The 69596-nt window shown below is 47.8% G+C and overlaps 5 protein-coding genes and 1 pseudogene across 19 annotated transcripts in view; 3 read left to right on the top strand and 3 right to left on the bottom strand.

The window, feature by feature from the left end:
• LOC120682239 (ABC transporter I family member 1-like) overlaps positions 1-2865 on the top strand; it is a 9133-nt gene extending 6268 nt beyond the window's left edge. For 8 of the 12 annotated variants that reach the window (XR_005678321.1, XR_005678315.1, XR_005678319.1 and 5 more), the window contains 2 exons: positions 1608-1719; positions 2094-2865. The gene's annotated coding sequence lies outside the window, so the exon portion shown is untranslated. The remainder of the gene's footprint in view (positions 1-1607; positions 1720-2093) is intronic. The other 4 variants (XR_005678324.1, XR_005678326.1, XR_005678320.1 and 1 more) reach the window with 1 other exon arrangement.
• A 33802-nt stretch (positions 2866-36667) lies between these two features.
• Positions 36668-42679, top strand: LOC120683364 (homeobox-leucine zipper protein ROC2-like). Its single transcript, XM_039965439.1, has 11 exons — positions 36668-37244; positions 38256-38506; positions 38988-39105; positions 39595-40248; positions 40323-40424; positions 40519-40719; positions 40867-41041; positions 41127-41398; positions 41501-41596; positions 41699-42113; positions 42217-42679. The coding sequence occupies exons 1-10, from the start codon at positions 37152-37154 to the stop codon at positions 42071-42073; spliced, it is 2337 nt and encodes a 778-aa protein (XP_039821373.1). The 5' UTR covers positions 36668-37151; the 3' UTR covers positions 42074-42113; positions 42217-42679.
• Positions 42680-42850: 171 nt separating this feature from the next.
• LOC120683365 (AP-5 complex subunit zeta-1) lies at positions 42851-47846 on the bottom strand. Of its 3 annotated transcripts, XM_039965441.1 has the most exons (16): positions 47645-47846; positions 47390-47536; positions 46989-47080; positions 46795-46891; positions 46579-46622; positions 46376-46464; positions 45803-45894; positions 45572-45718; positions 45326-45473; positions 45151-45227; positions 44554-44625; positions 44326-44373; positions 44078-44205; positions 43836-43995; positions 43525-43726; positions 42851-43249 (listed from the first exon to the last, which is right to left on the bottom strand). In XM_039965441.1, the coding sequence occupies exons 1-16, from the start codon at positions 47768-47770 to the stop codon at positions 43200-43202; spliced, it is 1719 nt and encodes a 572-aa protein (XP_039821375.1). In that variant the 5' UTR covers positions 47771-47846; the 3' UTR covers positions 42851-43199. The 3 variants fall into 3 exon arrangements, 2 of the variants coding, with proteins under 2 accessions (XP_039821375.1, XP_039821376.1); XM_039965442.1 differs by lacking the exon at positions 44554-44625 and having other exon boundaries at positions 47645-47830; XR_005678782.1 differs by lacking the exons at positions 42851-43249; positions 43525-43726 and having other exon boundaries at positions 43848-43995; positions 44078-44219; positions 47645-47770.
• A 526-nt stretch (positions 47847-48372) lies between these two features.
• LOC120681340 lies at positions 48373-54232 on the bottom strand. The gene is made up of 10 exons (XM_039962840.1): positions 53940-54232; positions 53481-53608; positions 52433-53145; positions 52171-52290; positions 51414-51474; positions 51114-51241; positions 50241-50359; positions 49232-49320; positions 48888-49164; positions 48373-48773 (listed from the first exon to the last, which is right to left on the bottom strand). Exons 1-3 carry the CDS (start codon positions 54230-54232, stop codon positions 52595-52597), a joined length of 972 nt encoding a protein of 323 aa, XP_039818774.1. The 3' UTR covers positions 48373-48773; positions 48888-49164; positions 49232-49320; positions 50241-50359; positions 51114-51241; positions 51414-51474; positions 52171-52290; positions 52433-52594.
• A 7723-nt stretch (positions 54233-61955) lies between these two features.
• LOC120683932 lies at positions 61956-65742 on the bottom strand (annotated as a pseudogene).
• Positions 65743-65816: 74 nt separating this feature from the next.
• On the top strand, positions 65817-68401 carry LOC120683933 (chloroplastic lipocalin). Of its 2 annotated transcripts, none has more exons than XM_039966024.1 (5): positions 65817-66093; positions 66449-66590; positions 66901-67149; positions 67391-67681; positions 67977-68401. In XM_039966024.1, exons 1-5 carry the CDS (start codon positions 66029-66031, stop codon positions 68253-68255), a joined length of 1026 nt encoding a protein of 341 aa, XP_039821958.1. In that variant the 5' UTR covers positions 65817-66028; the 3' UTR covers positions 68256-68401. The 2 variants fall into 2 exon arrangements, with proteins under 2 accessions (XP_039821958.1, XP_039821959.1); XM_039966025.1 differs by having other exon boundaries at positions 65868-66093; positions 66452-66590; positions 67977-68340.
• Positions 68402-69596: the final 1195 nt, after the last annotated feature.

Genomic DNA, 69596 nt, shown 5'->3' with positions numbered 1-69596 from the left:
GTCCCTGAGGAGGGGAAGCTCCGAGCCAACAGCCGAGGGCTCGGGCCCCCCATAGGGGTCCGGGACCTCCCCGCGTCCGTCCGGACCTCCCACGCGCGTAGAACCAACATACCGCCGAGGTGGGGTCCGGAGGCGCCACGTGTCCCGCAGGCGCGGGCGCGAGTCTTCCGCTGGAAGACTCGCCCACCCACCGCATTCAATGCGGGCGGTTGAGGCGTGCTCTGCCGCCGCGGCACTCGGTGCAGCTTTTGTCAGGCCTCACTGTAGACCGCAATATTACCGAGGTACACAGTACAGCCGCATGCGCCGCATCCGCGCAGAGCCCGTCTGCCGCATTAAATGGATACGACGGCACGGTACCTTTTCATCATACCGCCTACGCCGCAAGCTACATGACCCGTTTAGCTATGCTGCAGGTAACGCCGTAAGCTACACCCTAGCACCGTTTCGACAAGATAGGGCATGGATATGCTGGACGGAGGATTCCCACGGGCAGAGTAAGGAAATCCAGGATTGAGATCTCCTTCGCCTGCAATGCCATAATGACTGAATTGTATGTTATTTTATACTACATCGTTGGGCCCACCTATCGGGGACCCAACGGCCATGTACACGCCTCACTTGAGATATAAAAGGGAGGCGCTCGCGGCTCACTACAGACTCTCTGAAGACAGAGCTCTAGACACGCCAAGACTCTCACAACACAAGTTCGGTTTTCACTCCGAACAACTCTGTTCTCAACCTCTTGAGAACACAAGCAATACAACACACAGTGGACGTATGGTATTACGCTCCGGCGGCCCGAACCACTCTAAACCTGCTGTGTTCATCGTGTTCTTGCACCGAGATTGGGCTAATACTAGCTAATCCCCGAGTACTCACCCTCTGGGTTTAGGCGGGTGCATTACGCCACCCGGCTGTGGGTTTGCACACCACGACAATCACAATGAAGTTGGTCAAAGGAAGAAACTATGCTAACAAGTGGACTACATATACAAATGGACATTAGGGAATGTATGCATATGTTTCAACTGTTTACTGTTGTAATCAGTAAAAGTTGCATATAAAGGACACATTCCTTTGCTTGTACTAGATTAAAAGTAGGGTGTGGATATAGGTATTGTTATCAGTAAAGATGACAAACACCGTGTTCGGCGGCTAGCTTCCGGGCTGCTCGCGGCTGCTGCTGCCGTTCGGCTTGCTGCTTAGGCTGCTGCTGGCTGCTCGCGGCTGCTGGCTGCTGCTGCAGCCGCCCGGAAGCTAGCCGCCGAACACGGTGAAAGAAAGCATACTTTGTGAGCTACAGGCTACAGTTGTCTCCAAATTACTCTAAAAGTTGACCTTAAGTCATCAACCTAATCAGTTTTGACCCATTCTATTTTCAGCCTTGATGTGCTTCCGGTGGAGCACTTAGTACTCATGCCCATTAATTATCCTTTACTTTCCACAATCAGGTGCTTTGATTATTGTACCTTTTCTGATTTCGTTTGTACAATGGCAATCTGCGAGGCCCTTTTAACCCCCATAAGATGTTACTGTTAAGAGGTCCAATCAATCATTTAACTGACATCAGTAATGGCTTGTATGAGATCTGTTTCTTTTGACAGGACACATGTAAGGATGGATTTGCACGCACGGGGAGCTTCAATCCAAGGGAGACAGTGGAGTGCAATGGCGAGGGAGGCACATGGCCAGCTTCACTGAACGCTCATAGCTATGGTAACTTCATAATGCATTAAACCGAGAACATTCTGCGTTTCTCTCCTCGATGCATTAAAATCCTAATTCCTTGCAAAGAAATCCTAAGGTGCCATCATTAGTCAGATTATTGCCCCGTCCGGCCTTCTGCCAAACTTTCCTTGATTGACATGGACTCTGCATATTTGACCATGATCACAAAACCTTCTTATCTGGCGGCACTGTTGTATGATTGTTGGATCTGAGACCTGATTACCATAATACCATGTACACTAAGCATCAACCCGGCTTAGTTGGGGAGCTAGCGGTTGACTCTCATAAATGACAGGCGACTGCAATGACCAACACTCATTCGTCTTCATGTTCTCCTTTTCTTTTCTTTGTTTTTTATGCAGAGAGAAGGAAGAAACCCCTAAACAAGGACTCTCCAATTCGATGCGTGCAGCTGGACCGGACCCTACATTGTAAATGTGCGCCTGCCCCATTGTTCAGATCAGATGGTCAGGGCGTGGTATGGGTCCATGCACACATGCATGCCCGAAGATTGATGCCATGTCGACGGCGACCAGTGAGCCCCCATTGCAAGCGAGGCAGCCAGGCAGCAGCGTCCTTGAATTGAGATGGATCAGAGAAGCCGATGTGAGCGGCAGCCAGGCGGCCGGTCTTGCGAGCCGAGCACGTTCAGGTGGGCTGAGGTTCTAGACGGCGGTGTCCGTGTGGCCGAGGAAACTGGATTTGCGAACAGATTTGGAGTCTGAAAGGCGTCATTGGGGGTCCAGAACTTCAGATCGGTTGGAACGAAGAAGGCAGCTTTCTGATTCTGCAGACGGTGTGTGCCTTCTTGGCAAGGGGTGTTTGTTGCGGTCATGGCGTGCCTGCCTGACCGAGTCTGCCTTGGCGTGCTCCATGGGCCATGGGGAAGAAAGACTTCGTGGCAATATGAGGTAGCCGCCGCCGCCGCCGTCATCGTTGTACTACGAGAAAATTGAACTGTAGGAGTAGTACACACCACCGGCGATGGTGCAAACTTCGAGGTGGAGTCTCGCATGTTTCCGAGAAGGAAGGTATTGGTACGGAACAAGAACAATAAACTCAAAGGCTGTGTTTACTTTCACGAAAAGTTCCCAAAATTTTTCACTCACGCAAATCACATCGAATCTTACGATACATGTATGGAATATTAAATGTAGTTAAAAATATAACTAATTGTACAATTTGGTTGTAAATGACGAGACGAATTTTTTGAGACTAATTACTCATGTTTGGACAATAGTTGTCAAATAAAACCGAAACGTGCTACAACAACTTTTTCGCGAACTAAACACACCCAAAAGTGTTCATCAATTGAGTAATGCCATTCTTTCGTTCATTTATGAGGCTGATGACTAGGAGCAGTCCAGTATGCTAGGTTTTTTTAACCTTTTTTTAATAATATTTTAAGTTTAATCCGTATTGGCTTTTATTTGCAGGCAGTAGCCTGTTTGATCACGCCACTTGTCCTGGCGCGACAGATAGCCTATGTCGCGCTAGTGCATGTGGTGCGACAGGGTGGTCACGCTGGCGGCTTGAGCCAGCGCTGCGCCAGGTCGGCGATGACGTGGCCCTCGCTGTCGCGCCGTATGCAATGGCGCGACAAGGCCAATGTCCTGGGCCCGCGGCAGCCCCTTCTCCCCCACCCACCCTCCCTTTCTTTCCCTCCTCCTCCCCGAGCAGAGCTGCAGCCAGGGCGTCGCCGCCAGCCGCCACCCCCCAGATCCCCCCAAAATCCGGATTTTTGGTGGGGAAAAAGTGGAGGGAATCGTTCCCTACCCTTCCCCGAAGGTATTTCCCCTAATTGTAGTGGCGCGACAGGCCTTCTGTCGCGCCAACCACTCGCAAAAACAGACCACTCTGGGCAAGCGGAGACGTTGGCGCGATAAGACGACTGTCGCGCCAAATGTAGTGGCGCGACAGGGCTTCTGTCGCGCCGGCCACTCGCGAAAACAACCCATTCTGGGCAAGCGGAGACGTTGGCGTGACAGAGCGCTTTTGTCGCGCCATCAGAGTTGGCGCTACAGGACGACTTAGTCGCGCCAATTTTGGTGGCGCGACAGGCTTGGGAATAACACTCGGCTTTTTCCGTCGGTGGCAGGCTTTGTCGCGCCAGTTGCGTTGGTGCGACAGTGCGGTTTTGTCGCGCCAGTTGCGTTGGCGCGACAGTAATCAGCCCTGGTTTGTCAGTGTTTGAGCTAAGAAACCTCGCTGTGACCGCCTGCTGCGACTGCCTGCTGCGACTGCCTGAAGGCACCAAGTGCTGGCTGCTGGTTCATAGGTTTCATACATTGCATCGAACACATAAATAGTGAATACAAATATAGTGCATCAAACACAAGGTTCATAGGTTTCATAGTGCGACAGTCTTACATATAGTGCATCAAACACAGAAATAGTGCCAGGTCTACAACATTCATAGGTCTCATAGTGCAAGATAAACACGAATACAGAGAGTGCATGACACAGAAATCATACACGCACACAATTGGGAGCTCGCTGCTTCATCTACGGTGGCGTTGCTGTTAGGTAGGGCTGAAAGGGTCACGTTGGCGCCGTAGCCTTCCCGGTGCTGTAGGGAGCACGTTCCCGCTACCGACGTCGGTGTGGTCACGAGCACGCCTTCGCCGGCGCCGCGGAGGGGAAGCAATTCCCGAGTCTCGAGGAGCGTCTCGAGGTCCCTGCATTGCAAAGGTACAGTATTCAAAGCATATAGAAGACCAATGTTCGGTACAAGTTATATGATTTGAATTACGCATGCTTACCTGGCTCGATTCGCCCTAAGTCTGCGTAGCTGGGGGAGCACCAAACATCTGCGACATCCTAAGAACCTCAAAGTTTGGGTCCTCATCTTCTGAGTCGCCTTGCCGGTCGGACTGTTCACTGCCTTCGGATGACTGGATACCTTTGCCCCTTGACAAGGCACGTGAACCAGTCCTGGAAGTTGACCTTTAATGGCTTCTCGAACTGGAATGCCCAGGAGTTGTAGCGGTTGCGGCACCGTAGTGAATCGGTGTCCGTGTACTGGAAGTGCGGCCACGTGCACTTGAAGTTCCCGCACCAGGGGCCTGTGGACCAAACGCCTTGTCTGGCCGAGCCATGCAATTGAGCCTCGCGGCCATCCGCCTGTAGCTCCGACGGACTCTCTGTATGAAAGAGCAATATGTGAGTCATTACCCGTTGAACTATATTTCAGAGAACCGGTTACATTCGGATTAAAGAAAAGATGGTAACCTCGACAAATGCCCTAAAGTGCCCCCGCCAATGTCTCCTTCGTTTGCATGAGCCATTGCCACGCAAGCCTCGTTTGTGAGGCGTCCGAGTTGTTGTGCCTGTTTGGATTCAGTTAGTCCAAAAATAATTGAAAATGTGCAAACGTAAGGAAAGGTCAATCAAAGAGCGTGATGTACCATGTAGTTCTGCAAAGGGTCCCGTTCGGGCTGAACTCCTTCACGAGTGATCTGATCGTACTCATCGATGATGTCATCATCATCGTCGGTGTCCGCGTGGTCTTCTATAGGTTCAGTGGATTGTGGTGGCTTGACAGAAACTCTAGCCATTGAGTGAAGCCACCGAAGGTACTGTGGCAGAACCACCTGAATTATCCCGGCTCAAGTGCGCTGGTCATCACCATAAAGGCAACACTGACACAAACGCACTTCAAACGGAACAATTCTTGGTCTGTCGGGTAACGTCCTGATACAACCACCTGTTCTCGGATCGAACAAGCATACCCCGCACGAAGGCGAGTCCAGAGATATTACAACCACATATTTTACAACACAAGCACAATAATTATTATAAACCAGTTCAAAGTATTATTACAGAACCAAACTTAGTAAAACAGTTATACAAGCCATAACTTTAAGTTCAGAGTTTGAAAAGCAGCGGAAAGAGAACACGACGGCTACAACACGTCGCAAAAGTATACCAAGCTAGCCCAAGCAAGGTATCACTCGTCAGGGTCATTGCCGGCCGAAGACGGATCCCACTCTACGGACCAGCCAGGAGGCAAAGAGCAGGGCCAAGACAGACTAGCGATCTGGTCCTCAAAACTCATACCTGAAAAAGGTTTCAACAGCAAGGCTGAGTATTCTAATACTCAGCAAGACTTAACCGTCAACGGGTATACATAGCCCACCTAACTAGACTATGCAGGGTTCTGTGAGGCTCTGGTTTTCCTTTTGCTGAAAAGCAATAAAGAGTAGGTCCTTACTTTCAAATTTTAGCTTCCAAGATTCTAGTTGATTAACCATTCTATGTAAGCAACTACCATTCAACCATGGTGGAACTTTAAGCAAACATCAAGATTGATCATAATAATGTTGCTCTTATTACTCTGTGTGGCAAAGAGATCAAGCAGTCCCAAACCGTGAGAAGTGGACGATTCGAATCGAATTTGTTAACCTGGCCAGGCAGACCTAACACACACGTTTGGAACACCATCGGGTCGTTCCCAAACAATTGTTTACCTTTCATTCCGACCTGTGGATAGTGCCACTCTCCCCGACTACAGGGCACCAACCTCGTCCCTGTAGCCGCGGTGTTGCGCAACATAAACATAAATAAAAACCTATCTCTAAGAGAGAGTGGAAGGTATATCCACTCACCGGTCTGATCGGCTACTAGGCTTACCGCGTACCATATTTACGGCATGTGGCTAGTACGTTCAAAAACTTAACCAACACTACCACACACCGCGACCTTAGCAAGTTTGAAACGAATATGGCACCATTTATGCCATTTCGAGTGATTTTGGTGATCGAATGACAACACAACACTTGGACTAATATGATTGTTAAGATGACCATTCTCAGGCTTTTAGGTTCAAGTGATGACAAAGAGAAAGAGAAGATAGTCGTAGCAAGGCCCAAAGGGCTGCCCCTACGGGATCAGGAGCACCCTGAAAGCTCTTCGGATCAGGAGCACCGGAAGAACCGATGCCTAAGCATCGGTGCATCCGACGCTTGTCGGAAGAACCGACGCTATGATGTTTGGTGCAGGAGGGAATCGAAGCCAAGTCAGCCTATAGTCACCGGTTGAACCGACGGTCCAAGAAAGGGCATCGGTGCATTGGGCGTACTGTGTACCAGAGACGATGTCAAGTGCCCAGGAGAAGTTTTCTTCAGCACCGGTTCAACCGACGGTGCATCGGAGTATTGCATCGGTGCATTGACGTCAGCAGAAGAGAAGAAGGCTGTGAGTGACCGGTTTAACCGACGGGCAAGCATCGGTTCAACCGGTGGTCACTGTGTCAGTAGTCAGAAGTTCAACGGCTACTTCGTGTCTTAGAGTGACCGGATGAACCGACGCTACCCCTGCCAGAGGCATCGGTTCATCCGATGATACGCAGATTTTTTGCTGACCGTTGGAGCAACGGCTACAAGACTTGGTGGCCTATATATACGCCTCACCCCGGCTATTTGAAGATTGCTAGAGTTGCTGAACATCCCACACACACCCAAGAACATCTCCAAGCCATACAAAAACATCAAGATCATATCCTTAGCCCTTAGCACACTTTGAGAGTGTTGTGTAAAGGATTAGCTCTTAGTGAGTGAGATTGTAAGGCTTCGTGCCTTTGTGCTGTGGTTCATTAGCGAACCAAAACAAGAGCGTGATGCGCCGGCACCTTGGAGCGTGAAGCTCGCCGGCAACATCATCGACCCTCCGACTTGGTGTGGAGCGGCGACGACATCTTTGTGCGGGGGACGTGGAGACCCCCCCTCCTTTGTGGAGAAGCTCCTTAGTGGAACCCCGGGGCCAAGGTGACCGTGATTGTGTTCACGGAAGAGACTTGGTGGCCGAGTAGCAATACTCTTAGTGAGTGCTACAACAACATGGATGTAGGTGTGCCTTTGTGGCTAACCGAACCACGGGGTAAACACCCGCGTCAAGAGTTTGCTATCTCCTATCCCGCTCTTTAAGCTTCCGCATTTCATACTAGCAATTTGTGTGCCTTCTTTCATAGAATAGTTTTTTGATAGGAAAGTATATATGTTGCTAAACTCTTTTGGGATAGGGGTTTCATACTAGAACAACCTAGTTGCACATCTAGATAGCATGTTTTAGTTTAAGTTTTGTGCAAACTAGTTGGAGCCATAGGTCTAAGTTTTTATTAGAACCTAATTCACCCCCTCCCCCCTCTTAGGCTAGAGCACCCGATCACTTTCAAAGTTCATCAACACAGACGGGGTCTCACACAAGGTCATCATGTTGAACACGACCCCTTCCATCGTCCTTATATTGATAGCAGAAAGTAAACAAGCAATTCATATAGAGCTCGCGAGTGACAGGCAATCACTCGACTTTTACCGGTCCTATAAGCTTAGCAATTATTCGAACTCAGGTCTAGTGTTCAGTACATAGGTTCCTAGGATCATGCATCTAGGGTTTCAATTCAAATCCTAAGAATTGTAAATGCACAAGTAAGTAATAACGATAAATTGTAATAATTTGACACCTAGTCCGGGGCTTGCTTTCTCGGTAGTCGCTAGCTAGGTTAGCCTTGGGCTCTTCCGGACTTTGGTCCGGGGCTTCAGTCAATATAGCGGCGTTCACCTAGGCTTCGGGATCACCTTCTTCGGGCTCTGGGATCAGCTCGTACGTCCCGTCAGCTAACACCGTAGTATCTATATGTGATGCAAGAACAGTATTATAAACATACACACGATGTGGTGAAGCTGCAGTTAACACTAAGCAAACAAAATTAACACACACATGGGCTGTCATTTATGGAGTAGATACTAACATTTCTAACTACACAAGGCATCATGATCAACATCACAAAAGAATCTCACTACTTCATAAAACAAGTTGTAGTGGTTCCTATAGCATGCAAGTCATGGTTTGCTAATAATTAAACGACTCAGCACACATTATGTAGTAAAATTAGAAAAAAATTACATCAAATAGAACATAAACAGAGTAATCTATCCTGAAAATTTCGTACCAAAACATGTAGCTATTTATTCAGAACAATTCATTTATTCAGACAACACCTAGAAAAAAATTGAATTATACAGGCTAGAACAGAGCAAAATAGAATCTAGAAATTTAACACGAGGTCTACACAGAGTTAAATAAGCTACTGTAAATTTTTAATGATTTATTATGAAAATAATTAATTCTTAGAAAATAATCAAAACTGACAGCAATCTAATAAGATTCATTTTTAGATTCTGTTCTAGTCACTAACTGGTGCTAAATTTTTACAGACAGTAACATATGACTAAAACAAGGCTCTAAAAATTTTATCAGGATTTTATAAGCAAGTAAACTATTTATCAGAATTAAAGTTCACTTAATAAGCATTAAATCATAAATATAGCTACACATGAGAACTGACTACGAAATTTTTATAGTAACCCTGGCATCACATGATTACTCTAACATAAAAAGTTCATAGCATAAAATTGCTTCAAACATCAGTTATGGAAAAGATAAAAACAACTAGCATTTAAGCACTAGTAACACAAATTTATTTTTACAGCAAAAACTCTCAACTAACACCCAATATATTATGATTCTAATGCATAGAGTTACTCTCAAGGATTCCAAAACATCTAGATTTGACTTTTTCTGATTTTTCTACGAATTTCTATGGAATTTCAAAGTTGATAGCCAAAATAACAAAAAGACCCTTGCTGCCACTATTCACATGAGTCACGGGCTATGCAGATAACCCCCTAGGGTTCTTTGAATTCTAACAACTAAGTCCTTGGTCGCAGGGGAGAACAGAGGAAGGATGGCCGGCCTTTACCGGCGGCTAGGCTCGCCGGCGGCGAAGGAGAGGTTGGGGGGGAAACGAAGAAGAGATCGACCCGCACCCTCTGGTGCTCGTGGCGTGACGGGAGATGGTCGGTCCACGGCGGACAGGGTTGCGGCGGCGGAGGGGATCGATGGCGGGGGGTGCTCCGGTGGGATTTGGTCAACGAGAAGTTGCCCGTGAGCTGCGCGAGGTCGAGGTGAAGCTGATGGTAGGGTCAGCGTGGGCGGAGGAGGGCTGCAGTGGCGGGTTCACGGCGGCGTCGAGCTTGCCGGCATTCGGGCGGAGCGGCTGCGTTCTGGGGTGTTGGAGGCAGGGAGCTGGGAAATGAGTGCGAGGATTAGGATGCTGGGGTCCTCTGGATGCTGGGGCGCACGAGAGTTGGTGGCCTGGGGCTCTACAGCGAGCTCGCCACCGCGACGGCGAGGTTGCGGCCGCGGAGCTCGGCCAGGACGGCGTGGCGAGGGGAGGAAGCTCCAGCGCGCGGGGAGGTGGGTCAAGGGGTTCGTGGGGGCGCCACGTGAGGCGGCAGCGAAGCAGGAGGTGGCCGGGACAGGCCCCGAGCGGCGGGCGACGCGGCGCTGACTGCCGGCGGCGTGAAGCAGAGGAGCAGGCAGGACGAAGAAGAAATGTGGACTGCTTTATGAAATCAGAAAATTCTAGGGACCCTACTTCAAAACAACAATAACTTTTAAACTAGGGCTCAAATGAAAAAGTGCCCAACATAAAAGTTGTTCAATTTTTCAAGATCTACAATTTTGATTTTGTGCAAAAATTGATTTGACCAAAGGTTAAAGAGTTATTTTGAAAACATAAGAAGGATTTTGAATTCAAATGACTTTTGTCTTTTCCAAGGTAAATTCACCTTATATCAAGACCTAAAAGTAAAATTTGCTGCCATGTAATGATTACATTGAAATTTTCAAATAAACCCTCTACAAAAGCAATATTTGCTCTCCCTATTCAAATAAACTATAGAAAAGACCTTACATTAAATCATACTTACACATTTGACCTTATAATTCTACAATAAGGTCCTTGATCAAGTAGAATAAGCATATGGTGCATAAAATGAATGCAATTCTATTGTGCAGACACCTAGGGTGTCACAGGTACTCCTTGTAATGGTTGTGCCTATGTGCCGGTCCACTTTCCGGATGCATCCTTTGACTTTATTCCCACTGTGCCAGTGGCTGTGCGTGTTTCACACGCCAATCATTCTCAGTGTACCATTTCTTCCTGTCAATACTGACATAAGAGCGGTCTATTAGTGAAATAATATTAGTAAAGAGAAATGAATTTGAAGGCATAAAATGTACCTATGCAAAGCTTGGGACGTCAAAATTCCCTCCGGAGGAAAGTCTTGCAATCTGTCGAACTGTCTCTTGACACGGTGCGGCAGGTGCATCTCCACTACAAAGAAAAAAAATCAAAGGCACGCATGTCCTCCACAGTTCGGCATCGCGTGTGCAAATGTCACTCAGTTTCAACTCGTCTAGCTCGGCTCTACTGTACGGAGTCCAGAAGATCTACATAACACGGACGCATTAGAAATCATGCAGACAGAAGCATTTATTTACAAAACGGTAGGAAGGTTATAACCTGATTTTGAGTGAGGCAGTCCAGGTCGTCCATGTAACACATGTAGCGGCGTGCAGGATCTCCTCTTATAGCCCCCACGTTCTTCCAACAGTAAGCAACGGTGGGCCTAGAGTCTTCATCATGGTGCGGCCACGACTGCAAAAGAAGGAAAATTATGGTTATCCGAAAATCATTTAATGTTCTGCCAACGAAAAGTGAGATTGCAACACTAATTAATACCTCTAGTTCGCCTCGGTACGGCCGGCCAACTGGAAAGCGCTCCAAAATCCAGATTTGCAGGAGGTATGCACAACCTCCTAGGTTTGAATCATTAGCAACCCACCGACATGCGTCACAAAGCTGCCGGTACATCCAAGCTAAAGTTGCCGACCCCCAGCTGTACTGACCAATGTTCTCTCACTGCTGGCCCAGTATTGGAAGTATCATCCATGAAATCGTGTTTTCGGAGCCATCAGAAAACAGGAAACCTCCAAACAGGTGCCACAACCTTACGCGAGCATACTGCTCTACAACCTCCTGAGGTGCTCCTTGAGGACAATGGTTAAAATTCTGCCTCAACCAAGCCGAGCTAACCCATGACGTCTTCCTGTCCTTGACCCCCTCAGGTGGTTCTGGAGGCCGAATCCCAATCAGTGCTTCTACCATATCTCTCCAGCCATCAGTCTGTATAATGCCGGTCACTGCAATTCCCTCTAAAGGTAGCCCAAGAATCATCGCCACATCTTGCAAAGTGATGCTGACCTCCCCGCAAGGTAAATGAAAAGAATGTGTCTCCAGCCTCCAACGGCACACAAAAGTAGTTAGCAGAGGCACATCCATAGGTGGGAGGCCCGCACACACAACCCGAGCAAGAGGAAGCATCCCGGCCCGGCGAAGGTACGGCACATACCGCTCATCCCACCGAAGGGGGGAGTGGGTACGTGCGCGGAGGGGCGCCAACACCTAGTATGGGAACAAAGGAGTCGTTAGAGGCAGATAAAAAGTTAAATTGAACTATTGGGAAACAGTAATACTAACCTCGCCACGGTCAACTAGGACGTGTGCTCGGTGCTTGGAGTCGTAGAACGTCTCCAGTAGGGGGAACGTGGGGTGCGCCATCCTACAATGATGAATCAAAACTTGATGAGTACAAGCCAAAAAAAGACCAAGACAAACCCAAAATAATAATGATAAGCAAAACACTGTATGTATATATTAAAATTTGTGCTAAGCACAAACTACTGTACATCTCTCCGTGTGATATGCCTAGTCCTCTTTATAACGCTTGTTGTGGCCGTTCTTTTACTTTTTGATTTCTTTTTCTTCTTACATTTGCACTGATAACAAAATCTATGGCACTTAGAGCAACGGTTTTGGATTTTGTCCTCATCAAAGTCACCGGTACCGTAGTCTGCACTAGCCCGACCTTGCGTCTCATCCATGTCACCTTTCAGCCTTTTCTTCCGCCTCCTTCCTTTTTTAGGTTTCAACAGTGACGCATCCGGCACATACTCTACTCTCTTGTACTCCGGCCACTGAGACGGATCGAGGTAAGGCTCAAAACTGGGCTCCCAGATTTTTATTGTGTTGGACCGAGCGTAGTACGGACTCAAATAAGTGGGACTTTTGAAACAAAGACCGCGCGCCCTACATGCCGTTATTAGGTGCGAACATGGAAGGTGTAACAATTATGGAGTCATGCAAGTGCACTCTCCAGATCTGAGGTCCACTTTGTAATGGCGTCCTCTGTGACTCTCACCTCCTATATTTGTACCACCTGCTCCTCTAACACCATAAATCATTCTTTCAGGCCCGTACGCCGCTGCAAGTTGGTTCACCGATCTATTATCGGCATCCCCAAGGTGTTCATGTGCTATTAGTTCCAACTGTTGACCCTTATCCAACAAAGTCCGAGCTTTCCCCCATCTATCGACGAAGTACTCGTTCAACTTTTCGAAAGAGAAGTCTACAATGCCAGCAACAGGTCTTGATCGAATACCTTTGAATATATTGTTCACTGACTCAGCGTTGTTTGTCGTCATGATACCGTACCGCCACCCTCCTTCATCATAAACGAGAGCCCATTTGTCCTTGTCCACCATTTCACCTTTCAACCACTCCTTCGCCCTACCATTCATGTCCTTCTCTAAATCAGCAAGTTTTTTTTTTTCAAAAGCTTTCTCTGTGCGTAATGAACACAACAACTTTAGCTTCCCAATTAGTTCCTTCTTTTTCTGACGCCTCCACATGTTTGCGGCAAAGTGTCGCATGCACCACCTATGCACAAGAGGGGGAAATCCGTCCATGTGCTCTTTAACGCAGTTTAGGAGACCATGGTGCCAGTCAGATATCATACAAACTTGTCTGGAAGGACCCAACACATATCGCCGCACCAGCTTCATAAACCAAGACCAGCTGTCGTTGTTTTCTCCTTCAGTCAAAGCAAATGCTAGAGGGACTAGTTGCCTATCAGGGTCCACAACAACGGCCATCATTAGTGCCCCCTTGTATTTACCCGTCAGGAATGTGGCGTCCATGAGGATCACAGGTCGACAATGCTGGAATGCTTCAGCACATTGGGGAAAACACCAGAACACCCTTTGTAAAACATGCTTGTACACTCCGTTGTGAGGGAGCATCATGTTTCCCATGTACGAGAACCATCTGATGCCTGGATTGAAGAGGGACATGCCCGTCAAGACCCTGGGCACCCTGGCATATGACTCTAACCAATCTCCCCACAATAGAGCTATAGCATGTTGCTTTGCACACCACGCTTTGGAGTACTTCACCCGGTAAGAACTTAAGGCGAAAATAGACTCCATAAGCGAAGGAACTGAGGTGTCACTGTCCTTCCGAACAATACCAAGGATCCGATGAGCGAGGTAGTGTGCCGTGCACTGTGCATGAACTTGCTTCGACTTTGACGATGCACATATGTGAGGCTGTCTTACATTGGTGATCTTCCACTGACCAGTGCCCGTAATAATACGTGCCCAAACACCCCAAAGACATCCCTGTTTGCAGAGCACATCGTAGCGTACCCTCTTGTCCGAATGAACCACATAAAATGGTCGGTGGTGACGCACTGCATAATCAGCCAAGAAAAACTACAACTCTAGAAGGGAATTGAACTTCATGCCCTTGCGAATCTCCGAACTGTCACTATCAATTACACACTCACTTTCAAAAATAGTTGAATCACAAATGGCTCTATCGATCCTGCAAAGATCCTTAGCATTTGAAACCGCAGTGACTTCAACGTGGGCTAACTTCAACATGCGCAACTCCTCGGCGGTATAACTAAATCGTTGATCACCATTATTATCAGCCGTACCCATTGACCCATCCCTAGACTCCTCATCTCCACCTCTTTCCTCATCAATTGTGTTGCCACCATCGCCGGCATAATTTTCCTGCTCTACTTGGGCCTCTACACCATTACCCTCCCATTCTTCTTCCCCGGTGTCTTCATCATCGTTGTTTTCTTCTTCACTACTATCGTATTCACTGTCCTCCGAACCTAAAGAAATATCATCATCATGTGCAGCACCCGTGTCATCCTGTGCCTCGAAGGTATCTGGCCCCAAATGATCGGATGCGACTACCATATCGTAATCCGAAGCCCAAGTGGGATTTGGGACATCTTCTACAAAGGTTGACTTTTGAGTCATATTCTCAATAGGAAATGAAATTTCATCTACTCTCCCAACTGGTTCTTCTAATCTTGTTCTACGGGTTATTTCAACAACCACCTCCAAACAAACTACATTTGCACAAGCTACTATATCCTTATACTTTCTCCAATGCATCTCCGATTCCAATGTCATCAAAACATAATGTGCTCTAGCTTTACCACAATCAAATCTGTCCCTCAGAGATATTTCATCAATTCCACATGAATGTTTTGAAATCACCCGGTCTACTAAATCCTTTAACAATGGAGGACTATCGAGCAATTGGATATCCTCTACCATATTCTCAAGCTCTCCATTTTCCTTAACCATACCACCGTGAAAAACCCGAACTAATTCGTTCATCTACAACAAAACAGAATATCTTTGTACCTTCATCAATTATACCAAGAAAGCAACTACAAAAAACAAATCTTCACGCTGCCTACTATCCATGACTAAAACCCATATTAACATCCCCACTACTCAATCATAGAAATCATATTAATCGATGCATGCACGTACTACCTCACGTCCAAATCGAGAGCAGATTACCATCTACGCATCATCTAAAGCACTAATCATCAAAAAACTATCAACTACAACATTATTTCTCAAATCAAGAACCAAAACCTAATTACCAAGAATCGCTAAGATATACAAATGTGCATGGTTAAAGGAGAGAAAAATGAGAGCAATACTTTTGGAGAAGGGTGGGGAATGTTTCCTCCCGCTCCCCCCCCCCAAACGCCGGATTTGGGGGGATCTGGGGTGGCCGGCCGGCGGCGACGCCCTGGGAGAGCCTCTGGTCGGGTCGAGTGAGGGAAAGAAAGGGAGGATGGGGGAGGAGAGGCCGGCGCGGGCCCAAGACATTGGCCTTGTCGCGTCATCCCGCATGGCGCGACAGGCTTGTAGCGCCAGTGCATGTGACGCGACAGGGAGGGCCACGTCATCGCCGACCCGGCGCAGCGCTGGCACAGGCCGCCAGCGTGGCCACCCTGTCGGGCCACATGCACTGGCGCGACAGTGGCTATCCGTCGCGCCGGGACAAGTGGCGCGACCGAACGGGCTACTTACTGCAAATAAAAACCAATACAGGTTAAACTTAAAATATTATTAAAAAAGGTTAAAAATAAAAAAAATTCTATGCTAGGCCAGTAGGCCTTGTTTGGTTTCATCCCAAAATCCTTAGCGCACGCAAGCCGAGAAAAGAATCTCGTATGCATGGAGTCCATAATGAAGTTTATTTGCAAAAAAATTTCAGGGATGAGTGTAACTTTTCGCGACGAATCTAATAACGATAATTAATTGATGATTGGCTACAGTGATGCTATAGTAACCATCCTCTAATTATATGGTCAAATGCCTCATTAGATTTTTCAGGGTTCCTAGCGCAGGAGTTCTGAAGTTGATTTTGTAAAATAACTTAATTTGGCACCATAATTAACGGTCAAAGTGTTAATTTCTTAGCATGATAGAAAACCAAACAAGACCAGCACAACCTGAGTTGGATGGATCATGCCGCCATTGATGGATCTCGCAAGATCGATTGACCCTTTCCGAGCTTATATTAAATTGATACCGGTTGAAGTCAGTGAAAGTCTCGTGGCGCAGGTGGAACGAACGTTTCAAAGTGAGGTCCTGTTTAGTTCGGTAAATTCTGTAAACGCAAAAAAACCGTCACATCGAATGTTTTGACACATACATGTAGTACTAAATGAAGTCTATTTATAAAATTTTTTACATGGATGGGCTGTAAATCGCGAGACGAATCTAATGAGACTACTTAATCCATGATTTGCAACAGCGATGCTACAGTAACTATCTGCTAATTATTAATTAATCATGGATTAATTAGCATCATTAGATTCGTCTTGCGATTTATAACTCATTTGTGCAAAAAAATTTATAAATAGACTTCATTTAATACTTCAAATTAGAAAAATTTTAACGCTCGAACTAAACATGGCCTGAGGTCAATGCTCAATCCACGCTACTACTCCTATTTGTGGGGAACCTCGTAATCAGAGGCCACGCTACTACTCCTATTTGTGGGGAACCTCGTAATCAGAGGCGACAGATGCATTGGACGATTTGAGGAGAAATTTGGGGGGTTTTGGTTTGACGAATGACATCGTGTCGTGAATCTTGGTGAGATAAGACCAATTTCAGTGGAAGTGTTACAGGAGTGTCAGGGCACTCCTAATGAAGTATTAATAGTAGTTTCTATCTCTATTAAATAGCTTATTAAATAAGTAAAATGATGATGTGGTAGCCTAGTTAATGAGGAAAGAGAGCACAAATCATAGAAATGGTTTCCTCACGGAGAAACCATGTCGACTCTAGACCCAATGCACAAGAAATCATAAATTTGCCATTAGGGAGAAACCACTAATTTCTATGTGGTTAATGCAACGCTCCCTATTGATGGAATTGGAGAGAGAAAGAGAAAACAATTATTACTCGAAGATATTACCACCGTGAAGAATGGTTTCTATAGATGATTTCTTTTGCTATGAAAACCGTGTTAGTTTCTACCATTGGAACTGCCCTCGTGAACATTAAATTTGCTAACTTGTACCAATAATATGAGGAGAGATGAGATGACGTCAATCTACTCCAGCAGGTATGTTTAATAATGGCCGTGAAGTAATCAACTCGAGCTGTGCACGTCGAATCCACACCATTTTTTGGCTTTGTTTAGTTCCAAAATTTCTCTCTAAATTTCTCTATTCATCTATCACATCAAATCTTTTGTCTTATGCATGGAGCATTAAATGTAGATAAATAAAAAAACTAATTGCATAGTTTTGATGTACACGACGAGACGAATTTTTTGTGCCTAATTAGATCATGGTAGGACAACAATTACCACAAACAAACAAAAAATACTATAGTGTGCTACAGTATCCGATGTGACCTTTTTTACCACTATTTTACGGATCTAAACACGGACTTTGTTGCTACCTACGGAGTGCCGCCAGTAGCCCAGCATGGCAGCTCCATGCACACAGCCCATACCGTAGGGTCGTCTTCTTCCATGGACGACGACGCCGGGAACCGAGCAAGGTCGAGACCTCGATCTCGATCAGAATTCAGAAGCGCGTGTACAGTACGTACGTACACAAGGCCCCGGCGATCGGTACTGGTGCCAGCGGATCGCTGGAATCCCGTGGCAGGCAGGCAGGCCGGCCCCTCCGCCGATCCGCGGCGCCGGCGGTGCGGGGCCGGGCTGCCGGCCGGTGGCGCCGTTGGGGGACGCGAGGGAGGCATGAAGGCAGTAAATGCTGGCTGGCCAGGCTAGCCGGCTAGGGCTAGCCCCTCCTGCCTGCGCCTGCTGGTGCTGTGCGGCGATCGAGTAGGGGTGGCCGGGTGGGTGCCCACCTCACGCGGTGTTGCGCAGAGACCATTCAATGCGCTCGACTGTGGAGCGCGCGCTAGCTGTAGCAGCTGCTCCAGCTCACGCCGAGGCCAAGCACTCGTACCGTACGTGCTCGCCCGCAGCTCAGGCAGCCACCGTTCCGTTCCACAGTACAACAACAGCTTGCGTTTAGCACCAGGGGTAATAATATAGTATATTACTATAAATATAAACATATTTAAAAGAGAGCACACTGCAAAACACAAGTAGTAGTACGAGACACGAGAGGAAGATCGACCGTCGATGTGCGGTCAACAACAGGCCAACACGCATCCGTGTGCGAAAAGGACAGACGACTCGAGGATGAGCAATGCAGCACGCCAGCACGGCCGCAGGGTCAGAGACGGCCATCGCTAATGACACAATAGTTCCCGCCACTTAAACACCCTGTAAACACAAAAAAAACATCACATCGAATATTTCGACACATGCATAGAGTACTAAATAAAATTTATTTATAAATTTTTTTGCATAACGAGACGAATCTAATGAGTCTACTTAATCCATGATTTGCAACAGTGATACTACAATAACCATCCGCTAATTATTAATTAATCATGGATTAATTAGCATCATTAGATTCGTCTCGTGATTTAAAACCCATTTGTGCAAAAAAATTTGTAAATAGATTTCATTTAGTATTTTAAATTAGTAAGATTCCGTCGCAAAAACTTTTTGCAAAACATCTAAACACGGCAAAAAAAGGAATCACTACTCCTTCAAATAAAAACACTGATGACATGCATGATCGACGTCCATTCATGCCTACCTGGTTTGGTAAGGTTTTCTGATTGTGGTTTCTCTGCTACATAAATGATGTTTTGGGTGTTTAGTTGGTGAAAAAGTTTGGGTTTGACTACTGTAGCATGTTTCATTGTAACTTGACAATTAATGTCCAATCATAAATTAATTAACATCACTAGATTTATCTCGTAGGAATTAATTAGACTATATAATTAGTTATTTTTTCCAACTATATTTAATATTTTATTCATGTGTTCGAAAATTTGATGTGACGGATATTGTAGAGAAAAGTTTGGGAACTAAACACACCTTCAGTACAGGAAAGAAGATTTGATTTTTTTTACTTTACTATTTTTTTGTTCCCGCACTACAAGAGATCTTGAAAAAAAAGGGAGTCGTGACTGGACTACGTGGTGACCCTGCAGTAAAGGCTGCTAGCATAACTAGATTTTTAGGCTGTGTTTAGTTCCCTCCAACTGCTCCAAACTTTCCATCACATCGAAATCACATCGAAACATTAAATATATCAAATGACTTCTGCATAGAGTACTAAATGTAGGTAAATAAAAAAAATAATTGTATAGTTTTGATGTACGTTGCGAGACAAATCTTTTGAGCCTAGTTAGTCTATGGTAGAACAATATTTATCACATACAAACGAAAAGTACTACAATACTTTTCGCAAACACTTTTCGCATATTTTTTTCAACTAAACACAGCCTTAAGATACGGCGCGTCGTTTTCCAGTCCACTCCGTACCGCGACAGAAATAGACGTCTTTGAAAAATCACTCTACACATGGACATTTACAACCACTTTGCCAGTGGTCAACTCCATCTGTCCTAAAATATAGAGTATTTTAAGATTCAAAATTTGTCTTCAAATATACTAAGTCATTTTTGAAAGTGAATCCAACCTGCATCGTTTTCGGGTCTTTCTCAATAGAAAGACGTGCATACAACCATGTAGAGGATGTGCATGTGGGGGGATGTGCATGGAGAAATGGCATGCTACCTTAATAGAGTTATAATGTCTAATAATTAGAGATATGAGAGTCTTTTCTACACAACCATAATCTGTCCTAAAAACTCTAGAATGACCAACATTTCAGGACGGAGGGAGTATATAATATCGTTACTGAAAATACATTTTTAAAGACTGCTTTACTTTTCTACTGATCCTACTACCTGAAAGAAATACTCTTGCAGTTTTTGTAATGTTTATTTGGTCCACATACAAGCAACAATTTCACTTGCCATGTTCTCCAAAACGTTGACCATCAATTTTCCTTATACGTACTACCATGCATGTTTCTAGAAAGAAAATCACAGCCGTAATACTTTCAAATGCAAATATAATGATATAATTTCTGTATAATGAAATTAATTTCTTCTGTATATTAAGTTCAATTGTTAGTTGAACATCACAAGGTTTGAGAATAAATTGGAATGAATGGAATACTTAATGCAATTATGCCAAATTCATTTTATTCAGATACACCAAGAATTCATACTTAATGAGAGTATAAAACAGAGAATGATACGAGTTCATAAATAAATAGTTAAGTCACTTTATGTGAACCAAACAAATGTTGTGAAATAGAGAAGATACTACATACACTACTACAGATTCAGCTTTTTGTCCCAATTTTGGAACCGGGACTCGGCTTCTGGGACAAAAGCCTCGAGACTTTAGTCCCGGGTGGCAGAACCGGGACCAAATGTCCCTGACGTTAAAATTTTTTTTGCGCCCCACGCGAATCGATTCCAAGACCTCTTGCCTAGCGCATAGTTTTCTTGACAACTCACCTAAGTAGTACATGTGACTCAGTATAGAATAACTTCCTTTTGAAATATCACGTGGAGGGGCCTTTTGTCCGAATTGGTAACACCAACCGAGACTAAAGGGTCTTTTAGTCCGGGTTGGTACCACCAACCGAAACTAAAGGGTTGGGTCTTTTGTCCCGGGGTGGAGCCACTAACCGGGACAAAAGGTCCTTGTCCCATCCCCCCGCCGCTGGCCCGGCTAGCCGTTGGACCCGGGACAAAAGTCACTTTTGGTCCCAAGCCCAAAGGCAGCTGTCGTGGTGCTGCAAACCACAGCCGGGTGGCGGAAGGCACCCGCCTAAGCCCAGAGGGTGTGTACTCGGGGGTTAGCTAGTCCTAGTTCGATCTCGCTCAAGAACACGATGAACACAGCGGGATTAGAGTGGTTCGGGCCGCCGGAGCGTAATACCCTACGTCCACTGTGTGTTGTATTGCCTTGCCTCGAGAGAGTCCGCGAGAGCTTGTGTGTGTCTAGAGAGTCTTGTTGTGTACAGCGAGCGTCTCCCTTTTATATCTCAAGGGGACGCGTACATGGCTGTTGGGACCCCGACAGGTGGGCCCAACAATGTAGTACACGATAACGTACTGTTCATAATTATGGCGTCGCAGGCGAAGGAGATCTCTCTCCTGGATCCCATTGTCTGCTTATGGGGTTCCCCGTTCAGCGTGTCCAGGTGCTGTCTTGTCGGAACGGTGCCAGATGTAGCTAGCGGCGTCACCTGCCACGTAGCTGAACGGGCTGTGTAGCTTGCGGCGTAGGCGGCATGATGGAAAAAAGCCGTGCCGTCGTATCCAATTAATGCGGCAGGCGGGCTCTGAGCGGGTGCGGCACAGGCGGCTACACTGTGTACCTTGGTAATTTGCGGTGCACAGTGAGGCCTGGCAAAGGCTGTCCCGCGTGCTGCGATGACAGAGCACGCCTCAACCATCCGCATTAATTGCGGTGGGTGGGCGAGTCTTCCAGTGGAAGGCTCGCGCACGAGCCCGCGCCCGTGCCTCCGGGACACGTGGCGGCTCCGGACCTCCACGCAGTAAGGGAGGTCCGGATGGGCGTAGGAGGTCTCGGACCCCTATGGGGGGTCCGCGCCCTCGGCTGCCAGCTCGGAGCTTTCCTTCCTTAGGGATACGTGGCGTCTCCGGACCCATCCCAAGCGGGGAACGGGTCCGGGGCCATTGGCCTGGTGAGGAAAGAGCCTGACCCGTGGGGCCTGGCTACTCCGTCCTCTGCGCGCAGTTACGGATAACTACGCGGGTCCTTCTTTGCCGCAGTAAGAGTGGGTATCCCTGTTACAGGGTACCGACAGTGGCCCCCGGGCCCACCTTGGGGGAGGTACGAACCCGTAGGTGGGGCCACTACTGCGATTTGGCCCTGCATCGGGTTGTTCGCTGCATCGGGTTGTTTGCTGCCTCATCACATCGCAGCGGCTTACTGACTCATGGCCCCCACGCACAGTGGTTAACCTAGTCACGCGCGCGATGCTCGGCATTGTTGCGGCCGGAGTAAACGGTACATTTACCACCGGCGCAGTTCCCGAAAAGCTCGACCACGCCAGCGCCTAATACGCGCACGTCAGCTCAGCTTCCGCCTCGCTTCGCGCGTGGGTGACGGTTCAGATCCCGCCTTTTCACACCTCCGTTGGTTACCCGCTCTCCCTGACAGATGGGCCTGGGCCCCCTTGTCATGGGCCGGCGGTTAACACTAGGTGCGGGCGTCGCTTGGGTTCCAGCGACGGTTCCGGGGCGCGCCGGTTGAGTCAGGCTTTATAATGGGGCGAACCGCATACCGCGGTTACTTTCCCGCATTCGCCTTCTCCCTTCCAACCTTTCCCCCCCCCCATTGCCTTTGAGCTTTCCTTGCTCTTTGCTCCCCGCGCAGATTGCTCCTCGCCTCCGCAGAGAGATGGCATCCCTTGTTCATCCCCGCCGGTTCCAGACCGAGGAGGAGTTGAATACGGTGCACCGCTTGCTAGGGTGGAGCCCACAGGAGACTGGCTGGGGGATCCGACCAGGCTCGGTTCCCCTCGGCAACCTCCGCGCCGGGGAATTTGTGCTATTCACCTCGCACATTTCCACCGGCGTAGGGCTGCCGATCTCTTCGTTCCTGCTGCTGCTGCTGGAAGACTTTGGCCTCCAACTTCAGCACCTCACGCCGCACTCCATCCTCTTGACGGCCATCTTCGTGCACCTGTGCGAGATGTTCGTGGGGGTGCGGCCTTGCGTCATCCTTTTCCGCCATTTCTTCGTCCTGGTGAAGTCCGGAAGGAGCAAGGACGAAGTGGGGGGTACTATTTCCAGGTGAGGAGTGACCTGCCGACACCTTACATTCCCGGTCTTACTGGCAGGAAGTGGGAGGAGTGGCGCAGGGATTGGGTGATCGCCACCACCGAAGCCAACGAGCGCCTCGCCCTGCCGACCGAGGGACATGCCACCGACCGTTCGTCCTGGAGGGCCAAGCCGTCCCTGCAGCCAGAATTCAACTCTGTGCTGGGCAAGATCAGGTCGCTTGCGGAGAGCGGCCTCACCTCGCTGCACGTACTTGGGGACTTCTTGAAACGCCGGATCGCCCCCCTGATGCAGAGGCCGCGCCCTACTTGGAACTTCACCGGCCTCAACGACTGCAGCAGGACCCACCGAGGGGAGGGGAGCGACCTGACCCAGGAAGCCTTGGAGGTCCTGGTGCGAGCGGTGACGGGGGATGCCTTTATCCCGGAGCAGTTGATTCTTCCCCAGGCTGTCGTCCCCCTCTGCGAGGACTCACGCCTGAGGACCACGGTGCTGGCCACCCTGCCGACTCTCAAAGACGGTGGGTTGGCCGCACGCCAGACCGGAGGCGACCCGAACCGTGGGATCCGGGTCCCTGGTACGTCCGGGAATCAAGATGCGCCGGACGTCGCGGGGTCTGGTCTCACCACCAAGGGCAAGCAGGCTGTGGCTGGAAGCGCCGTGGCGAGCGGTCCCAGCCAAGCCCGGAGCAGCTCCGGCGCGTCGTCGGGGGAGACGGGCCGGTGCAGGCTACTCAGGGGCGACGGGACCCCAGTCACGGAGCCCGCCGCGAAGCGTCAGAGGTCCGCCGAGGATGCGGGCCAGGGTAGTTCCCGGGCATCCGGTCTTCGCGGGACCTCCGGAGCTGTCGTGCCGCCGCCATCGCCACCAAGAGATACCTCCCGCCGGCAGCAACAGCAGCAGCAGCAGCCATGGGAGCGGCAGCAGCAGCAACAGGAGCAGTCACGGATTGCACCTGCATCGTAGCCACAGGAGCTGCAGCAGCGGCGGGAGCAGCAGCAGCAAAAACGGACGTCGGGCCTCCGAGGACGCTGGACACCCGGCGCTTCAGGGTTAGTGTTATTCTAATCACGCCCCTTATTCTCGGTGCTCCGCTTATGCTAAAGGTTCCTTTTCTTTGTTTTGCCAGGGCTTCTCGCCCAAGCATCCATTCCACCATCGCCGTCTCGTCGGCTGATGCCCAGGCAACCACGGCCTCGGCGGCGACAGCGGCGGCGACGGCGGGTGCGGGATCCTCGGGTGCAGTGACTTCTGCCAGCCCGGTGGTGCCCGATGCGGTGGTGACGGGCGCGCCGTCACCAGGCTCAGCAGTGCCCAATGCTTTAGTGGTGGGTGCTTCTGTGGCGGGCGCGGCAGACGCAGCGGCGGCGGAGGCGCCGGTGCTGAGCGCCGCCGCACCCGACGCGGCGGCGGCGGAGCTACCGGTGCTGGGCGCTGCTGCACCCGACGCGGCGGAGACGCCGGTGCTGAGCGCCGCTGACCCGACGCGGCGGCGGCGGAGGTGCCGATGCTGGGCGCTGCCGCACCCGACGCAACGGTGACGGAGGCGCCGGTGCTGGGCGCAGCCGCACCCGACGCAGCGGCAGCGGAGGAGGCGCCGGAGACAAGTGCTGCAGCGGAAGCTCCCACCTCCAGCTCTGGTCCTGTTGCAGAGGAGGAGTTGGAGGTGGTCTTTGGTAGGCAGCTCCTGCAGCTCCAACTCCCAGAGGAGGAAGCGACTCCCCATCCCCAGGTGTTGATCCAGGTCCGGCGGTCGATAGAGGAGGCAACATCCTCCGCCGAGGCGGCCTTCCGGCGGGAGTGGGGAGCTCTGGAGAGCGAGCGCCAGCTCCCCTCGGACTGGCACACCCGCCTGGAAGCGCACAAGAAGGCTGAAGCCTCCCGTGCTGCAGAAGCCCGGTCAAAGCTCAAAGCCGACCAAGAGGACTATCGAGCCAACCTTCTGTAGGTGTTCAACCGGGAGCTTGCAGTATCGAGCCGGGAGAAGGCTCTGGCCTAGCGGGAGGAGACTTTTGCCCTGGAGGTGGTTAGCTTTGCAGCTCAGCGGTCCGATCTCGAGAGTCGGCTTGCTGCCCAGCAGTCCGAGCTTGAGACCCGCAGCCAGGGTCTCGAGATCCGCAAGCAGGAGCTAGACGAGCTCTCTGAGACCCTGGCTGGCTGGCAGAAACAGCTGGAGGAGAGGGCCAGCAAGCTGGCCGTTGCCGAGGCGGAGCTGGAGGAGGACCGGAAGTCCCTCTCTAAGCGGGAGTCCCACGCCACTGGCATAGAGAAGGAACTCGGGCGCCAGCGGGACTCCCTCAAGAAGCTGAAGGAGTGGTCGGAGAAGAGGAAGGCCGAGCTCGAGGAGAGGTCCCGCGAGGTGGAGGTGGCCAAGGCGGCTCTGGACTCCCGGATGCAAGAGGCGGTCCAGGAGGTGGTCCGGAAGCACCAGGAGGACCAGCGCGTGGGGGCCCAGCGGATCGCTGACTGGGCAGCCGAAGCGAGCCTAGCACTGGTGCCACTTGGAATGAGCCCAATTTAGGTGGCGGAGCCGCCAGCTTCGATAGCTGACGCCCTCCCAGTGCTGAGTTCTGCTTCGGATAGGCTCTGGCGTCTGGAGCCGGTCCTTGCTGGCCAGCTCGAAGCCGAGGGTCGCGAGCTGATCCGGATGGTAGTTGAGCACATCCTGACCTGCCTCCGGAGCCACGACCCGGCCATCTCGCTGACGCCCGTGGTCGATGGTCCTGTCGCGGAGACGGAGGCCGCCGCTCGGGACAGCGTGCGGGAAGTCGTCGACTTCGTTGCCGCCTACTTCAAGCGGGAGCCTGTAGACCCTTGAGCTGGGCTTTGTATCTTTGTATCTTTTGCGTTATGTAACAAACATTGTACTAGTTGAAAATTTTGAAATAGAAGAAAACTTCAACTTAGCCGTTTGTCAGTTGCTGACTTGCGGTATGCAGCACCCCGGCGCCCTGGCCCCCTGGCGGATAGGTTCAGTTGTTTGGACCTGTCTGCCACCTGAGCCGTAGAAGATACTCCGGACCTCCTTGGGCATAGGTGCCGCATAGTTTGCAAGGCGAGCGAGCGTCTTGTTCCTGGTGTAGCATACAGAACTACAAAGAGAAGAATCAAATTCGCTTATATGGTAGTAATGATACTGCAACTTAGCTGTTTGACGCATGCAGAATCCATTCATGATGTCTGGGACAAAGCAGATGCTCCGGGCCCCCTGGGAGATAGACTCAGCTGTTTTGAGTCTGTCTACCATCAAGACTGGACTTCGATCTGCATGAAACCTTTAAAGCGGATGCGGGGACCCCCTGGTAGGTAGGCTCAATGATTTGAGGCTGGCTACCACCAGTCAGGACATAATCTGTGTACCACTTCAAAGTTACAGCTTAGTAGCAGGCCCGCGGGACTTACTCAGGACGGGTCCCAGGCTAGTACCAGGTCCGGAGCTCTAGATGCGTAGGTCTAGGTAGCTCAGTGCTTGTTACAGAGTGGTGGAGTGTGTAGGCTTAGGGTGCGGAACCAGGCTAAGGCGCTACACAGGGCTCCGGACCACTCCAGGAAACAACACGATCTTTCCGGACCTGGCTTCGACACCCCAGACCTTTCCCAGCAGTGGGTGAGGTCACTTTGTCATACTCGATCCTTTGAGATATAGGGCTGGACATGCCGTGTAGGACTTAGGAAGCCAACTCTTGAACTGGAACGAGGTCCAGGCCCCTAATTACCCAGCCCCGGTACTAGGGCACTCGTTACAGGGTGGTGGAGTGTGTAGGCGTTGGGTACGGAACCGGCTAAGTGGCTACACAGGGCTCCGGACCACCCCAGGAAACAAGTACCCCCTCTCCAGAGCTGGTCCTTTGGGGTCCGGACCTCTCTCCCAGCAGCAAGAGGGTCCGGATCTGTACGGTAGCCCACCAACTCAATACAGATCTTAGTTGTAGCAACAAGAGTAGAGGTCCACGCGGGGGTTAGAAAGGTAAAATCTCGAGAATCAAAATGCGAAATTAAATTTTGACACAAAGACAGAACTGGGAGAAAATCTTTCCTTTGCAATCTTGATGTACATGGCTTGCGCGATGGATGCCAGAGGCCTGGTTTACGAGGTCGGACCTCTACCGCTCTGAGCCGCGCGTTAGCCGACGGTGCGATGGATGCCAGAGGTCGGGTTTACGAGGGTGGCCCCCAACCACTCTGGGCCGCACGCTAACTCTAACTTATTACAAAGGAAAAGTTTATTTCCCTGCTCTGCCAAGGTGTAAAACTTACGCAGATGCTCTATGTTCCATGGGTTGGGCAGCGGCACTCCATCTTCTGTGGCGAGGCGAACGCATCCGGGCCGGCACACCTCTGTAACCTTGAAGGCCCCCTCCCAGCTGGGGGAAAGTTTGTGGAGCCCTGCTCGGTTCAGAATCCTTCTGAGGACGAGGTCACCAGCCCGGAGCTCCCTACTGTGCACGAACCATTGATGATAGCGTCTGAGCGCCTGGTTGTAGCGTGCATTTCGGATTGCTGCTCGCCACCTTCGTTCGTCAACGAAGTCCACGTCGTCACGCCGCAGCTGCTCCTGCATGGATTCGTCAAAAGCCTGGACCCGTGGTGAGCCCAGGTGAATTTCTGGGGGAAGGCATGCTTCGGCCCCGTAGACCAGGAAGAACGGAGTCTCCCCGGTGGCTCGGTTGGGTGTGGTCCGGTTGCCCCATAGTACACATGGAAGCTCATCAACCCATTTGGCACCATGCTTTTTCAAGCAGTTGTAGGTGCGGGTCTTGAGTCCCCTGAGGATCTCTGCATTTGCTCTCTCAACCTGTCCATTGCTGCGGGGGTGTGCCACAGACGCAAAGCATAGCTGGATGCCGATGTCCTCGCAGTACTCTTGGAAGAGTCTGCTTTTGAATTGGGTCCCGTTGTTCGCGATGATGCGGTTTGGAACGCCAAATCTGCACACAATGGACTTGAGGAATGCGACTGCTGACTTTTTGGAGATGTTCACTATAGGGGTAACCTCCGGCCACTTCGTGAACTTGTCGATGGCGACGTAGAGGAACCGGTACCCGCCGACGGCCCGGGGGAATGGCCCCAGGATATCCACGCCCCACACGGCGAATGGCCATGAGGGCGGAATCATTTTCAGAGCTTGAGCCGGTGTGTGTATTTGCTTTGCATGGAACTGGCATGCTTTGCAGGACTTCACTAGCTCAGCCGCATCCTGGAGTGCTGTTGGCCAGGAGAAGCCATGCCGGAAGGCTTTGCCAACAAGCGTGCGAGATGAGGAATGATTTCCACACTCACCTCCATGGATCTCCGCGAGCAACTCGCGGCCCTCTTCCTGGGAAATGCACCGCATGAGGACACCATTGGCGCCACGGTGGTAGAGATCCCCTTCTACCACCGTGTAGCGTTTAGCCAATCGTACTATGCGCTCAGCGGACACATCATCATCAGGAAGGATGTTGTCTTTCAGGTAGTCCCGGATCTCGGAGATCCATGCATCGGGAGCTCCCTGAGAAGGTGGGGGGTGGCTCTATGAGGTCTCCAGGATCCTCAATAGTGCACACAGCCCAGGTCGGGCACCATAGGTGGAATGCCGCCGGGACTGCTAGCTTCGAGGTGCTAGCTTGATCCCCTTCACCCAGCTCGGCAGGCTGGGAGGTAGGTCTCAGCAGCCGTCTTTCGAAGACGCCCTCGGGCACGGATGCCCAGGTAGATGCTCTCGCGGAGAGATCATCCGTTGCTGAGTTGAGTTCGCGGGGAACATGTTGCAGTTCCAAGGCGTCGAAGTCCTTCTCGAGCTTCCTCACGTGTATGAGATATGCCGCGAGCTGGGGATTGTTGCAGCTGCAATCCCCTCGGACCTGCTTGATGATTAGCTGAGAGTCCCCCTTCACCAGAAGCTGTCAGACCCCCAGAGACAGGGCTTGCGTCAGGCCAAAGATTAGAGCTTCGTACTCCGCCATGTTGTTGGTGGCCTTGAACTCAAGGTGCACCATGTACTTTAGCTGATCTCTGTTTGGGTCGATGAGGACCACACCAGCTCCGGCCCACTTCTCGCGGGCGGACCCGTCGAAGAAGAGCGTCCAGTGGGGCTCGGTGAAGACTGGTGTCCTGGTTCCCGGCTCCGGGGGCCCGGCGTTGAAGTCCAGATCCCCAGAATTACTTGGGGAAGGAGTCCATTCCGCTATGAAGTCAGGCAGGATCTGGCTCTTGACTGCATGGCGAGGCTTGAAGTCCAGTTGGTACTCAACCAATTCTGCTGCCCACTTGGCGATATTGCCTGTGGCGTTGGAGTTGTGCAGGATCGCTCTTTGCGGGTAAGAAATCACTACGACAACTCGGTGTGCCTGAAAGTAGTGGCGCAGTTTCCTGGACGCAATAAGTATCGCATAGATAAGCTTATGTGTCTCAAGATACCTGGCCTTCGCCTCGTGGAGGACTTCACTGACGTAGTAGACTGGCTTTTGGATGGTCCGGACCCTGGTGACCGGGTCCGATTCGCCCTTAACCTCCACGTCAGGTCCTTGGGCCCCCAGCGGTCTTGGGTTCCCACTGGTACAAGGCTCCTCCGGACCCCCTGTCTGGGTTCCGGAGCTTCAAGCAGAGGTGAGGCTGACGGGCCCCCGTGTCTGGGGTCCGGCTCACCATCCTTGGCCGGGAGACCCTGGTGTCCCCCTGGCGAGTTTGCTCCGTCCTCTCGGCGATTAGCACCATGATGACCGCCTCTGCAGACGCAGCAATATACAGAAACAACGTCTCACCAGGCTCTGGAGCCACCAACACTTGCTCAGCCTCTTCGGTCCAAGAGAATGGACCGGACTTCCTCAATAGTTTGAAGAAGGGGAGGGCCCTCTCAGCCAGCCTCGATATGAAGCGGCTAAGAGCGGCGAGAGATCCAGTAAGCTTCTGGACGTCCTTGATGCGGCCGGGAGGCCTCATCGCTTCGATCGCCTTGATCTTGGCTGGGTTTGCCTCGATGCCTCGATGTGAGACTAGGAAACCCAGCAGCTTCCCCGCCGAGACGCCGAAGATACACTTTTCGGGATTCAGCTTCGTGCGCGTGGCGCACAGCCGGTCGAAGACGAGGGACAGGTCCTCCACTAGTGTTGACCCTACCTTAGTCTTGACCACAATGTCATCGACATAAACCTCAACAATATCTCTAATTAGATTACAGAAGGTTTTGTTCATAGCCCGTACAAACGTGGGTAAGGCATTCCACATGGGTAAGGCATTCCTTAGACCATACGGCATGACAATGTAGCAATAAAGCCCATCTAATATTACAAAAGCAGTATGCTTCCTATCCTCTCTAGACATCTGAATCTGGTGAAAACCAGAGTATGCATCTAGAAAAGACAAAAGGTCACACCCGGAGGTGGAGTCCACGATCTGATCGATACGTGGAAGAGGATAGGGGTCTCTAGGACATGCCTTGTTGAGGCTGGTGTAGTCGATGCACATCCGAAGCTTCCCATTGGCCTTCGGGATGACGACCGGATTGGCCAACCACTCGGGGTGGTTGACCTCCTCGATGAAGCCAGCGTGCAGCAGCTTATGCACTTCTTCGCGGATGAAGTTCTGCCGCTCCACGGACTGCTTCTGAGGCTTCTGACGCACCGGCGTGGCATCGGGGTAGATCCTCAGATTGTGCTCGATCACTTCCCTAGGGATCCCGGGCATCTGTGACGGTTCCCAGGTGAACACGTCGACATTTGCCCGGAGGAAAGCGATGAGCGTGTCTTCCTATTTCTCCTCCAGATTCCCCGCGATGCGGGTGGTCCTGGAGGAGTCCGCCCCGATCTGGACCGTCTTCACGGGGACATCGTCCGGATCGGACGGCTGAACCCTGGGTGCCTTTACAGGCGCCCTAGGTTGCGAGGGGGATGGGTCCTCCTCGGAACGCGTAGCCTCCACCGCCAGAGCATGCAGTCTCTCGACTGCAGTGACAGCAGCGGTGCGGTCGCCCAGCACGGTGAGGATACCGACAGGGGAAGGCATCTTCAAGACCAAATACCCGTAATGAGCAATGGCCATGAAGCGGTAGAGTGCCGGCCGGCCAATGATGGCGTTGAACGGGAGGTTCACCTCCGCAACATCGAACAGAACGCTCTCTGTGCGGAAGTTCTCCTCGGTCCCGAATGTGACCGGCAGTGTGATGCTCCCCAGAGGGAACACCGGATGTGGGCCCACTCCGGAGAATGGGCGAGAGGGAGTCAGCTTGGACTCCGGGATCTGCAGCTGCTTGAAGGCTGCATAGCTGATGACGTTGAGGCCAGCCCCACCGTCGATCAGCACGTGATAGAGCCTCACGTTGGATATGACAGGGGCGGTGACTAGAGGTAGTACACCAGCCCCAGCCATATTCTCCGGGCAGTCGGATGGCCCGAAAGAGATGGTGGTGTTCATCCACCTCTGGTGCGGCGCCGCCTTCGGGACCCCCGGCATCACCGAAAGGACCTCTCGATGAAGGGTCTTCATGTCCCGCCGGGAGACAAGCTCCCAGCTTCCGCCGTACATTACGTACAGCTTCTTGCGGCGGTCGCCGTTGTCGGAATCGGAGTCGTCGTCGTGTTAGACGCCCTTCAGCTCCCGAGCGGGGGACTGGTACCCCAGCTCCTTCTCCCCAGCAGCGGCTCCGCTGTCGGAGGCTTTCTCCTTGCCAGGCCGCTGGCGAGGAGGGGGTGAACCATCCTTGGAGGACTGCTCACGCCGCCCACTGACCCACTTCGCGAGCTTCTGGATCTCGCGGCAGTCAGCGGCGCTGTGGCGAGCGGTGGGATGCACTAGGCATGAACCTCCGCTTCCACCTTGCGGGCGAGGGCGTTTGCCATGTGCATTCTGGCCCCCAGCCTCTGCTGCAGCAGCCGGCGCCGCTGCTGGTGCTGCTGCTGCAACGACTGGCCCGCCAGAATGTGGCTCCCCGCGACTCCGGTTCTTGTTCTTCTTCTTCTTGCCACCTCCCTGAGCGGTAGCACCGGAGCCACCAGCCTTGGCGTCTCCGTCTTGGGGGGCTGAGTGCCATGCACGGCCCTCAGCGGCCCTGGCACCCTTGTCTGCTAGGGAGAAAAGCGTAGTAACGCTTTCCACCTCGTGCGTCGCCAGCTTCTCGAGCATCTTCTCGTCACGTACCCCCTGGCGGAAAGCAGTGATAATAGATGCATCGGAGATACGAGGAATGGTACCCCGTACCTTGGTGAAGCGCGAGATGAAGGCCCGGAGCGTTTCTCCGGGTTTTTGCCTCACGGCGTGAAGGTGTGCCTCCACACCATGCTGCTGGTACGCGCTGGCGAAGTTCGCTGTGAACCTCGCACAGAGCTCCTCCCAGGACTGGATCGTCCCAGGTGTGAGGTTCATGAGCCAAGTCCGGGCCGGCCCAGACAAGGCTACATGAAAGTAGCTCGCCATGACGGCGGCGTTACCACCAGCTACTGTGATGGCGGTAACGTACACATGCAGGAATTCCGACGGGTTAGTGGTACCGTCGTACTTCTCCGACAGGTGCGGGCGGAACTTGGACGGCCATGCCACCGCGCGGAGGTGCTCTGCCAGCGCAGCGCAACCCACCCCAGCCACCGGGGCGCACGCCTGTATCCGGGCGTTCACTGGAGGCTTGGGTGCTGCCACGTCCAAGTCGGCGTTGAGGTTGCGTCCCTCAATGTTGAGACAGCGCTCTCGCGCCCTCTCGACGGAGATGCGGGCATCCTCTCCCGCGCGCCGGCGGTTGAGCTCCGCCCGCAAGTCTTCTGTTCGTGCACCCCTCACGGTGGGGGAGCGCACGGACGCCGACGCACCGCCCTGGCGCTAGTGGTAAGGTACCACCGCATTGCCAGGCGGAGGTCGTTGCCCAGTCCTTGCAGAACTGGGGAAGGCCTGAGCCAGATGGAGGAGACGATCAACGTCGTCCCTTCACTGCCTCAGGGCGTCTGGCGAGGCTGCAGCAGCCGGAGGGTTGCGAAACAACTCCCTAGCCGCCGCCAGCGCTCCGTCGCTCGCAGCCTGCGAGGGGGCCCGTGACGGCCGCCCTGACCCTTGCCGGCGAGCAGCGCGCGCCGCCGCCGACGGTGGCTGCTCCACGGGCACAGTTGCCCCTGGAGCAGTAACGCGAGAGGCGTGTGGCGTGGAGGACGCCACACCCTCCGGCATCTCCACATCGTCCACACGAACCATGGAGACGAGGAAGAGATGAACTGCGACCAACTAGTTCCCCTACCTGGTGCGCCAAATGTCGTGGTGCTGCAAACCACAGCCGGGTGGCAGAAGGCACCCGCCTAAGCCGGGTACTCGGGGGTTAGCTAGTTCTAGTTCGATCTCGCTCAAGAACACGATGAACACAGCGGGATTAGAGTGGTTCGGGCCGCCGGAGCGTAATACCCTACGTCCACTGTGTGTTGTACTGCCTTGCCTCGAGAGAGTCCGCGAGAGCTTGTGTGTGTCTAGAGAGCCTTGTTGTGTACAGCGAGCGTCTCCCTTTTATATCTCAAGGGGACGCGTACATGGCTGTTGGGACCCCGACAGGTGGGCCCAACGATGTAGTACACGATAACGTACTGTTCATAATTATGGCGTCGCAGGCGAAGGAGATCTCTCTCCTGGATCCCATTGTCTGCTTCTGGAGTTCCCCGTTCAGCGTGTCCAGGCGCTGTCTTGTCAGAACGGTGCCAGATGTAGCTAGCGGCGTCGCCTGCCACGTAGCTGAACGGGCTGTGTAGGTTGCGGCATAGGCGGCATGATGGAAAAGTGTCGTGCCATCGTATCCAATTAATGCGGCAGGCGGGCTCTGAGCGGGTGCAGCACAGGCGGCTACACTGTGTACCTTGGTAATACGCGGTGCACAGTGAGGCCTGGCAAAGGCTGTCCCGCGTGCTGCGATGACAGAGCACGCCTCAACCATCCGCATTATTTGCGGTGGGTGGGCGAGTCTTCCAGCGGAAGGCTCACGCACGAGCTCGCGCCCGTGCCTCCGGGACACGTGTCGGCTCCGGACCTCCACGCAGTAAGGGAGGTCCGGATGGGCGTAGGAGGTCCCGGACCCCTATGGGGGGTCCGAGCCCTCGGCTGGCAGCTCGGAGCTTTCATTTCTTAGGGATGCGTGGCGTCTCCGGACCCATCCCAAGCGGGGAACGGGTCCGGGGCCATTGGGCTGGTAAGGAAAAAGCCTGACCCGTGGGGCCTGGCTACTCCGTCCTCTGCGCGCAGTTACGGATAACTACGCGGGTCCTGCTTTGCCGCAGTAAGAGTGAGTATCCCTGTTACAGGGTACCGACAGCAGCCGAGACAATTGGTCTGGATCAAAGGCCTGCTCTGTAGTAGTGATATATAGTAACTCAAGTCGTGCACATTATTATATTGGCATGAACGATCCTAATATAGATTCATTGTTGTTCCTCTGCCATACATATTTAAATTTCCTCGAAAGACATACATTAACATTTCACTTGATTTATTTTTTAGCAGGAAAAAGCTGTGTCCATATGCGCAGTATAGATCAGACCCTAACGCCCAGAAGCCGTGCCGAGGTATGAAAACAGTACACTATTCCAGAAAAGTTGGGTTGAAGCATCGATCTATCCCTTCGGCGAATGGCGCTGTTCTCCTGAAAAGCTGGGACATAAAAAATTGGAGAAAAAACATATTGGATCATGTGTGCATGCGCGCACGCGTTTCATTGCAGAAGTTTTGTGGCTGCTTCGTTGGGATGGGATCAGCTTCAAGTTCCATGCTCGGCGTACGTGTTTCTCTGTCAGTTGCGGTGTTCGACTGGTGGCTCCGATTGCCGTTGAAGTAGACGACCGGGAGCACATTGTAAGGATCAAATTGCATGTATCGATGAAAAAGAGATTTTAGGTCCTGCCAAATTAATTGCCATGCTGTTAGCGCACAGATGGATACTCCGCGTCATTGGCTCTATATTGCACAATATTTTTTGCCTACTTTATTTATAAAAGAAAAAGGTTCAATTTACCCCATTCAAATATAACCGAAGTCTAAATAGTCCCATAAACTATAACTTGGTTCAATTTACCATAAACTATACCAATTAGTTCATTTTACCCCATAATACAACTTATCTTTTTCTTTTGTTTCTCTATACACAAGTTGAATTTTAATTTCAAATTTTGTAGGGTAGTAGTAGACATCACAATACATATTTAAAAAATCATTAATTTTTTCATCATTATTTTCATATAATTTTGAACCCCAATGTTTAATCTACTATTAAATATTCTAACCTATAAAAAATTGATAATTATGATGTATTTTTCTAATATGCGCTATGATGTGTACTATCATTTTGTAAATTTCAACTGATAATTCCATCTATGCATGGAAAAATAAAACGAAAAATGTATTAGGGGTTAATTTGAACTAAAGAGCAAAGTTTTGGGGGTTCAAAATGAACCAAATGATATTTTAGGGGGTTACTAGAACTTTGGCTACAGTTGAGGAGAGTAATTTGGATTTTTTTCTTTTATAAAATTTTATAGATGAATCGAAGGAAGTCCATTTGAGAAAAGAAAAGGAGAGCACTATTGAGCCAGCAATACACACTAGAGCAGTGCTGTGTAATTGAAGAGTCACCTTATAAGGTCAGTCTTAGTAGAAAATATTATAACAGAGTTACCAAGACTGTGAAACTAGGTAATCGAGCCGGTGGAGTGTCATCACCACGACACTCCTCTCACATCCCATGACACTCCCACTTCTCTCTCTTATGCTCATGACACTCATGTGACACATCCACTGAGATTGACCTTAGATGCTCCGTATACTGTACATGATGAATGTAAGGCCAGTCTCAATACATGGTTTCATTACACTAAGAGTAAAAACTAGGTAAGGCCAGTCACAGTGGGAGTTTTATGGGCATAATTATCTAGACTGGAAATTAGGTAACTGTGCCAGATGAGTTTCATGGTGATGAAACTCTCCTCACATCCCATGAAACTACATCCTTCTCTCTCCTTACTATGTCAGCAAAAGTAATGATATTTAATACTATGAAACCCTCCGTAAAATCCCCATTGAGACTGGCTTAATGAGTTTCATGGGGATGAAACTCCCCTTAAATCTCATGAAACTCTTCCATCTCTCCTCATAAATGTCCTGCCACATCAATAAAATTAAATGCACATGAAAATCTTATAAAACTCCACTAAAATTGGCCTAACAGTTGCAGTGGAGAAACTTTCTCTCCATCACTCAATAACTACGCGGGTTATTAAACATTTATCAACAGTGCATTATTATACTATATTATTCATGCACAAAACGTACGTCCACTGCCAAGCAATTCTCGTAGCCTGAATTAAATAACCAAGAAAAACGAAAAATACACCGACAAGCCTATCTACTATACATGAATGGAAATGCACATGATTGGGCTTGCTGCCTTTATTTTTCTCCTTCATTCCTGTACATAGCTCGATAAATATATATGACATGCAGATATATAATATGAACGCTCATGTTCACATTCTTTGACCCAAAAAGAATACAAATGACGTCCAAAAAATCCAAAATATATGACATATCGTGCGTATATTCGCCGTATTGTGGACATAAAAAGTATTTTAAAATCATGCGCCAGTCTCTCTCTCTCTCCTTGCAATTACGATACGCCCTCTCAATAAATGCGGATTGCACCACCTCAACCCTCGTCCGCAATAACTCCTTCCCCCTTCCACATTCTCTTCCACCTCCGTTCCCCTTTCTTCTCTTCTTCCTCCTCCTCCTCCCCCCTTCCTCTTCCATGGCCGTTTAGCTCCTCAGGATCTCCCCGTCTCTCCACCTCTTGCTAGCTACCCTTCTGAGCTTGCACACGCGGCAAAGGATCGTTTCGAGAGCTGAAACTTGCTGGCAGACGACACAGAGAGAGATAATCAGAGAGTTCTATTTTTGCAAAGGCACACACATATATAGTTCTTCTGCTGGATCTCACTGCCAGTCTCACAGCGAAGGTTCTTCTCGGGCTAGCTTGTCCCTAGATCTGTTGCTGGTTGTGCTGTTGCTTGGCAGGCAAGGTATCTTTATACAGGAATAGGAATTAGCGCCTGTTCTTTGGCTGGGGAGGGAGTGCCTGTGAAGAAATGGAAAGGAGTGAGACGGCAAGAAATTAGGGTTTGAGAGGTGGCGGCAGCAGAATGATGATCCCGGCGAGGCACATGCGGCCGATGATCGGCCGGAGCAGCGCGGCGGCGGCGTACGGGTCCTCGTCGGCACTGTCACTCGGTCAGGTAATCAATTCCTGCTGGATTTCTTTTGGGCTTAATGAGGCATAAGAATTTTTTCTCTTTTCTTTTGGAAGATCACGACTTTTTAATTGTTTCCGTTCTCGCTTCCTTTCGTGTTCTCTTTCGGCGCGCCTTCTCTTTCTCTCTCTCTCTCTCTCTTGGCGAAAGTTTTGTTTCGATTTGAGGACTCAGTTTCAGAACTTGTGGTTAGTGATGGAAATGGAACAGAAGGGCCGTATCTGCAATATGCATGTGTGAGAGATTTGTAGCTTTTTCCTTGGAAACCGAGAAGTCCCAAGGATGTGTGTGTGTGTGTGTGTGAGAGAGAGAGAGAGAGAGAGAGAGAGAGAGAGAGAGGTTATCTCCAGGACTTAGCAGTTGGCTGCGCTGTTCACACAAAGATTAGGTCATCAGAGTACATGAGCCCCATTTCTTTAAGACTTGCTCCTATATAAAGGGGCAGATGAATGGGACAGCAACTTGGAGAGAGGGAAGACCTCAATCCCAGTTGATTCCTGATCTTACACACAAACAGAGGCTGTAGAGATCAACAGAGGTTGGTGTTGATAACTTGCTGTTCCAGGTTCCAGCTGCTCTGTGTCTTGTGGCCCATGAACAAGATACGACAACATACCTTTTCTTCCTCCTTCCCCATTGCAAGCTTGCTTTCACATCTCCCTTTCCCGAAATTATTGTTGATCAGCAACTCTTTCGTTCCATTACCTGTTTCTCTCTCTACGGGAACATTTATTTTTCTTGGTAAAATGATTTTGTGCAACCATTATTTTCCGTTCCTTTTGATCCATGAAACTTCTCCCCTACCATGTCTACCTGCGAATTAATGGTGACGATGAAACGCACGGAATGCGCGCGTCAACAGACAAACGTCCCAGTTTTCGTCAGCACTTGATTGGTGTTTTAATTTCTACTGATTTGTGCAGCAGTGCAGTGATGTAGTAGAATTGTAGATTGCCTAACCTCCTGATCGTGTTCTTCCCCTTTGCTTGATGGCAGCCAAACCTGCTGGACAACCACCCGCAGCTCCAACAGGCGCTGCAGCAGCAGCATCTGCTGGACCAGATCCCGGCGACGCCGGCGGAGCGCGGCGGCCGAAGCTCCGACCTGCTGGGGGACGAGTTCGAGAGCAAGTCCGGCAGCGAGAACGTGGACGGCGTCTCCGTGGACGACCAGGACCCCAACCAGCCGCCCAGCAAGAAGAAGCGCTACCACCGCCACACCCAGCACCAGATCCAGGAGATGGAAGCGTAATGCCCATACCCTACTGCTCTTGTTCCCTCTATTAATTCTGCATATATAGATTGTTCTTGGAATATCGTTGATGTTTACTTTTTTACATTTTAATGTTGTCCATCAATGTTTGGTTTGCATAAAATGTTGTTGGTTTGCTGAAATTGATGAGGACAGGACAAGGGATATAGTCAGTATCGGTTACTACTACTAGCAGCATTCACTGAGACTGATGTAAGCTTGCGTACAAGTCAAATTGAGTTCTTGCTCGTCCAGATTCTTCAAGAGTATTGTACACGTTGACCCAAACCGTTTTTGTTCTTTTGCTCTTCTCGAAACAAACGAAAAAACAAACAATGCATTCAAGTAGTAGGACTAGTGCGTTCACACTGAACTTCCTTTCTCATTCCATATTTTTCATGGAACATTAATTCGCCAGTCAATCACTCATAAAAGTACTCATCTTTTCTCTTGGAATTTGATTATATTAATGGCCAGCTTCTTCAAGGAATGCCCTCACCCGGACGACAAGCAGCGCAAGGAGCTGAGCCGGGAGCTCGGGCTGGAGCCGCTCCAAGTCAAGTTCTGGTTCCAGAACAAGCGCACGCAAATGAAGGTGATCATCCTTCTGTTTATTAATCCCACTCTGTTCAACTCTGATGATTTTTCTCTGGAGAATTTTGATCGGAAAAATTGCTTCTCCAAGGCAGCGTCGTCACAACCACTTCATTTAAGCCGCTGACCTAGCCTCTGTCAGCCTGCATTCATGACCTATTACTATAACTGGACAAAGCTTGCCCACACACCCCCATGTCCTCTTCTGCATGCACACTGCCAAATGTGCTGCCACTGCCCAGGCTGCCATGGTCAAACCCCACACCATGCAAATGTCTTCCTCACTCCTGCTGCTGCCTCCCTGGCATACGTTTACAGCACTGTTCATCTGACCCAGGCACAGCTGCACATGTACAATCAGCACGCATACATTGCTGTTTATCCTATATATACAACCTGTACTAGTAGTGATCGATCAAGCGTTTTAATCACACATCAATGGCAGTGTTGTGATTGATTGGTGTGCGTCGTGTGAATGGGCGACTTGCAGAACCAGCACGAGCGGCTGGAGAACTCGCAGCTGAGTGCAGAGAACGAGAAGCTCCGGGCCGAGAACATGCGGTACAAGGAGGCCCTGAGCAGCGCGTCCTGCCCCAACTGCGGCGGCCCCGCTGCGCTCGGGGAGATGTCCTTCGACGAGCACCACCTCCGCATCGAGAACGCTCGGCTCCACGAGGAGATCGACAGGATCTCGGCCATCGCGGCCAAGTACGTGGGCAAGCCCATGGTGTCCTTCCCCGTGCTCTCCAGCCCGTTGGCTGCAGCACGCGCGTCGCCTCTGGACATCGGTGTGGGTGCCGCCGCCGCCGCGTACGGCGCTACTGACATCTTCGGTGGTGTCGCTGGTGGTGCCGCCGGGGAGCTGCTGAGGGGCGCTGCGCAGTCGGACGCCGATAAGCCCATGATCGTGGAGCTGGCTGTGGCGGCCATGGAAGAGCTGGTCCGGATGGCGCAGCTGGATGAGCCACTTTGGAACGCGCCGGGGGTCGATGGATCGAGCGAGACGCTGAACGAGGAGGAGTATTCGCGCATGTTCTCCGGCGGGCTCGGACCCAAGCAGTACGGCCTCAAGTCGGAGGCCTCCCGCGGTAGCAGTGTGGTGATCATGACACGTGCCAACCTTGTTGAGATCCTCATGGACGTGGTAAGTGGCATACTGACTAGCTGATGTCTGAGAAACTCTAGGTGATCTGAACTTCTGGTTCTATTTTTGCGCAGAATCAATATGCAACTATGTTCTCTAGCATCGTGTCAAGAGCGGCGACGCTGGAGGTGCTGTCCACCGGCGTGGCGGGGAACTACAACGGCGCATTGCAAGTGGTACGTGTTCTAACCTTAATTATGTGGAATGCATGGATAGCTCGACGTGATCTGTTGATCCTGAAAATGGGACATGTCCACTGCTGGTCTGCAGATGTCAGTGGAATTTCAGGTGCCGTCACCACTGGTGCCGACCAGGGAGAGCTACTTTGTGAGGTACTGCAAGCAGAACGCTGACGGGACATGGGCTGTCGTCGACGTCTCATTGGACAGCCTTCGCCCCGGATCTGTCCTCAAGTGCCGGCGCCGGCCGTCTGGCTGCCTGATCCAGGAAATGCCCAATGGCTACTCAAAGGTAAGTGTTAACAAATTAATCAGTTAAGTTGTCACATTAATATTCTCTGTAGCTGGATTACCATACTGTATGACAGAACTGCTCTTTTGCCTAGTATTGGATTAGAAACAGATCCATGATATTTGTACCTCATGTATCGTTCATCAGGTGACATGGGTGGAGCACGTTGAGGTGGACGACAGGTCGGTGCACAACATCTACAAGCAGCTGGTGAACTCGGGCCTTGCCTTCGGTGCACGCCGATGGGTCGGGACGCTGGATCGCCAATGCGAGCGCCTTGCCAGCGTCATGGCCAGCAACATCCCGACCAGCGACATTGGTGGTAAGCTTTCGGTCCTATGAAATGCACTCTACCACATGTCCTTCCAACAACTGAAGAAAAAGAAGTCACGGATTATCTGTTGCAGTGATCACGAGCAGTGAGGGGAGGAAGAGTATGCTGAAACTGGCTGAGAGGATGGTGATGAGTTTCTGTGGCGGCGTGACGGCTTCCGCAGCACACCAGTGGACGACGCTGTCTGGCAGTGGGGCTGAGGACGTCCGTGTCATGACCAGAAAGAGCGTCGACGACCCGGGCAGGCCACCAGGCATCGTTCTCAATGCCGCCACTTCATTTTGGCTCCCTGTCCCGCCCAAGCGCGTCTTTGATTTCCTCCGCGATGAGAGCTCTCGTAGCGAGGCATGCACTGCATGGACCCTTACCATCAATTGCATCAGCGTTTAGATAAAATTAAACAAGATCCGATTAACATCTTTTATCATCATTTTTGTTTCTGTTCAGTGGGACATCCTCTCCAATGGTGGCATTGTTCAAGAAATGGCTCACATTGCCAATGGCCGGGATCATGGCAACTGTGTCTCGCTTCTTCGTGTCAATGTAAGCACATGCGTTTAGATCCCTTTGATTCCTCATGGTTGCATGTGATAAATGTAGGATGTTTTAAGTGTTGATTGTGTTTGCGGATGCACAATTTTGCAGAGCACGAACTCGAACCAAAGCAACATGCTGATCCTGCAAGAGAGCTGCACCGACTCGTCGGGCTCCTATGTCATCTATGCGCCGGTGGACGTTGTGGCCATGAATGTTGTCCTCAACGGCGGCGATCCTGACTACGTGGCACTCCTGCCATCGGGCTTCGCCATCCTACCTGATGGCCCAGCCAGGGGAAACATGCAGGGCTCAGGTGGCGTCGGCTCAGGTGGGTCGCTCCTGACAGTGGCGTTCCAGATACTAGTGGACTCTGTGCCTACAGCCAAGCTCTCGCTGGGGTCAGTGGCAACGGTGAACAGCCTCATTGCTTGCACCGTGGAGCGCATCAAGGCCGCTGTCTCAGGCGAGAGCAATCCCCAGTAGATTCGTTGAATCGAAAAATGTTCTTATCCTCGCATTGGAGGTACGCATCATGTTAAACCACCACAATGTTAGGGTTTGCAAAATTCCATCATTTGGTTTCTTGTGAAAGCTGATGAATTCGATAAAAAAACAATCCATTGCAGGAGCAGCAAATTTTAGAGCTTCATCAGTGGGAAGTCAAGAACGCACCTCAGACTCTCCTTGCCATGTGGTGCTCATAGTTTGGGTTATTTTTTTGCCTAGTTTCCGCAAAATTTCTGGAAATTCCAAGAAATATTTCAATTATCAAAGAAAATGCGTCACCACTACGCAAGGGCAGTTGGTTCGGGCATTGACTTCCTCTTCATGTTGGCCTCTCGGATGCTGCTACCTGTTAATTTAGGTTCCTTGTCTTGTGGAGTACAAAACGTAATTTAGCATGTAATTTGTGGTGTTGTTGCTGTTGTTCAGACTTTTCCAGTATCCTGGTAGGAATTCCAGAATAGAGATTTGTGTGCCTTTAGGCTTTAGTTCAATACTTTGCAGAGTTTCTGGTGTCCGGCACCCATTTCAATCCTAAATGTGCCGTGCGTGTGATATGCCTGCAATGCTGCATGTCTTGTTGCTTCAAGTTCTCTTTATTCTTGTTGCTTCAAGTTCTCTTTATTCTTGTTGCTGCAATGTGCCATGGCCATGGAATGCTAACTTCTCAGTTATGTTCCCGCTATTTTCAAGAACATCATCCTTATATTTGTCACAATACGCTATGCTCGGTAAAATGATTGCGTTCCATGCCCATGCTACGACTTCAACTTTTGATATATTGTTGGGTATCTTTATGTTTAGAGCCACTTCATATAAAACAGCTTATCCTTAAGTTGTGCAATAAAGGTATAGACGTTACATTTACAGCACTGTTCTCCCTCAGAAGACGCAGGAGTCACTCCATGTACACTACAGTCCTGACTCCTGAGTGCCTCTCTAATATTCAAAACCATGTACTAGCTGATACAAGCCGTTTTTGAAAATGAATTTGGATCTTCAACATGCTGTGATCACAAAATAAGGTCGCCACAAGACATGGCATTCTGCTAGTGAAATCAGTGCCTGAACCATGTCACTCATGATCCATGAAGATATTTGCTCTTCATTCTGCTGGGAGAAGGTCCGCAAATGAAAAGTCATGAAATGGTGGACCTGCAACACATGTTGAGTTCAGGGGTTAACTTTCCAGACAATCATACCAACTACCAATGAATAAGAAGAAAGGCGTAGCATGAAAATATTTGAACCAAGACATAGCAAGATTGTTTATAATGCATTGTTCTTCGCTTTAGTTTTACCCCTAACTAGAATGCACAATTTTTTATCTCATTATACTTAAATCGCAAGCATAGCTCTGTTAAGAAAACCAAAGGATGGTCCTTCTATACTTTTAACTATAACTATTGAATGCTTGCCAAGTTTTTTACCTTTTTGCTCCGCTAAAAGGTAAAAGGGAACATGAGCTACCATCTTTGTTCCTCCTTCGCACCAGTTAACAATACCAGGTCCATTTCCTTGGGCAGTGGATGATCCCAGTACAGATAAACAGATGGCTGGTTCATTCATGAGCCCTAAATAGTCACAGGCACGTTGCCAGACTCTCCTGTCTGATGTTCGGGAACGAGCAACCTGCAGGAAAAACAGTTAAGATGCTGTGTGAGAAGTAATATAATGATGGATGATGTAAACACCATCTAAAATTCTCATTTATCACATAAAGGAAGGATAGAGTCAGCACCTTTGCCAATGATACACGTGCTCTCGGAAGCAACTCACTGTGGCATGTTGCTAGTTTTGCAATGGCGGTCACCACAAAGCAGAGGAGCCTAGCTTGGGATGACTTTCTAGAAGATGCACCCATCGAATCAAATCCTGGTTCCTGGCTTAATCCCAAACGACTTGACAAGATATAAAAGAAGTCAATCATATGCCATGCCATGCAAGTCTAGAAAATAAAGACATAGTAGACTGGGGCCTCACCTGGTTGCCAGGTTTTCATACAATAACAATTCCAAATTTTCAAATAGTTCACGAGCTACATCTTTGCGATTTACACCTCCAGCTCCATGCTCGCCAATGGCCCAGCATAAGTGCAATGCTAATTCTGTCTGCATAGGTCAGTCTAAGAAAATTCAGATGCAGTGAAAAGACATAATAGTTATTTGAGCAAGTGATTATGTAGCAATTTCAATGGCATCATGGTGTAAGAACTCGAAAGATATACTTGCCTTTGCAGGATTATCATGAGCTTCACCAAGTCTGTCAGTAATAGGCTTCTGCAGAATGATCCAAAATTATCATGCGAAATTGTTAACAAAACTCTTATACAAAGGAACTTTTTAAAGGCCTCCTTATTGCTGCTAAGTTCTACATAACACGGCCATTTATTGGATTCAGATCTTCGAAGTTCTGACTTGTACAATAAGAAATAAAGAACACAAATTTACACTCATTACCTTCAGTACTGCAATGATGTCAGGAGACCGCTGGAAGGCAGCCAATATGAAATCCGACAGTCTTTTTCTAACCTACAAGAATGTAACATCAGGGAACCTAGAATATGGGAACTTAGAACTTACAGAAATCATGTTAGGCAAATAACTAAGTCTAAAAAGCCAGACAAGCTATATGAACATACCATCTGTGGATTATAGGTGAAGGTGGGTATTGGCAGTTTGTACTTCTTTCATTTTGATCATCCAACATATTCCAACATAAAATAGATGGACTTAACATACCACTGCTCCATCAGTTAGTCAAAGGATCATTTAGGATCGCTTTCAGAATTAGTAAGTTTTGCGAAAACAACAGCAGCAATAGTTCAACAATATGCTGAATCCTTCAATTTTGGCTTGTGATGTTTATTAATTGCTTATAAATTGATTTCCTACAGAATTGATCCGTTATATCTGATCAAGCAAACAGAGATATTGGAAAGGTAATATATCCTTGGTTGCGAACTGCACCCAGCTTATATATCTAACTATAGTTACAAAACATCTGTATAACACATAAGAGACAAGGAAAGTTCAGAATAAATTTAAGTTGTTTACCTCGAATGAGAAAACCTTGTCTGGGAACATTGCAGCATATCTTGACATAACTACTGGAATAAGAGCACACAACAGCGCTGAACAACCAAACATAGATTTTTCACATCAACATTATGTTGGTAATTTAGCATGTATATCAATATTAATCATAATGAAAAAAAGGTAGGCAACATACAATCGTTAACATCCCGCAATGCAATTGCAAAATACAAAGAAAGAAAGCGAGGTGCCATTTCCAGTGACTGTTTTAATCTGTCTGATTGTGGGCTGTTAACTGCTGCTTGTAATGTTGAAGATACTGTAGGGGATATCCAATGTTTTGCCTGAAGGAAACAGTAGAAAAAGATACCAGTAGTACTAAGAATTCAGGGGGAATATAGAAACATTGAACATACACTATTGTATAGGAGAAACTACTTACGGCAATACCATCATTCTCATCTTTCAGAAGGTCTAGGAACATTGGATCAGCGAGGTCTAGAGGACTACTATCATCAGAACCTGAATTACCCCTAGAATCTTCTATTGTAGAACCAGTGTATGCCTCATCCATCAGTGCAAGAAGCATCTGCATCATAGAAAAGAAAAATGGCTTAGCCAATTTGAAGTAGGTAATTCATCCATAGCTTCGTGAATAAATTCTGAAGATAACCTCAGGAGCAGCACTCTTCTGGATTGTAGCTATACTACTACCAATAAGAGTTCCAGAACTTCTTTCCACCTTCTCCAATGCCACCACCAACACTGGATGTCCAAGTAGCGAGAGAGGAGCAAAGGAATTGAAATCGACCGTTATTACAGAACAAAACCAACAGTTCAACAATGCATAAAAACACACAAAAAAAGATAAATATCTGAATGAAACAATCAATTTTGGTGGTCTCCAATTAAGATCAATCAGAGCAGCTTGATATTGTGCGCAGCATAATAAAACTTAAAGATAACAAACAGTTCTTTGTTAAAAGAGATTTATAAGTGTCACAACTAGTCTAGTTCATGTTCGTAAATAAAAGGTGAACCAAGACCAGCAGGGACTAGGTCATGTAAGCACGCTATATCCATTCCATAAATCCCTCACATTATAGGTATCTGCTCCAGATAAGAGCAGAAACAAGAATTTAGTTATGCCGTCATGCATCTAACTCATAAGCTAATTAGCTGCTAAATTTATGTGGATTAAAATAAATTCAAGGAAGTCCAGAAAGCACATAATCAACAGCCTTACTTGGTAGATCCATAAGGGACAGGAAGAGCGGAAGAAAAGACCCCGCTGACATCATTAATGGAAGCATTTCCAAAAACTTCTTTTCCAGTCTAGAATGTTAGCGAAAAATTAGGTAGTTCAACAGGATTCCAATGAAATGCTAACAGTGTCAGGAAACATGTGCATAAAACTGTCAGAAGTTCCCAGCAATAAAAAGGACATACCTCTCACCATTTGATGCAATTAGCTTCAACAGCAACGGATAAAACTGTGTATAAACAAGGAAGAGATAGATTATGGATATACTTAAAAACAAACAAGGAAGCTTAATTGATACATTGATATATTTGAAAGCAATGCTTTGCAGCAACATGGACTACAGAACATCTACATGCATTGTTTACTATTTCTGAGTAAGTAATCATTTCACGTTTATGCACCTGTGGAATCAAGGTGGGAAAAGAACTAAGGATCTTTGTCTTGTTTGCTACAAGGAATTCAAGGGTGCGCTCTGCAACAACAGGATCCGCGAACTCCCTATTTACAAGAAAGAAAATTGGAGTGATTTAAGAAGCTTTTGAACACAATACATAATGGTATATACACCAAGAGACAAATGTAGAAAACAATATACCTACTCAAGCAAGAGCGGAAGAAGATTTTCAAACTACCATCAGCATCATGCAAGACTGCCTCCCCAAAGTCCAGGAAGAATTGCAGAATAGTCTGAGTAGGAAAAACACATGTCTCTAATAAACTCTTTCTAGAAGTATAACTGACCTCTTTACAAAATAAGGAAACATATAAAAGAAATCTGAATCCAATAACTGTGCAGATACAAATAAATTCTCAACACTAGATTAACTCTCTCCCCAAAAGACTAGATATACGCACGTTACTGAGAAATTTGGATAAAATTGTAAGGGAGAAGTACATTTCTACGCATAAGGACCCTAGTTCCAGACATCCAAACCTTTATCCATCAAAATGTTGAATAAAATCTTTGCAGTGGAAGACTGAGAAAAGTCGGCTTACAAGAAGCAGCACGCCGGTGGAGGCCACGGCCTGGATCGGAGCGGCGGCGCATCGCTGAAACAGTTTGCTCATCACCGGGAACGCCCGCGCCACCATCTCGTCCCTCGCATCCTTCGCTTCCCGGCACATCTCGCACACCCTCCTCACCTTCACGAGGGGAAAGAAAAATGACGCAAGAAGCAGCAAACTAAAAATTCGTATATACATCCCAGAAACCGGACATGGGAAGAAGGGCTCGAAGGGAGATGCAGTTACGGATTGGAGGAGGTTGGGGTCGGAGGCGGGGTCAGCGGCCGCAGCAGAGTCCCGTGAGGCAGCGGAGAGCGAGCGGAGGTGGAAATCGTAGCTGCCGGCGCCACCGCCGAGCTCCGGCGAAGCCATGGCCGCCGCAGTCTTGTTACGCACCCTTTTTCCTTTTCTTTCTTTCTTTCTTTCTTTCTTTCTTTCTATTTTTTTTTGAGAGGATTCTTTCTTTCTATTTAGTTTTGAGATCACCGCCGTGTTAGACTTGAAGGTTTCGGTTAGAGAAGGCCCTGCTCCGGGCCGGAGTGGACGGCCTATTAGGTGGTGCGTGAGGCCCATGCACTCGTTGCACAAAAAAAAAGAGGCCCATGCACTCCTTTATTTTTTTCTTTTGTTTTTTCTTCACTATGTATTTCCTTTTTTTGTTATCATGTCAAGACCTTTTCCCCCCTTCTCATGCACCTAAAACTTCTATAGAAATTGAAATTATTTTGAAAATATTATAATTCGGAACTTTAAACACCGTACTTAACCTCATTATCGATTAGGTGAGGAAAAAATTGTCAAAATCAACCTAGCAGTTTTCAAAGATCCAACATGTGCGATTTGCTTAGATGATATATTTTACCGATGATTATTTTGTAAAATATATGAACGGTGAGAAACATACATAGTCCGAACAGTTTGAGAATACTATACTTTTGTAGGTAGTTTCCTTCCTTTGGCCAAAGTCAGAATACTAGTCCATGAACCAGAACGAATGCCATTTGCCGAAATACACTTGGCAACATATCAGTGCACAACCATAAAATTTCCAAGTTTATTGACAAATACCCCAGCTAACAGCATCAGAGGTCTAAAGGAAAATTCAAATGATGAGATTCATCTCAAATAGCAGTACATCGTTAGACGCCCATCTGTGGCTCTACAGCATGCTCCAAGTTTGTGAGGATGGCTACAGCTACATTAGTGTCACCTCTGAGTTTCCCTGACTAATCACTTAACTTCGCCCTGCCATCCTTGGAATGGCAAGGCCCTGACAGATGCAAGAAAACCTTTCCCAACTTCAAGCCAAATGATGTCCAGAAGCAATATCTTGTGAAGATGATTGTAATCCTGGTACGACTTTGAGACATAATTCCTGCAAGAAAGATCACCGAGGAAAAAGCTCGATCAGCATTTCTTCTGGGAAAAAAGGGCATTTACAATGTTTACTGGCATCACAAAAGGACCTGACCAAAAGGGTAACACTCACCTCATATGCAAGCAAGGACGAGAGCATACAAGTGTGAGCAGCTTCCAATACATTAGCTACAGTGTCCATCTAGACGAGTGCAATGTGAAGGAACACTTGGTTCACAGCTGCTTAAGATGGCACTTGCTGGACCAGCCAATCATAGAACCAGTACATCTGAAGTTGCTTCAGCTAGAGAAGTAGTTCCATGTTGACTATTGAAGCGCAAGAGATCTCCATGAATCCACCAAATCTTTGTGCCATCACTGCTGCACCAACCTAGGTCTGCAAGTGAAAACTAGAGGAACATTAGGAGACTTTTCACGCTAGCTGACTATTCAAAAGATTTGACAGTAGGCTCTTACTGTTGTCACTAGCAATAGTTAGACAAGCATGCACTTGTGCAATTGAATAGCATATGGTTCGTGGCTTATCAGTAAAAGAAGCTGCACCCCTGTGACATTGAAAGCTTAACAAGTAAAAACATAATTCATGGTAAAAATAATATCTGTAATGCTATATTATAAATATTTATTTTTCCCATCAATGCTCACTGCATTGAAGAACGGAAACAACAAACTTGTGAAGGAAATTCCATTGCATTATCAACAAAGTGAAACAAAGAAAATGAAACAGGTTCTTATAGCTTAACAATAAAATTTAAACTAGTACTTGTGCACTGGAAAGTTCCTGTTACTTCAAAAATCTTACTTATTGGTATCCCAATTAACAGAGTAACAGTTCATCATATGCAAACTGAAATCAAGTTCAAGACCAGAGGTACAGTCAAGCAGGGGCAACGCCACGTTGTGGTAGGGTGGTGCCCGGGCACCAGGGAAAAAATAAAATTTTCCTTTTGAGTTACCACATAAATGCTCAGAAAATTGGCATACTTCTACACGTGTGCACTACCATAGATTTTATGCTAGCTTCACCCCTGCAGTCAAGTTTTTGGATTGTATGCTAGTGGTATGCACATGTAACATATGTGCATCTGCATCTCCTTTATAACCTAAAAGGTCATGTTAATAGGTAGCATTATTTTATTTCATCACGGTAGGCAGGTTTATTAAGGAAAAAAAATTACACACAGTTACAAAATACTGAACTGATGCAAGCTATTATCATGGATTGTTCCGAGCAGCGTAGTTGACTGATAATCATTTGAGATGGCCTGACATGAAAACATTAATAATTCGGATTGTGTCTCAACGGTTTGAATTGATCTAACATAAACACTGCACAATCCCACCAGTACCCTCCTGACTATATATATTCATAAAAATTATCAATAAAAGATATAAGTGCTCACCATCTTATCATAGTAAACATTTTACACAAAGGGAAGGAATTAAATTTATTCGAGGGAGTTACCAGATTCGTTTTTTCATACGAAGGTCCCACAAGCTGAAATTCTAGAATACCCACACCAGTCCCACAAGCTGAACTTTGAGGTGGTTTCAGGTTAGATCATGCATGTACAGAGCTGTAGCCTGTAGGCAAGAGGCCAAAACATTAGGGTCTGTTGAAAGCAGGCTTAGGAAGTACTATGCAATATGTAGTTCAAGACTTCGAATTTTTTATAATGGAAGATTTATTGATTTTGAAATTTCAAGACTTCGTACTTGAGTACTTGAACAGACAGAGGTGCATGTCCTGACAACACCCATTTTAGTCATTGCAGTAGAAGATAATGCCTTAACTACCACAACGTTTGCCTACATATGTCACATGGCCCCATTTGGGGTTCAAAGGAGATGCTCTACTAAACTGATGAAAATAATATCTTACAGGGCAATCAAGCACTTGCAGTTCTTTCACAAGCTACATATTTGCACAGAGTGTGACATTCTGATCTTTAGTTGGTTGTTAAGATGTGACTTTCTCATCTTTAGCTGGATAATCAGAACTAGAAAATTGCACTTCTAGTTAGCAATCTACCAAGACACAGTGCACATGTATCCTTGTTATTTTTTCTATAGATTTATATAAGTATGAAACAATGATTTTATTTAAACGGCAGGAAGAATATTTGCCTTTTTATAAAAGAAACTTACTTCAGCATATTTGAGTCAATGCTCTTAAGATTATACTTCAAAAATAAAAAACATTCTATACTGCATTGTTTCTAAAGCCTCAAACATGGGCACTCAACAATATTAATTATGAATGTCCAAACTAATTCCAACATCATTATTTTGTTTTCCCACGAGGAATATGAAAAACTAGCAAATACAGTATATTTACCTTGGGTGAAGGATTTTCTTAAAGCAGGAAGATACACTCAACTCCCTAGTGTGCAACAATGTGTTTTCAGAAAATTGCAGCAAGATTAGAAGGATGTACAGCTCAAAGACTTGATGTTTTCTTGCATACTGCAGATTAAAATATGCAGATTCCATGTCAAGGAGCACTTGTGGAACAAGGTATGTGTAAAACTGACTTAATATTCATGTGATTAGGAAAAGGCAAGAGCACTTGTGGAACGTGGTATATGTAAAACTGACTTAATATTCATGTGATTAGGGAAACACAATGAGAAATTACCTTGCACTAGTATAGTCTGATCTCAGAGTTATTCTATTATATTAGATTCAATGGAGATGATCTACAAAAAGAAGTGGCAATATGGAAAGTATTTTAGGTTAGCTCCTGTGTCTATGTAATCAAAATAGGAATGATGCAGATACTGAGAATACATGCTGAGGTTCATCAAACTCCAATAGTTATGCTAACTTGGAACACAATGACGTAGATGGTAATTTACCATTTTGTAAAAACAAATCAGCCCAGCATTGAGTAAATGAAACTAGGATATCAGAGTTCAGAACCAATAAATACTCTCAGAGTTGAAAACATAAGGATGCGATATTTTCTGCAGAAACACTTCAGGAAACAAAAAAGCAAGTAGATGAACAAGGTTCTACAATCTGAGAAGTACTATTCTTGTAAACGGGTAAGACCAATGTTTATGCAGAACCAATAACTAAATTCAGATTGACTATACTGTGGATGCATCTTATTTCTGTAACAGTACGCCAAGACAACTTTAAAGTAGGGAGCAGCAAGCTGTAAGGCGTTCTAAAACAGCCAAACTCACACATCAGTATTATGTGAGTGAGAAAACTCTGTTTATACTTTTCACCAACTCTGATGCAAAAAATTCGCACTACTGGATAGTTATAAGCAAAAAGGCATCCAAATAATTAGCAGAAACAATAGGCGGTGGATTAATAAAAAGTATGGATCAAATTTGTAAATATTTTGTAGGAGTCTAGGACGAGTTTGCAAATAGGATACTAACCATTTTTATGTACAGGGTATTAGACACATCCTGAGATGTTCATGCTTGACAACTGAGAAGCGTGTATAGATACAATGAGAATCCAGAGGTTAGAAGAATGTACCAATTCGAACAATAGCCCTGAACAGTAGATGAGAACAAGTGGGTTGTTCAGAAGGAAACCATAACTGTAATCAAATAAACAGAAAGACAATAACTGGTGCTTATAGGGTTAGGGAAAGCAAGGGAAATTAGTGGGTAGGAAGTTCCACCCCTTTGTTACCTTGTGTTAGTCAGGCTCTGACTATTGGAATGGCTCCTATCAACTTGCGGCACTGCCTTCTTAGCTCCTCGCTGTTTCTATCACTGACATCCAACTCTCGCAGTGAACATGGAAGGTCGTCCACCTTTGGCAGCTACCGGATGGCTGGGCAGTCTCTGATCACTAGTTTTTGCAGTGAACTTGGGAGGCACTCCTTGGGCATCGACCGGATGGCTGGACAGGAGTAGATCTCCAACTCTTGCAGTGAACTTGGGAGGCCATCCTTGGGTAGCGACCGGATGGCTGCACAATTGGAGATGTAATCTCTTTGAGGTTGGGAAGTCTGTGCAGCCCTGCAGGGAGGCACTGCAGTTTGTCGCAGCCGCAAAATAGGATCCTCTCGAGGGAGGTGAGGAGTCGAAGGGCCTCCTCTTGCTCCTTTGTGAAGCGCGCCACCTCTTCGTCCCCCCAAAAGTGCAATTCGGTGAGCGAGGAAGAGAGCAAGACACATATGGGCGCAGCAAGGAGACCCGCGACGTCATCCGTCTCAAGATCCTTCAGTTTGGAGGAAGAGGATGGGAACTCTTGTTCATGCGGCAGTGAGGGCTCGAAACCAGCGAAGAAATTGGGGGTTTCGCGGACGGTCAATTGGGTGAGACGACCTTGGGCGAGGCGAGGCCGCAGTCCCTCGACTCTTAAATCCCCACATCTCACTATGGCTAAATCTGTAAGAGCACCTCCAGTGTCTCAGCGATTTTGCTCTGCAAAATCCGTAACTTGTCAGGCGGTTCGATACCCACAGTGCGTGCATCGGTTTAGCGGGCCCCGCCACTCAGTAGATGGCCTCCTTTTCTGTCTACGCGGCAGCTCCTCCGCTCCCCCGTGAAATTTAAAGCACCAACTGCTGGCTTGTGTCAGGTCTTATAGAATTTTTTACTCGGCTCGGTTCGACCGCTCTGCAACATCCGATTTTCACTCTGACACCCAAACATCGATGCCCACTATGTTGACGGTTCGACGAAATCGAACTACGGTTCGCTTTTCTGCAACACTGGAGGTGCTCTAAGAGAGGTGAGGTTTGAGAGAGGCAGCAGCGTCGCCGCCGCGCCCCAAAGATGGAGGTGTTCCAAGGAGTCTGGGAAGGGGAAATAAGAGGACGAAGACGAATAGGAGAGCAACCTGGGGCAAGAGAGTATGGGGGCGTTTAGTTCCCTTGGCGAAAATTTTTGGCTGTCACGTCAATATTTGACCAAATGTCGGGAGGGTTTTTCGAACACTAATTAAAAAACTAATTTCAGAAATCACTTGGAAACCGCGAGACGAATCTTTTGAGGCCTTTGACCGCATCATTAGCACATGTGGGTTACTGTAGCACTTATGGCTAATCATGCACTAATTAGGCTCAAAAGATTCGTCTCGTCGTGTACATCCAAACTGTGTAATTAGTTTTGTTATTTAATTACATTTAGTGCTTCATATATGCGTTCAAAGGGGAGGTGAAAATTTTTGGAACTAAACGGGCTCTATGTGCAACGATGGGAGGGAGCGCAGACCTTTGAGGCCCTGTCCTTCCCAAGTTCGTCCCGCTTCTCTGTTTTGGTCGACTGGATTGGAGTGGAGGCTCAGCTCTCGGCAGAATTCGATAGTCAACTTCTGTAGTTGGGGAGGCAAGAGGATCAGCCCTTCTGCTATTATTTCGTCCTCCCCTCTTGTGCCATCCTGCCGCTGGTGCTGCTCGACTTGCGCGGCGTCCGCTGAAGACGGGGTTGGCACGGGTGTTGTCTTGCCATGCTTCTTCGCTCCGGCCCTGTTTAGTTGCATCTAAAATTCCAAAATTTTACAAAAATTCCAAAATTTTATAAAATTTTCTGTCACATCGAATCTTTCAATGCATGCATGAAGTGCTAAATCTACACGAAATAAAAAACTAATTGCATAGTTTGCTTGTAAATCTCGATACGAATCTAATGAGTCTAATTAATCTATGACGGGACAATAATTACCAAATACAAACGAAAGTGCTACAATATTTTACACCCTAAAATTTTTGCAACTAAACACGGCGTACACCCAGCCATAGTATCTTATCGCAGTCCCACAGAGTCAGTTCTGAGAGATTGGGGAAATAAGCAAGTAACTGTGTCAATTCCTTAGCACTAGCACCCCACTCGTAGATGAACATGCATTCAACCGGAAACTGATATTTCGCACATCTCTCTCCTTCAACCAATGGGAATACAATACTGCTTGAACTCCATAGCTTGAGGGTCTTCAGGGATGACAGCTGTTGGAGTAATGGGCTTGGCCCATTTATTCTAAAGCAATAAAAGAATTTAAAGCCCACTATTAATGCTAGGGAATCAATGTTTAATTCCGTACCGGGAATTGAGGAGGATCTCAACCGACTTAAAAGGTGGACTTCTTGTACACCACTTGTGAAGCCGGTAAGAGGAGGACGGTGAACCACACGCGCGCGCGCGCTCGCTCGCCGAGCCGGGCCGGGCCGGGCCGGGCCGGGCCGTGGCCGTGGCCGTGGCCGTGGCCGGACGGCGCGGCGTGATGGCTATTTTGCCGTTGACAGCAATTAATCGTGCGATTAAACGTGCAATTAAATCTGTAATTAATGGCCATAACCGCATCACCTAAATGACTCTGATGGTGTCCAGGTTCAACGAACCTGAGCACCTGAGTCACTATATAAGGAGTGCCATGCCCCTCATCCATCCTGCACCAGGTTGCAACTGAGTTCCCCAACGCTAATCTCTGCGCGCACAGAATTAGCGTGAGCAGGCCTGCGCGCACAGAATTAGCGTGAGCAGGCCTCCGAAACCTTGCTCGCCTTGAGATCCTGCACGGGATAGGCGGGCAATCAGGTTTTTGGGTAACGCTTTAGCGTGACTGCTCAAAAATACTAAGGTTTTGCCCGATTGTACGACTACTTCCTGGTGGACGAGCCGAACAACTACGTCGACTACATTCTGGTGGCATCTTGGTGACCGTTCGTGGGACTGCACTGCGAACATCTTACTGCACCGATTTAGTTCGACTACTTCGACTGAGGCCAACCGAGTAGATGTCTACTCCAGTTGGTAACAGCGCAGCCAATGCCTCCGGCAACGGCCCCGCTTTAGGGTACTCCCTAAAACTTTGGTTATTTATATTGTTTATGCTTATATGTGTGATAAGTATAAACATGTTCTCATGTTTTCTTTTACTCCTTAAAGTCATAGAAATATTGCTAGTTTATACATCTAATTTTGGAATTAAAATATACCGAAAATTGCCTAGATTTCTAACAATCCAAAAACCTGATTGTATTAATAGGCTTTCGGTATCTAGCTTTGCTGCATCAATCAAACCATCACCTTTTGATGGTTCAAATTACAAACGTTGGCAAGAGCGGCTTATACTGTGGTTAACACTATCGAGAGTGATCCATGTGAAAGAGGGTAAGCCTGAACAATTCTCTCCAGAGGAAGGGAGTGCGTTCGATGAGGCTGATATCCTCTTTCGAGGCTTGATCATTAGTGTTCTCGGTGATAACCTGGTGGATTCTTATATCCGGCTGCCAACTGGCAAAGCTTTGTGGGATGCTCTTGAGGCTCAATATGGAGTATCTGACGCCGGGAGTGAGTTGTATATCATGGAGCAGTTCCTTGAGTACAGGATGGTCGAAGACCGTTCTGTAGTGGAACAGGCTCATGAAATACATACTCTGGCAAAAGATCTCAAAAATTGCAGCAAAGAGTCCCCATGTGTGTTACCCAATAAGTTTGTGGCTGGAGGTATAATCTCTAAGCTGCCACCTTCTTGGAGGGACTTTGCTACTTCTCTAAAACATAAGAGACAGGAGTTCACAATAGATGGACTCATAGTGACTCTTGATGTTGAGGAGAAGGCGAGAGCAAAGGACATACGTGGGAAAGGAGTTGTTGGTGCTTCAAGTGCCAATCTTGTTCAGAAGAACAACTCCAACAAGAACAAGAAAAAGCCACCGCAGAACCAACCAAAGACTAAGAAGACAACCACTTTTAAGAAGAAGAAGAAGACGGGAGCTTGCTATGTGTGCGCTAGTACGGATCACTTTGCTGCAAAGTGTCCGAACCGCAAAGGCAACAACTCCGCCAACATGGTTATTAGCGAGCCTGGAGGAACTTCGGGGTACGGTAATTTATTACCTACTGTTCTTTCAGTCTTTGGTTCACCCGAGTGGTGGGTTGATACTGGTGCTAATATTCATGTTTGTGCTGATGCTTCTTTGTTCTCTTCTTACCAGACCGGCGGGACTTCCTCCTTGCTGATGGGGAACGGATCACATGCGCGTGTTCTTGGTGTTGGTACGGTAAATCTGAAGTTTACTTCGGGGAAGACCGTGCAGCTGAAGAACGTGCAGCATGTCCCCACCATCAAGAAGAATTTAGTCAGCGGCTCTCTACTGTGTAGAGATGGTTTCAAATTAGTCTTTGAGTCCAATAAATGTATCTTGTCTAAGTTTGGTACTTTTGTTGGAAAAGGTTATGAAAGCGGAGGTTTGTTCCGTCTTTCTTTGTCAGATGTTTGTAATAAAATTGCATACAATGTTATTAACGTTGATGAAACAAATGTTTGGCATTCGAGGCTTTGTCACGTTAATTTTGGTTGTATGATGCGCTTAGCTAATTTGAGCTTAATTCCAAAGTTCACTTTTGTCAAAAATTCTAAGTGTCATGTATGTGTTGAATCAAAACAAACTCGTAAGCCTCATAAGACCGCGGAGGCAAGGAGCTTGGCACCCTTAGAATTAATTCATTCCGATTTGTGCGAAATGAATGGAGTGTTGACAAAAGGTGGTAAAAAATATTTCATGACTTTGATTGATGATAGTACTAGATTTTGTTACATCTATTTGTTGAAGTCAAAAGATGAAGCTTTACACTACTTTAAAATCTATAAAGCTGAAGTAGAAAACCAACTTGAGAGAAAGATCAAAAGAGTTAGGTCAGATCGTGGTGGCGAGTATTTCTCAAATTTATTCACTTTATTTTGCGAGGAACATGGTATTATTCATGAGAGGACGCCTCCCTATTCACCTCAGTCAAATGGGGTTGCCGAAAGAAAGAACCGCACTCTAACGGATTTGGTTAACACCATGTTAGATACAGCGGGACTTTCCAAGGAATGGTGGGGTGAGGCTATATTGACTGCATGTCATGTCCTAAACCGTGTTCCTACAAAGAATAAAGAGATAACTCCTTTCGAGGAATGGGAGAAGAAAAGGCCAACACTGTCATACTTACGTACATGGGGTTGTTTGGCAAAAGTGAGTGTGCCAATAACCAAGAAACGTAAGCTTGGACCTAAAACTGTGAATTGTATCTTTCTAGGTTATGCTATTCACAGCGTTGGATATAGATTTTTAATAGTGAAATCTGGAGTACCTGACATGCATGTTGGTACTATAATGGAGTCCAGAGATGCTACATTTTTTGAAAACATTTTTCCCATGAGAGATGAAACAAGTTCATCTAGGCAAGAGTTCATCAAGGATGATGGCTCTGCTGAGCCGATAGAACACAATGAACATACACTTGTAGAAAATTCTGAGGAGGATAACAATGATGCTCCGAGAAAGAGCAAGAGACAAAGGACTGTAAAGTCTTTTGGTGATGATTTCATTGTATACCTCATAGATGATACACCCAGAACCATTGAAGAGGCATATTCATCTCCTGATGCTGACTATTGGAAGGAAGCAGTAAGGAGTGAGATGGATTCTATTATGTCTAATGGAACCTGGGAGGTCGTTGAACGTCCTTATGGATGTAAACCGGTTGGATGCAAGTGGGTGTTCAAGAAAAAGCTTAGGCCAGATGGTACTATTGAAAAGTACAAGGCTAGACTTGTGGCCAAGGGTTATACACAAAAAGAAGGAGAAGATTTCTTTGACACTTATTCACCAGTTGCCCGATTGACCACAATTCGAGTGTTACTTTCCTTGGCAGCCTCTTATGGTCTTCTCGTTCATCAGATGGACGTTAAGACGGCTTTCCTCAATGGAGAGTTAGAAGAGGAGATCTATATGGATCAGCCGGATGGGTTTGTATCAAAGGGTCAAGAAGGAATGGTTTGTAAGTTGTTAAAATCTTTATATGGTCTCAAGCAAGCGCCTAAGCAGTGGCATGAAAAGTTTGATAGAACTTTGACCTCTGCCGGCTTTGTTGTGAACGAAGCTGACAGATGTGTGTACTATCGCTATGGTGGGGCTGAAGGAGTGATTTTGTGCTTGTATGTGGATGACATACTGATCTTTGGCACTAGCCTTAATGTGATTAAGGAAGTCAAAGAGTTTTTATCTCAAAATTTTGAGATGAAGGATCTGGGAGAAGCTGATGTTATCCTTAATATAAAGCTGATAAAAGAGATCAATGGTGGGGTGATTCTTACACAGTCTCACTATGTGGAGAAGGTGTTAAGTCGCTTTGGTTATAGTGACTATAAACCTGTCTCAACACCATATGATGCCAGTTTAATTCTTAGAAAGAACAAAAGGATAATGCGAGATCAGCTGAGATATTCTCAGATCATTGGTTCATTAATGTATTTAGCGAGCGCTACAAGACCTGATATCTCATTTGCTGTAAGCAAACTGAGCCGGTTTGTTTCAAACCCGGGAGATGATCATTGGAAGGGTCTTGAAAGAGTAATGCGCTATCTGAAGGGGACAATGAACTATGGAATTCACTACACCGGGTACCCAAGGGTACTAGAAGGGTATAGTGATTCAAATTGGATTTCTGATGCTGATGAGATAAAGGCCACAAGTGGATATGTGTTTACACTTGGTGGTGGAGCTGTTTCCTGGAAGTCTTGCAAGCAGACCATCTTAACGAGGTCAACTATGGAAGCAGAACTCACAGCATTAGATACCGCCACTGTTGAGGCTGAGTGGCTTCGTGAGCTCCTTATGGACTTGCCGATAGTTGAAAAACCGTTACCGGCAATCCTAATGAACTGTGACAATCAAACGGTAATTGTCAAGGTGAATAGTTCAAAGGATAACATGAAGTCATCTAGACATGTGAAAAGGCGGTTGAAATCTGTCAGAAAATTGAGAAACTCCGGAGTTATAGCCCTGGACTATGTTCAGACGGCTAAAAATCTGGCAGATCAGTTTACAAAGGGTCTTTCACGAAATGTGATAGACAATGCATCTATGGAATTGGGCTTGAGACCCACGTGAGTCATTCTATAGTGGAAACCTGTCCTATGTGATCGGAGATCCCGTGAATTAGGATGGTGAAACAAAACTAAAGTCTGACTGTGAGAAGAGAACCTTTGTGAAAAGGGCTCATTCCGTGTATAAGGTGCATTTCTCTTCTAATCTGTATGGCAGGTTGGTCTATACCTTAATGTGTGCCAGGTGGTTTCTTTTAAACAAATGAGTTGTTTTCTTGAAACAAAAGATGTTGTCCTACAGAACATCTGAAAGGAACACACCTATATGAGTTTGACCACTGGTCATGGTCTATGAGAATTGGGTATTCTCTAGAAACTCATGAAGGGCCTGGAGTATGACTTATAAGCTCCAAACCGCGGGGATGCTTTTGCAGCCTAGTACCAGTGTAGGGCTCTGGTCAAACTTGTTTGCACAAAACTGGCAATTCAAGGCATAGTCCATTGCACAGTTGTGAATAAGTGTAGCCTTTGTCCTAGATGGAAGTTCAACTTAACAGTCTCTGTCGAATACTGGTATATCAAAGAGAGAATGAGGGTATTTCTAGTGTGGCTTGAATTTCTTGGTGGGGATTGTTGGAGTAATGGGCTTGGCCCATTTATTCTAAAGCAATAAAAGAATTTAAAGCCCACTATTAATGCTAGGGAATCAATGTTTAATTCCGTACCGGGAATTGAGGAGGATCTCAACCGACTTAAAAGGTGGACTTCTTGTACACCACTTGTGAAGCCGGTAAGAGGAGGACGGTGAACCACACGCGCGCGCGCGCTCGCTCGCCTCGCCGAGCCGGGCCGGGCCGGGCCGTGGCCGTGGCCGTGGCCGTGGCCGTGGCCGTGGCCGAGGCCGAGGCCGACGAGGCCGAGGCGAGGCGCGGCGCGGTGCGGCGCGGCCGGCCGGACGGGCGGTGCGGCGCGGCGCGGCGCGGCGCGGCGGCAATTAATCGTGCGATTAAACGTGCAATTAAATCTGTAATTAATGGCCATAACCGCATCACCTAAATGACTCTGATGGTGTCCAGGTTCAACGAACCTGAGCACCTGAGTCACTATATAAGGAGTGCCATGCCCCCTCATCCATCCTGCACCAGAGTACTGAGGCAACTCGGCTCCTCTCTTCTCCCTCTCCAGTTGCAACAACTGAGTTCCCCAACGCTAATCTCTGCGCGCACAGAATTAGCGTGAGCAGGCCTCCGAAACCTTGCTCGCCTTGAGATCCTGCACGGGATAGGCGGGCAATCAGGTTTTTGGGTAACGCTTTAGCGTGACTGCTCAAAAATACTAAGGCTTTGCCCGATTGTACGACTACTTCCTGGTGGACGAGCCGAACAACTACGTCGACTACATTCTGGTGGCATCTTGGTGACCGTTCGTGGGACTGCACTGCGAACATCTTCCTGCACCGATTTAGTTCGACTACTTCGACTGAGGCCAACCGAGTAGATGTCTACTCCAGTTGGTAACAGCGCAGCCAATGCCTCCGGCAACGGCCCCGCTTTAGGGTACTCCCTAAAACTTTGGTTATTTATATTGTTTATGCTTATATGTGTGATAAGTATAAACATGTTCTCATGTTTTCTTTTACTCCTTAAAGTCATAGAAATATTGCTAGTTTATACATCTAATTTTGGAATTAAAATATACCGAAAATTGCCTAGATTTCTAACAACAGCATATGAAAGTGATGCAGTGAGAGAGGAGGGCACCTCATAATCTCCAACTCTTTTAGTTCAGATAGATTATCAAAGGCCAACAAGTTCCAGAATGTGCTATCCAAATCAATAGATCCCTTAACGTCCAAGCTATACTCAGATTTGTATTTTTTGCGGCAAACTTAATTGCGTAAACCCGTAGCAATTCCACTTATCATAGCAGAGCACGGTGCACTAGTCCAAGGAATAGGAGGAAAGGACAACAGTCCAGGACATTTCTCGATTTCAAGTTCTTCGTAAACTAGGAAACCATTTCATGTTTGCCTCTTTCTCTTTCTCTTTCTCTTGTTGACAGCAATTAGAATGTGCAAAAGACAACTCCGTAAGTTTGGAGCAATCCCTAATGATGAGCACTTCCAAGTGAGCAAACAATTGACAAGGGGCATCTACAGTCCATTTTTTCAACCTTGGTAGCTTAACAAGTTCCAGTCTTCTCAAGTTTTGAAACTTTTTATCACAGATATTACTTGAAATTTCTTCATGAGGCCCATTAACAAGCCACAACTCTCCAATAGGTGGAAATAAACTCCAAGCTACACCATCTAGATGAAGAGATTCCAAATTTTTGACCGAGAGCTTCTCACCTAGCCATTGTGGGCATTTTGTGCCCCCATGGCCTCTAATGCACAAGTGTTGAAGATTGTTGTGTGGCATAAGAGTCTCCAGAGCATTTTCTTCATGTTCAATATCCTTTTCAGATCGATTGGCATCCCATTCTAATGTTAACTTGTTCAAACGATTTATTTGTGCAACTCTTGCCTCATCTGCTTCCTTCATTGCATGTATCCTTTCAAGACTACTGATGGCAAGTGAACCTCCAAGTCCTAACAATTGCCCTAGTTGACTTAGGTCAAAACCTTTACATTCTTTTCCAACTTCAAAGCTCCTTAACTCTTGCAACAACTTCATTTTTCCCACCTCAACTATGTCAGAGTGTAGTTGAAGTTGATGTTCTGGCACCAAAAAATGACGCAATTTTACTAGGTTGATCATTTGTCTTGTGAAACCAAAGCATCCTTTTCATTCTTGTAGGTCTATGACCTCCAAATGATAAAGTCTAGACAGAGCAGTGGGTAAGCATATGTCCTCATTATGCGCTGACTTGATCCTTAGGTAGCGAAGATGAACAAGTTTTGAGAAGTTATGCAACATGTCCTCCACATTATATGATGCTCCAGATAAATAAATTGCACGAAGGGCTCTTGCCTTGCTAAATAAGTAACCAAAAATCTTGGCATAGCTTCCATGATGGCTCCCAAACAGCATCAATGTACGCAGGTTTTCAACATTCAGTCTTTTGTCAAGTTCTCTAAGTTCCCTTTTGAAGTTCTCAAAATTCAATCTATCCTCAACTTATTTGTCATCTATGATGATAGACAAGTGGCGTGTAGAAGTTGGGATCTGTATGGACCTCACATTGGATCTATGTATACTAATACATTCATATGCTGAAACTTTCACAGCTAAATCATGTAGCAGGTCATGTACAACGTAATAAGGAGTACAGTTGTCTTTCTCATTCTTTTTCAAGAATCCATGATTAACCAAGTCAATCAAATAACTCCCTGCAACATCTTCAATTCTTCTATTCTGACCACTTGAGTGTACAATATCTAGTCCTATCCACAAGTGAATTAGCTCATCACTACCAAATTCATAATCTTCTGGGAACAAAGAACAATATGAGAAGCATTGTTGTAGATGGAAAGGAAGATAATCATAGCTAAGCTTTAGTGCTGGCATAATGTCATTGCTGTTTGTTTGGAGTTCCCATTCTTTGCTCTCTAGAATTCTTGTCCAGTGATCAATAGTAAGTTGATTTCTTAGTAATCTGCCTACAGTCTTTGCTGCTAGAGGGAAACCCTTTAAGTTGCTCACTATCTTTTTCCCAATATCACGTAATTTCGGATGGTCTTTCCAGGGCTGCTGGTGTCCGAATACACATGCTTCGAAGAAATGCATAAAATCTTCATCTCCCAAACGATCCATTTCTATTGAACAATCAACTGTCTTAACCATTTCTGCCACCTCAGGAATTCGAGTTGTCACAATAACCAAATTACCTTTTTCTTCCCCTCTTCTGAATGGTGCTAGTAGATTTTTCCACTCATCCTCTTGACATGTCCACATATCATCCAATACAAGCAGAAACCGTCTAGTTTTTAATCTCTGTTCAATGAGCTCTTGGAAGCCACTGTTTTCCTTTTCACTGTCAACTCTAGGGATCTTTTTCACAGCTTCCTGTGTTAACCGGCTCACATTAAAATTGAGAGATACACATATCCAAATTGCAACATCAAAATAGCCATTTACTTCATCATATAAGTGCTGTGTGAAAGTTGTCTTTCCAATACCCCCTGGACCAACAATTGGAAGCACCACAAGGTCATTTGCAAAATATTTTCCATGAGTAATGCCGTCGACAAGACTCTTTTTCAGATTATCCCTCCCGTACAACTTAGGCTCTATAATAACTGGAGTTGTGTCTGGACGGTCCATAGCATGTTTTTGGGCTGTGGTACGGTTGGATCCTAACAGCTCTAGCTTAAGAATGGCAGAGCCCAACAACTCCATATCAAGAATGGTGGAAACCTTGGCAGATACAGGCTTTAGCTTCTCTACAATGTCTTTCATCTTTTTGGAGATTTCCACCCTATCAAACTTCAACTCTGGTGTTTGCAAAACATGTTTTCCCTCTTTAATCTTGGATCGACAAGCACTACAGAACCTTGCCCATCCATTTCCTGGCTCCTCCAACATGTCAGAGCGAGCATTATTATGAATGCATGGGAATGAACAGCATTGGGGGCGTTTACCGACATTATGTGCAGCCCGGCAAGCACTGGAAGCGACCTTTGACGTGCATCGGACATTCTGGTCGCTCTGGATGTTGGGAGATTTTGGTGCAGCAGAACTGATGGCACGCCTGCCACAAGAACAGATGGCAGAGATGCATCCTTGCTTTGCATCATCTTCATGATCGTCGTCAGGATCACAACGGCTCCCTTCACGTGAGCCTGAGCAGAGCTTCAGTTGACTAGCAACAGCTCTGGCAGTGTGGCGCACGTTAACGGTGAGGCCTTGGACGCATCCACAAGAACAGATGGCAGAGAGGCATCCTTGCTTTGCATCATCTTCATGCTCATCAGTGTCACCACGGCTGGCTTCACGGGAGCCTGAGGAGAGCTTCAGCTTACTAGCAATGGCTCTGGCAGTGTGGCGTGCATTGAGGACGAGGCCGTGCACGCAGCCCCCGTCGTGCACGTCGGCAGCATGGTAGGTGCCGACGTGCCGTCAAGGGCATCCTGGATGCGAAAGTACTCAAGCTCGTCGATCACGTCGTCGGCGCCATACGCCAGCTGCTGCAGCTTGAGCAGCAGCTCCTTCAGCGCAGGGCTCCGGATCTCCCTTCCCTGCGCGTTGTCGAGCATCCCCTGCGCGTACAGGAGCTCCATCTTGAGGGCGTCGACGTTGGGGCCGAGCCCCTCGCTGGCCGCCCATGCCTCCAGAAAGCCGTCCGTGACGGTGCCCAAGGCCTTGCCCAGCATCCAGCACCCAGCGCGCCGCGCTGACGGCGACGACCTCCATCCTTGCGCCGACGGATGGATCTTTGGGGATGCTGCTGCTGCATCCAGGAAGAGCAATTCATCTGCAAATGCAATTAGACACTCGTAATACTGACCTTAATTGTCAATGCCGTAAAACATATGAAGGTGCACGTACAGAGGCAACAAGGCCGGGGCTCCTGCCGGAGCCTGCGCGCAGTCGGAGATTCGGAGGGGACGGGCCGGAGGCGGACAGAACGACGGAAAGACGTAGAGATGGCAAAGAGCAGTTCTGCAGGAGGATCGCTACAATGGAGGAAGGGGGCAAGATGCACAGATGCGATCGAACAGCTGCACTGCTGCAGCTCAACGGCCCCAACCGATCGGATGAAGTAAACTAATGTCTGCGAGCGCAGCATGCCGTGGCGCCGAATTTTGTATCAAGACTTCGGACCCAGCGCCAGGTCTGATAGCTTACTGGCGTCGCTGGATTGACTCATCGAAATGTCGAGGAGCCAGGAGGTAATCGGTGGCAAACTGGTAGGTGGTGTTAGCGGGGCAAAGAACAAAGAATCCCGTCCAAACGGACGGCATCACAGCAGGCCGGCGGCATGGCATGTGATGTGAGTGTGATAGACCCGGCGGATTAACTAAGACACTGGAGCTTGAAGTCTCTTTCCTGGCTGCTTATTCTATTTCTACTCCTCTCCTCTCGTGGCCAGCCAGCCATGGCAGAGGCGCAGAGGAGTTGACTCTGCAAGAACACGAAGTAGGCTTTGAGGAGAGCGGGAGCACGAAGTAGGCTTTTTCTTGCGGGCTTGATAGCAATCCGGCCCACGACTGTGAGATTCGGCCCAAGTTTGGTCACAAAGAACTCGTCTTGCGCGACAGCGCGAGAGGCCTTTCAGGTTCCAATCCGAGAGGTGGCACACGTGGGGACCTCCCATTGGCTGGCGCTGCTCCCTCGGATTCATCCGGCTGCGGCAGAGCAGCACACTCCCCTTCCTGCCTTGTGCCTTCCATCTCCGATCTGCCATGCCACGCCATGGACAGCGAAACCCCACTGCATAATCCACTGACTATCAAGAAGCCTCCGAGAGCGGTCCCGTCGGCCTGAGACTTGGAGGCGAGCGCGCGAGGCTGCGGGAGCCATGGTTCTCGTGGCGCTGGGCTGCTCCCCCGCATCGTCACTCCCCGCTCGCACCGCCACTTCCAGGTACTGGACCACCAGCAACAGATCAGGCTGGGGAGGTTGTTCAGATTTCTGAATACGGTGGGGGGCGGCAGCAAGGTTTAGGTGCTATTGGAATCTCAAGCATGTTTGGGTGCTCCTGAATCTTGATGCTAAATCGAAATCCTACTTCAGTGGTGATCCAGCTACGGTGACTAGTAGTAATTAGTAACTCAAGCGAACAATGTTGTGACTATCCTTGTCATTGCTATTCTGGATGCAATGCTGATGAGTTTATTACGAGTACCCAAAAAACAGGAGATTTGCTGTAAAACTTACTTTGTTTTCTGGATGCCTTTCCGCTCTAAGTTCTGTTGGTTTCGGGCTTTCGGCTTGGCAGAAGAAACTGTAGCACCACCAGACTGAGAATCGTCAGATGCTCTCTGAATGAGGAAACACCACCGAACAAACATGGAGTAGTATCCAAGCAGATAATCTCTTGCTTTGCTGCTTCGCTCGTGTTCATCTATCCACCTAGTCAGGTACCTATTTGTATGTTGATTTTGTTATGTTAGATCCCCTTGTATCATATCAGAAAGAAACACAAATCTTAGAGATTATAAAGAGAAATTCCCGCATTATGTTCTAGATTCTTAGTATAGGCACAGCACGTACATATCACGAAAGGATAAGAGCTTGGAGATCACATAAAGATTGATGTTGAGCAAAGATTATACAGCACTGGCACATGGTTCATTCAAGTCAGCAAAAATGGTTAAGGAAATAATAAGAATATGATTACCAGTTAAAAATAGTATGCCGCGATATCGATGAACTCTTCTTGTTGTCCAGGCTATTCCTGCAGAAACCTCTGCCCGGCTGGGCTTGTGCCAGATTGCGACAGTGGCAGCCATCGATAGTGCTTCAGTTCCTCTAAAATTTGACAGCCCTTCGGATGAAGGCAGCGCGGGGATGATGATGATGAGGGGTATGACTGCCAAGAACTTTGATCCAGTTCGCTACTCTGGTAGATGGTTTGAGGTAGCCTCACTGAAACGTGGATTTGCTGGTCAAGGACAAGAAGACTGTCATTGCACTCAGGTATTGTAATGCCTGAAACATTGAACAGAATAGCACTAAGGAGTCACTTTGGTACTGTATCACTTTATCTGCATAATACCCTAATGATATATCCTTCCTTAATTGTTACAACCTGATTTTTACATCTTAATATCAAACTGTGGCCTTTTGCAATAGGTTTTCATGGGATGATATTATTCACATAGCCTTTGCATGATGTAGTCTGTAAGTGGATTGTTACAGAAATTTGTTGCCACTGCAGGGTGTGTATTCATTTGATGAGAAGTCACGCTCAATCCAGGTGGATACATTCTGTGTCCACGGTGGACCTGATGGATACATAACTGGTATTCGGGGCAGGGTGCAATGCCTGTCTGAAGAAGACATGGCGAGTGCTGAGACAGATCTTGAGAGACAGGAGATGATCCGTGAGAAATGCTTTCTTCGGTTCCCGACACTACCGTTCATACCCAAGGAACCCTATGATGTTCTTGCAACTGACTATGACAATTATGCAATTGTATCTGGAGCAAAGGATACAAGCTTTATTCAGGTGAGGAACTAAACTCTGAACTGCTGAAGGTTCTTTATTTTGCAGTTATAACTAGGTTCCTGCAAAAGAGCTTACAATCAAATTTTACTAAGAACTGATAACATTGTCAGCTGAACTATGCTAATTTTTTATCTTTTCTGTTAAGAACGGAACATTGAAAAGTAAGTTTTGTAGAACAGCAACATTAAGCAAGTACGGAAAGTATACCTTTACAGTAGTAAATACATCTGCATATCTGATGCACTTGTAATGTGAAACATCATAAGCCTAACTCATTTTTCTGCCACTGAACCAGATATACTCAAGAACACCTAATCCTGGGCCAGAATTCATCGAGAAGTACAAGTCCTATGTCGCCAACTTCGGCTACGACCCGAGCAAGATCAAGGACACCCCGCAGGACTGCGAGTACATGTCCTCGGACCAGCTCGCCCTGATGATGTCGATGCCCGGGATGAATGAGGCCCTGACAAATCAGTTCCCAGATCTAAAGCTGAAGGCACCAATAGCACTGAACCCATTCACAAGTGTGTTTGAAACCCTGAAGAAACTGCTTGAACTGTACTTCAAGTAAAGGGTGTAGCATTGTTCAGCATCCATCTGTCCACTTCTCCACTTGGAGCCTCAATTGAATAAAGTTCAGTTCGCTTGTTCTGACATTTGGTAATCTGAATATTGGTAAATTCTTTGCCTTTCCCAGAAGAAACATTCAGTTTAGCATTCCTCCAAGCACATGGTACTGATCTACTTGAGCATCCAGCAACCTTGGTTTAAGCGTCTGAGCTAGAAGGTTTGAACTCACCATCAGAAAATCGACTCCCGTTGCTGCCTGATTTGCAAGCGCGCCGACAAATGCCCTGTCTCTTTGCCTTGCTAAGCAGAAGGCAGGGGCGCCGCTCGAGTATCAGGGTGCTTCAGCAGCGGCATGTTGGAGCTCCAGTCACCGTTGAGAGATGCTGTTACAGGCTTACAGCAGCAGACCAGCACTGAACCAGTGACGGACGGAGCCCAGCAGCCTCTGTCGCAGGACCTGAGTGGCAAGGTGAGGGCGGGGCGGCTTACCACGTCGCCGACGTCGGAGGATAGGGCGACGTACGCATTGGCATCGCGGCGCGTCACCAAAAGAGGGTGGAATTTCTCCCCTTTGTCGTCGGAGGCGGCCAGGGAGGACGGTGGCGCGGAGGCTTCGAGGGGCGGCCCTACCCAGCTGCCAGGGAGGACGACGGGACTGGTTGTGTGACTGTGGTGAAACATGGCGAGAAACACTTTCTATTGGCGTTGGCGTGAGATCAATTTGCAATTTCACTTGAGAATGCAGTTTTGCTCGTTCGGATGTCAATCGCGGGAAGTGCCGACGGTAGAGTAAAGTTTACTTTTCAAAACCGACAACTTGATTTCTCCAAAAAGCCCGACAACTTGTGGTGGGTGGTGCGGAACTGTCGATGAACTTGGGAGCACAAGTTCGATGTCTGCGTGGTCTGTTTCAAAATCATCTCGAAAATGAGTTTCACTGCTGAAAACTTCAAGAAATCAAGAGTCACTTTCCGATGTTTCTTCAGTAATTTTCTTACGCAAAGATATGCGGCCTTTTCAAGGAATTTTCTTCCGAAGGAGTGAAGGATAATATTATCTCAACAACTGCGATGAGAAGGATACCTAAGGTTTGTGGATAAAAATAGTGTCATGACGTTTGAGGCAGTAGATTTCGTGTGCTCAAGCCACCTTCTCATCTCACATTTTCTCTATTGCTACCGAGAAAGTTACCTTTGGCAATGTAACTTGTAAGCAATGCGCTGGTGTAGATCCAATTAATTACCCGTAAAATATGATAAGATAAAAAAAGGGGGGAACTCCGGCACTTTAGGCTCAAGTAGTAGCAAGGAAAAATGATTAAGTCTGAATATGGTGAAAAGGG

This window comes from Panicum virgatum, chromosome 7N, assembly GCF_016808335.1.
Source record: "Panicum virgatum strain AP13 chromosome 7N, P.virgatum_v5, whole genome shotgun sequence".
Taxonomy (NCBI): Eukaryota; Viridiplantae; Streptophyta; class Magnoliopsida; order Poales; family Poaceae; genus Panicum; species Panicum virgatum.
This window is presented reverse-complemented; position numbering and strand designations above follow the sequence as displayed.

What these genes read in the sequence shown, in the direction of transcription:
- LOC120683364 (XM_039965439.1), top strand. Translation starts at nt 37,152, where the DNA reads ATGATGATCCCGGCGAGGCACATGCGGCCGATGATCGGCCGGAGCAGC. An exon ending in ACAACGGCGCATTGCAAGTG is followed by an intron (nt 40,425 to 40,518) that starts GTACGTGTTCTA and finishes GCTGGTCTGCAG; the next exon opens with ATGTCAGTGGAATTTCAGGT. An exon ending in TCTCGCTTCTTCGTGTCAAT is followed by an intron (nt 41,597 to 41,698) that starts GTAAGCACATGC and finishes ACAATTTTGCAG; the next exon opens with AGCACGAACTCGAACCAAAG.
- LOC120683365 (XM_039965441.1), bottom strand. Translation starts at nt 47,770, where the DNA reads ATGGCTTCGCCGGAGCTCGGCGGTGGCGCCGGCAGCTACGATTTCCAC. An exon ending in TTCCCACCTTGATTCCACAG is followed by an intron (nt 46,623 to 46,794) that starts GTGCATAAACGT and finishes GTTTATACACAG; the next exon opens with TTTTATCCGTTGCTGTTGAA. An exon ending in ATTGCATCAAATGGTGAGAG is followed by an intron (nt 46,465 to 46,578) that starts GTATGTCCTTTT and finishes CTAACATTCTAG; the next exon opens with ACTGGAAAAGAAGTTTTTGG.
- LOC120681340 (XM_039962840.1), bottom strand. Translation starts at nt 54,232, where the DNA reads ATGCAACTAAACAGGGCCGGAGCGAAGAAGCATGGCAAGACAACACCC. An exon ending in CGCTCCCTCCCATCGTTGCA is followed by an intron (nt 53,609 to 53,939) that starts CATAGAGCCCGT and finishes ACTAAACGCCCC; the next exon opens with CATACTCTCTTGCCCCAGGT. An exon ending in GCCTCTCTCAAACCTCACCT is followed by an intron (nt 53,146 to 53,480) that starts CTCTTAGAGCAC and finishes ACACTGGAGGTG; the next exon opens with CTCTTACAGATTTAGCCATA.
- LOC120683933 (XM_039966024.1), top strand. Translation starts at nt 66,029, where the DNA reads ATGGTTCTCGTGGCGCTGGGCTGCTCCCCCGCATCGTCACTCCCCGCT. An exon ending in GCTCGCACCGCCACTTCCAG is followed by an intron (nt 66,094 to 66,448) that starts GTACTGGACCAC and finishes TCGGCTTGGCAG; the next exon opens with AAGAAACTGTAGCACCACCA. An exon ending in TCATCTATCCACCTAGTCAG is followed by an intron (nt 66,591 to 66,900) that starts GTACCTATTTGT and finishes CTTGTTGTCCAG; the next exon opens with GCTATTCCTGCAGAAACCTC.